We start from the raw sequence: 72,089 nt of genomic DNA, 5'->3' as shown, positions 1-72,089 counted from the left end.
CAGATACTCATTCACCAGGGTTTACTGACCAAGAAGAAAATGTTTCTGAACATCTGTCTATTGGGTCCTTCTGGCAACAAGAAGGGTTATTTCTTGGCACTGGATAAATCTCTGGGGCCTGATAGTCTGCATCCTAGAGTGCTCAAGGAAGTGGCCCTAGAAATAGTGGATGCATTGGTGATCATTTTCCAACAGTCTATCGACTCTGGATCAGTTCCCATGGACTGGAGGATAGCTAATGTAACACCACTTTTTAAAAAAGGAGGGAGAGAGAAAACGAGTAATTATAGACTGGTTAGCTTGACATCAGTAGTGGGGAAAATGTTGGAATCGATCATGAAGGACGAAATAGCAGCGCATTTGGAAAGCGGTGACAGGATCGGATCAAGTCAGCATGGATTTATGAAAGGGAAATAATGCTTGACGAATCTTCTGGAATTTTTTGAGGATGTAACTAGCAGAGTGGACAAGGGAGAACCAGTGGATGTGGTGTATTTGGACTTTCAGAAGGCTTTTGACAAGGTCCCGCACAAGAGATTGCTTTGCAAAATCAAAGCACATGGTATTGGGGGTAATATACTGACGTGGATAGGGAACTGGTTGGCAGACAGGAAGCAGAGAGTCGGGGTAAACGGGTCCTTTTCAGAATGGCAGGCAGTGACTGGTGGAGTGCCGCAGGGCTCAGTACTGGGACCCCAGCTATTTACAATGTACATTAATGATCTAGATGAAGGAATTGCATGTAATATCTCCAAGTTTGCAAATTACACTAAACTGGGTGGTGGTGTGAGCTGTGAGGAGGATGGTAAGAGGCTGCAGGGTGACTTGGACAGGTTAGGTGAGTGGGCAAATGCATGGCAGATGCAGTATAATGTGGATATATGTGAGGTTATCCATTTTGGGGGCAAAAACACAAAGGCAGAATATTATCTGAATGGCGGCAGACTAGGAAAAGGGGAGATGCAACGAGACTTGGGTGTCATGGTTCATCAGTCACTGAAAGTGGGCACGCAGGTACAGCAAGCGATAAAGAAGGCAAATGGTATGTTGGCCTTCATAGCTCGGGGATTTGAGTATAGGAGCAGAGAAGTCTTACTGCAGTTGTACGGGGCCTTAATGAGGCCTCACCTGGAATATTGTGTTCAGTTTTGGTCTCCTAATCTGAGGAAGGACGTTCTTGCTATTGAGGGAGTGCAGCGAAGGTTCACCAGTCTGGGCTGTTATATGAGGAGAGACTGGATCAACTGGGCCTTTATTCACTAGCGTTTAGAAGGATGAGAGGGGATCTCATAGAAACATATAAGATTCTGACGGGACTGGGCAGGTTAGATGCGGGAAGAATGTTCCCGATGTTGGGGAAGTCCAAAACCAGGGGACATCATCTTCGGATAAGGGATAGGCCATTTAGGACTGAGATGAGGAGAAACTTCTTCACTCAGAGAGTTGTTCAACTGTGGAATTCCCTGCCGCAGAGAGTTGATGATGCCAGTTCACTGGATATATTCAAGAGGGAGTTAGATATGGCTCTTACGGTTAAGGGGATCAAGGGGTATGGAGAGAAAGCAGGAAAGGGGTACTGAAGGAATGATCAGCCATGATCTTATTGAATGGCGGCGCAGGCTCGAAGGGCCGAATGGTCTACTCCTGCACCTATATTTCTATGTTTCTATGTTTCTATGTTTCTATGAACAGATAACAGGAATTTTATGACATTTCTGACTTATATAAGGTGATGTATGTGATTGATTACACATAAAGGCGTGCACATCCAAAGTCATCCCAATGAAATAAAGGAATTTAAAGAGTATTGGTTCTCTTAGCATGTATATAGTTTGCAATGTCCAGGATATGATCATGATGTTAAATGTGTTAGACCCTTCAATCTTAGTTGCCTGTTTGTCTGATATAACTAATTGAAACACTGACTTAAGATAAGATAAAATGTAACATCCCACCGACACCTGGGAGTCCCTGGCCAAAGACCGCCCTAAGTGGAGGAAGAGCATCCAGAAGGGCGCTGACCACCTCGAGTTTCGTCGCCGAGAGCATGCAGAAAGCAACCGCAGGCAGCGGAAGGAGCGTGGGCAAACCTGACTCTCCACCCACACGTTCCTTCAACGACTGTCTGTCCCACCTGTGACAGAGACTGTAATTCCTGTATTGGACTGTTCAGTCACCTAAGAACTCACTTTTAGAGTGGAAGTAAGTTTTCCTCGATTTCGAGGGATTGCCTATGCTGATAATTGCCTGAAACCAAGCTGATCATCAATTATGCATTCCCTATGCTCTGTAAACGCACAGATGAAAACCAAGCACAGAAAACTACACAATTCTTCATAAATAAAATCTTCAGCAGTATTAAGCTGGTGTTATGCAGTATGAACAATCCAAAGAGTTCAATTCAGCAGCCTACAGCCTCAACTCCGAGGGACTGCCTATGATGATGACACCAGCAGGTCAGCAGGTTTGAAAAACCTCATTCATATCTATTTCAGTTAAGGGAATCTCCTGCATCAATACAACTGCACTTTCCCACAGATCCTATTTATTTCATGACATTCAAAATCACTCACCAATCAATCATAGAATCATAAAATGTTACAGTTTGAAATATTTATCCAAAAAACATTAATAGATTCTGGGGGAGAAATTCCCCAGCGCCCCGATTAGGGGCGGCAACCGACTTGGGGTGGGACTTCCTGCGCACCCAAGCCGCAAAATTGCGGTTACCGCCCCTCACAGGAAGTGGAGCGAAATCTCCACTTCCTGTAGGGGTGGATTCTGGGGCGCTACTGGGGCGAGTTGGTCAGCGCTACGTGGCTGCTCCGCATAGCACTGATGTGTTTCAACGCCCCTTCGGTTAAAGGGGAGGGCCACTGCGCACTTTGCCGGGTCTCCGATGGCCTCCACTGGACCACCAGGGCGGAGTGGTGCTGAAAGCACAGCCCGGCAGCCAGGATAGAGTTCCGAGCTGCACAATGGCAACCCGGACCACGCAAGAGATGCAGAAGTCAGGCCGATGGGTGAGTCGGCCTATCCGGCAAGATGGTGGTGTGGAGCACTCTCCACTTCCCCTTTAACTTCCATCCTGCAAGCGGAGGTCGGCCCAGTTCACGACCCGCAAGGCTAGCGCTGACATTGCTCATGACAGCCTCGCAGAGCGCAGGGCAATATCCACTGCAAGGCGGAAAGGCGTCAGCGCACGGTGCTAAGTGGTCATGGCGCACAACAATGACGTCATCGCCGGTTGCGCGGTGGCCCAGTGCTACTGGCGGGATGCGGCGCTACTGTGGCAGCGTCTTCGCTAACTCCCATGCAATTTCACGGGAGCCAGTAGCACTCCTCCAGGTGAAAAAAATGGAGGCGCTAAAGGGCTTTGCAAAGCAGGGCAATTTCTGTTTTCATGGTTGTTTCCTGTACAGCATTCCATATCTTAATAGCCTTCTGCTTAAAAAAAAGTCTCCTAACTGTTATGTCTTCAGATGCTCTGATAATGATTCGACGAGACAATGTGTTGTACTTGAACTGCAGTGACCTTAGTGCATTTAATGTAACTCCAGAGTGAGGATCACACATAGTGGCCTGCCTTTTATACTAGGCCTGGCACACCTGTACAGGTAACCTACAAGTCTCCCACTGCAGTGCCCTCTGGTGGCACACCTTGTAATGGTACAAGCAGTAACCATGTAGGATACATGACACTAACCTTTTCTCAATGGCCAGTGAAAATAGTTTTCCCATTTTTACCTTATTATAACTCCTCTTAATTTTAAACATCTCGATTTTCTTTTCAGCTTCTGTATTTTTTTGAAAGGAGCCCTAGTCTTTCTTCATATGTGAAGTCTCTCAATCTTGGTCTCACCTCAGTAAATCTCTTTTGTACTTTCACTTGTACTGTTACTCATCACGTTCCCATCACTCTGCCTTCAACACCCTACTCCTGCACATCATTAGTCACACTAACATACCTTGCACCTCCACTCATCCCTCTATCTATATTCTCACTTCCCTATCTCACCAGCCACCCCTCACACTCACGCTCATCCTGTTCCAATCATACCAACAAACAAAACGTAAGGATAGGCACTTGGGTTTTAGCCAATGTTTATATAGAGTTTCTGCTAATGTGTTGCCAAACATTGAAATGGTTTAGTGAGTTGTAGTGAATGGTCAGACATAAGGGTACCCTGCACAATGGTGATGAGTGTGAAAGGAATGGCTTGGGCATTGCAGGAATGTTTCATGGTGCTGGTGTGGGGTGGTGCCAACCTGGTGCATCATGTGGCCGCCAAGGTGTACAGCATCAAGTAAAGTAAATGTGGCTATGGTGAGGCCATCCCTGGCCTCCCGGCACCAATGTGGTTGGGTGCATATGCCCTGTATCCTGTGCAGCATCAGGTGATTGCAGAGAAGGTTGGTGTTGTTGGTGATGCTGGTGTGTTTAGTGATTTTGGTGTTGGGGCTGATCATGATGGGTTTCTGATAAGCAAGGTGAGATTTTCTTAAGGGCACCGATGCTGCTGAAATAGAAGGCAGGTGAGGTTGAGATGACAGAAGCAATCTGTCAGTGGTGAGAGAGGTTGCTCCAAGGAGGTGACAGTGAATAGAGAGTTCATTGCAAACACTTCCAACCTGCATACAGCTCAGAAGTTTCTTCCAAATCCTGAAGACTTCAGCTTATCACATTGGAACGTGAACAGCTCTGAAATGGCAGCTTTTAAACCACTTCTGCAGCTGTCAACTAGCCAAAGCAATAGCGAGTCTGCAGAGAGCATCAAGAATGGTGATGGTGCTTCCCGCAGAATGAATAGTTACCACAGCATGAAGCTTTTAGGGCACTGTCTGGGATATGTCCACATCAGGTAGTTTGCAGTACATGCTTGTATCAAACAGCTGACAAACTCTATGGCTCCACATTTCTATGTGTGACAGAGCAGCTTTCAAACATATACCTTTTTTGGATGAAATGGTATGGTTAGAAGAATGAATTTTGTGTCACAATCTCTTGTGCCCGATTTTCCCAAAAGTGTGCTGTCTGCCGAATTGGAGACCAGCAGCTTGCAAATGTTATTGGCATTCACCTGAAACGGGCATTGGGCCCTTTGAATGTACAAATCAGCGTCCTAAGACAAGATATATGCTCCCGGTGCAAAATTGGTCAGCCAATTTGCGGAGCTTGCATCTAAGTAAATCCTCAGTGGCCTAACTAGCAGTCAATAAAGGAACCACTGCAGACTGTCAACAAAAAGTTAAGCAATATTTTGATTTGTTTTATTAGCTGTGCTCGGGTCACTGATGGTCCGGACTCGATCCAACTGCGGGCCAGCTCAGCGCGGAGTCAGTAGAAATTGCCAAAGCCCCGACCAGTGAGCTGCATTGTGGACAGCTGATTGGTCCATAGCTCACTGGTTTCATGCAGATGAGGCCCAAGACCTGACCTAGAACGGGCTTCAGGACAACATCTTATGTCATGCGTTTGTGCTGTCAATTTCACGATGGCAACAGAGGCAGGTTGAATTTCGCCCCCCGCTGTTTCTCGATGAAACTTTTAAACTGAACATTTCACAGCTCTGTTAAAGTCAATATCCAGCCTATATAATTAACTCCATGAAAATATGCAGCTAGAATTCTGTTTTGTCCCACAGCCTTTCCAGAGCAGCAGAGGAACTACCAGTAATTAATGATGAAAGGTTTACATTGTTCATGGCTGGTTTGTGACCAGTGGTGCAGCAGATGGGCAATAAATTTGACATAAACAAGACTGAGGAAGCTATGAAAACAGCCAGCTGCATTATGAGGACAAAGCAGGGTTACCACATTGTTAGAGCACTCACATTGACTATCTTTACGTCTGTAGTCAGGTCATCTTGAAGATCAGTTGTGGGCCCAAATTTCCCCAGGAGTTGCTCTGTTTTTTTTGGAACAACTTGATTTTTCTGGAATACCTTTTTAGTTGCAATTCTGGGCATTTAATTTGCGCCAGTGTAAGTGGATTAGTTAGTTTTTTTTTTAGTTTTTTTTTTCAAAAGAGGGCGTTACCAGCCAGTTACGCCTGTTTTGGCCATTTAAGCAAGTTTAGCCAGCTAAATGTTACTCCAAACTAACTTTGACCAGCGTAAGTGAGCATTCTTATATGTTCAGAAAAACTTTGCGGTGACTTAAGAAATCAGTGCAGGCAGCCAGAGATAGGGGGAGGGGAGGGGACCTTGCAAAGCACAAAACACCTTCACAACAAAATTAAAGCAGCATAAATACATTTAAAGCACCAAGCACTAAACAAAGCAGTACATTTGCACCAAGCACAAAAAGTAATAAGCAATTAATTAACAAATCAAAAATAGAAGGGACCCTGCACCTAAAACACCAAGACCAAAGTAATAAGCAATCAATCAATCAGTAAATAACAAATAAAAAATAGAAGTCCGATCTTGGGGAACGTAGCGGGCCGCCAATGAGGGAGCCCATTTGGCCAGGGTTAAGGACGGCGTGCTTTGGGCCCCTCCCACACAGCCTGCAGCGTGTACTCACAGATTCGGCCTGCCAGGAGCTACTGCACATGCGCGCAGACTCTAGCGCGCATGTGCGGAGGTCCCGGCACAGTTTTCAATGCCGGGATCTGGCTCCACCTCCAATCCACTGGGCCACGCTACGCCACCACCGATGAGAGGCTGGGGAGCGGCCAGAATTGGGAGGAAGATTTTCGGCGCGCTTGGAGGCGGACAAAAGCGGCGCACCTCGGGTGAGGACACCAGAAAAAGGGGTTGGGGAAATTTAATTCCCATATAACTAAATAATTAGTACTGAGCATCTTACACAATGCTGATTGTGGCATCTTGTTTAGTGCTGATATAATTCTCAATATCATAAGGAAAACTCACGGACATTGAGGCACCCGTGGTATTCACTCCCCGACACAAACGGCCGAATCTAATGAAAGGTCATTGACCTGGAACTTTGGGAGCAATTTTAATCTAACCCATCCATCGGGATTGGGAGCACCACTGGTTTTACACCCTAACTGATTTTACTCTCCATTGAAGTAAATGGTGTGAAACTGACATTCCATCCGATCCTATGGATTTCCTATCTGGCAGATTAGGTTAATATTAATTCCGTTAACTCTGTTTTTCTCACTACAGATCTTGCCTGACCAGCTGAGTGTTTACAGCATTTTCTGTTTTTATTTCAGGAAATCACCATTGATTAGTGATACTCCCAAAAATATAGCATGCGGAAATATCTTTGGCCATTACTACGAGTGCCTGGATTGCTCTTTAATCCAGTGCAAGAGATAATCTGAAAACATATATTGCAGTCATATAATGACATGGAAATGAATATCCTTGTTGAAGCAGGTTTATTCAGTCATAAGACAGTATCTGAACATGAGGTAACTCTTTCACAGACATACATATTATGGACTCAATTTTCCACAGTTATCTGTGCCGTTTTTTTGGTGCCCACCGTTTTTTTGGCCTAAATTTAAATATCCAGGTTTCCCCAAAGATTGTGCGCCAGCATAAGTCAGTTAGTTACGATTTTTTAGGTTAGTTTCTTTTGCGTCATAGGGGCGTAACCAGATGTCTGCGCCAGTTTTTCACATTTAAGCAAGTTTGGCCAACTTATATTTTTCCTAATATGGCGTATGTGACCACTCCCAAAAAATCTTTCGGGCACTTAAGAAAAACCAGCGCACATTAAAAAATCGGCGCATAAAGACGCCATTGTTTTTATGCAAAGTTTTTGAGGGAGTCAAGAACAGATTAAATATGTACCATGAAGCTTAATTTTTTCAAACTTAAAAAGCAGAAAATGAAAATCTAATGCAATTCTTTAATTTTGGATTTTTTTTAAGTGCCCTGCCACCACCGAACATCTCCAAACTGGTTGGAGAGTCGGCTGGCAGAATCGGTTGGCAGAGTGCAGCGGCAGGTCAAAGTGCAAAAGTAAGAGTTTGGTAAGTGGGAGAGTTTGGGCAAGTGGGAGCGGGAGGTGTTGTTTTTTCTTGTTTTCCCCACCAGTGCTGACTCCCTAACCTGGGAGGAAAAGAAAGCGAAGTGTGACATCACAGCAAGAGGTTCGGGGACGTCGGAGCGGCCTATAAAGGCCAGCTGGTGCAGCTGCAGCAGGGAGAGAAGGCAAAAAAGAAGTAGAAAGAAATCGAAAGGGGGCATCACAGCCAAGGGGGTAAGTGATTGGCTGGTGATTGGTGAGTAGTTTTTTATTTTTCTTTTCTTTATCAGTAAGTAACCTTTAGCCAAATTAAGTTAATCTAGAGGTTAAGTCATGGCAGGAGGGCTCGGACATGTGTTATGCTCCTCCTGTACTATTTGGGAAGACAGGGACGCTTCTAGTGTCCCTGACGACTACATATGCGGGAAGTGTTTCTGGCTGCAGCTCCTGACAGGCCGCACTGCGGCACTGGAGATAAGGGTGGATTCATTCTGGAGCATGCGCGATGCTGAGAATGACGTGAATAGCATGTTTAGTGAGTTGGTCTTACCGCATGTAAAGGTTACGCAGCCAGATAGGGGATGGGTGACCAACAGGAAGAGCAGTGGAAGGAAGGTAGTGCAGGGGTCCCCTGCGGTCCTCTCCCTACAAAACAGATACATTGCTTTGGGTACTGTTGAGGGCGATGACTCATCAGGCGAGGGCAGCAGCAGCTAAGTCCATGGCACCGTGGGTGGCTCTGCTGCACAACAGGGCAGGAAAAAGAGTGGGAAAGCTATAGTGATAGGGGATTCAATTGTAAGTGGAATAGATAGACGTTTCTGCAGCTGCAACAGAGACTCCACGATGGTATGTTGCCTCCCTGGTGCAAGGGTCAAGGATGTCTCGGAGCAGCTGCAGGACATTTTGAAGGGGGAGGGTAAACAGCCAGTTGTCGTGGTGCATATAGGTACCAACGATGAGGTCCTACAAGACGAATTTAGAGAGCTAGGAGCTAAATTAAAAAGTAGGACCTCAAAAGTAGTAATCTCAGGCTTTCTACCACTGCCACGTGCTAGTCAGAGTAGGAATCGCAGGATAGCTCAGATGAATACGTGGCTTGAGGAGTGGTGCAGAAGGGAGGGATTCAAATTCCTGGGACATTGGAACCGGTTCTGGGGGAGGTGGGACCAGTACAAACCGGACGGTCTGCACCTGGGCAGGACTGGAACCAATGTCCTAGAGGGAGTGTTTGCTAGTGCTGTTGGGGAGGGGTTAAACTAATATGGCAGGGGGATGGGAACCTATGCAGGGAGACCAAGGAAGTAGAATGAGGGCAGAAGCAAATGATAGAAAGAAGAAAAGTAAAAGTGGAGGGCAGAGAAACCCAAGGAAAAAAGCAAAAAGGGCCACATTACATCAAAATCCTAAAGGGGCAAAGGGTGTTAAAAAGACAAGCCTGAAGGCTCTGTGCCTCAATGCGAGGAGTATTCGGAATAAGGTGGACAAATTAACTGCGCAGATAGCAGTTAATGGATATGATATAATTGGCATCACGTAGACATGGCTTCAGGGTGACCAAGTCTGGGAACTCAACATCCAGGGGTATTCAACATTTAGGAAGGATAGACAGAAAGTAAAAGGAGGTGGGGTAGGGTTGCTGGTTAAAGAGGAAATTAACCCAATAGTAAGGAAGGACATTAGCTTGGATGATGTAGAATCTGTATGGGTGGAGCTACGGAACACCAAAGGGCAGAAAACACTAGTGGGAGTTGTGTACAGACTACCAAACCATAGTAATGAGGATGGGGACAGCATCAAACAAGAAATTAGGGATGCGTGCAATAAAGGTACAGCAGTTATCATGGGTGACTTCAATCTACATATTGACTGGGCTAACCAAACTGGTAGCAATGCAGTGGAGGAGGATTTCCTGGAGTGTATTAGGGATGGTTTTCTAGAACCAACTAGAGGGCTGGCCATCCTAGACTGGTTGAGGTGTAATGAGAAAGGACTAATTAACAATCTTGTTGTGCGAGGCCCCTTGGGGAAGAGTGACCATAACATGGTAGAATTCTTTATTAAGATGGAGAATGACACAGTTAATTCAGAGACTAGGGTCCTGAACTTGGGGAAAGGTAACTTCGATGGTATGAGACGTAAATTGGCTAGAATAGACTGGCGAGTGATACTTAAAGGGTTGGCGGTGGATAGGCAATGGCAAGCATTTAAAGATCACATGGATGAACTTCAACAATTGTACATCCCTGTCTGGAGTAAAAATAAAACTGGGAAGGTGGCTCAACCGTGGCTAATAAGGGAAATTAAGGATAGTGTTAAATCCAAGGAAGAGGCATATAAATTAGCCAGAAAAAGCAGCAAACCTGAGGACTGGGAGAATTTTGCAATACAGCAGAAGAGGACATAGGGTTTAATTAGGAGGGGGAAATAGAGTATGAGAGGAAGCTTGCTGGGAGCATAAAAACGGACTGCAAAAGCTTCTATAGATATGTGAAGAGAAAAAGATTAGTGAAAACAAACGTAGGTCCCTTGCAATCAGATTCAGGTGAATTTATAATGGGAACAAAGAAATGGCGGACCACTTAAACAAATACTTTGGTTCTGTTTTCATGAAGGAAGACACAAATAACCTTCTGGAAATACAAGGGGACCAAGGGTCTAGTGAGAAGGAGGAACTGAAGGATATCCTTAAAAAGTGGTAAATTGTGTTCGGGAAATTGATGGGATTGAAGCCCGCTAAATCCCTGGGGCCTGGTAGTCTGCATCCCCGAGTACTTAAGGAAGTGGCCATAGAAATAGTGGATGCATTGGTAATCATTTTCCAACAGTCTATCGACTTTGGATCAGTTCCTATGGACTGGAGGGTTGCTAATGCAAAACCATTGCTTAAAAAAGGAGGGAGAGAGAAAACGCGTAATTATAGACCGGTTAGCCTGACATCAGTAGTGGGAAAATGTTGGAATCAATTATTAAAGATGAAATATCAGCGCATTTGGAAAGCAGTGACAGGATCGGTCCATGTCAGCATGGATTTATGAAAGGGAAATCATGCTTGAAAAATCTTCTGGAATTTTTTGAAGATGTAACTAGTAGAGTGGACAAGGGAGAACCAGTGGATGTGGTATATTTGGACTTACAAAAGGCTTTTGACAAGGTCCCATCAAGAGATTGGTGTGCAAAATCAAAGCAAATGGTATTGGGGGCAATGTACTGATGTGGATAGAGAACTGGTTGGTAGACAGGAAGCAGAGAGCCGGGATAAACGGGTCCTTTTCAGAATGGCAGGCAGTGACTAGTGGGGTACCGCAGGGCTCAGTGCTGGGACCCCAGCTCTTTACAGTATACATTAATGATTTTAGATGAAGAAATTGAGTGTAATATCTCCAAGTTTGCAGATGACACTAAAGTGGGTGGCGGTGTGAGCTGTGAGGAGGACGCTAAAAGGCTGCAGGGTGACTTGGACATAGAAACATAGAAACATAGAAAATAGGTGCAGGAGTAGGCCATTCGGCCCTTCGAGCCTGCACCACCATTCACTAAGATCATGGCTGATCATTCACCTCAGTACCCCATTCCTGCTTTCTCTCTATACCCCTTGATCCCTTTAGCCGTAAGGACCATATCTAACTCCCTCTTGAATATATCTAATGAACTGGCAGCAACAACTCTCTGCGGTAGCGAATTCCACATGCTAACAACTCACTGAGTGAAGAAGTTTCTCCTCATCTCAGTCCTAAATGGCTTACCCCTTATCCTTAGACTAATAGAGAAACTGCAACCGGTTGCCTATGCATCCAGGAGTCTGTCTAAGGCTGAGAGAGCCTACAGCATGATTGAGAAAGAAGCGTTAGCATGTGTTTATGGGGTAAAGAAAATGCATCAATACCTGTTTTGCCTAAAATTCGAATTGGAAACTGACCATAAGCCACTTATATCCCTGTTCTCCGAGAGTAAAGGGATAAATACCAACGCATCGGCCCGCATCCAGAGATGGGCGCTCATGTTGTCCGCATACAACTATGCCATCCGCCGCAGGCCAGGTACAGAAAACTGCACCGATGTTCTCAGTAGGCTGCCATTGCCCACCATGGGGGTGGAAATGGCGCAGCCCGCAGATCTAGCCATGGTTATGGACGCATTTGAGAGTGAGCAATCACCCATCACTGTGCGGCAGATCAAAACCTGGACAAGTCAGGACCCTTTATTATCTCTAGTCAAAAGCTGTGTGCTTCACGGCAGCTGGTCCAGTGTCCCAGTTGAAATACAGGAAGAGATAAAGCCGTACCAGTGGCGCAAAGATGAAATGTCTATACAGGCAGACTGCCTTCTGTGGGGTAATCGGGTAGTGGTCCCTAAGAAGGGCAGGGTCACTTTCATCAATGACCTCCACAGTACCCACCCAGGCATCGTAATGATGAAAACGATAGCCAGATCCCAGGTGTTCTGGCCCGGTATCGATCGATGCGGACTTAGGGTCCTGCGTGCACAAATGTAACACATACTCACAGTTAAACAATGCGCCCAGGCAGGCGCCACTAAGTTTATGGTCTCCAAACCATGGTTCAGGGTCCACGTCGACTATGCAGGCCCATTTTTGGGTAAATGTTCCTCGTGGTTGTAGATGCATACTCCAAATGGATTGAATGTGAGATAATGTTGGCAAGCACATCCGCTGTCACCACTGAAAACCTTCGGGCCATGCTTGCCACACACAATGCCTGCCCGATATCCTTGTGAGCGACAATAGGCCATGCCGAGTGCTGAGTTCAAAGAGTTCATGACTCGTAATGGGATCAAACATGTTACATCTGCCCCGTTCAAACCAGCATTCAATGGTCAGGCAAAGAGAGTAGTGCAAACCATCAAGGAGAGCTTGAAGAGGGTAACTGAAGGCTCACTGCAGGCTCATCTATCCCGAGTCCTGCTTAGCTACTGCACGAGACCCCACTCGCTCACTGGTATTCTACCCGTTGAACTGCTCATGAAAAGGGCACTTAAAACAAGGCTCTCGTTAGTCCACGATGATCTACATAAACAGGTAAAGAGCAGGCGGCTTCAACAAAGTACACATCATGATAGCGCAAATGTGTCAAGTGAAATTGAAATCAACGATCCTGTATTTGTGTTGAACTGTGGACAAGTTGCCAAGTGGCTTCCTGGCACTGTTGTGACCAAAGAGGGCAGTAGGGTGTTTCGGGTCAAACTTTCAAATGGACTCACCCAACGGAAACACTTGGACCAAATCAAACTCAGATTTATGGACTATCTAGAGCAACCTACATTGGACCCTACCTTCTTTGACCCCCCCCAACATACACACCAGTGGCAACCGACACCACGGGGTTGACCACGAAGCAGAACACATCAACCGCAGCAGCGGAGCAGGACTCACCACAGCAGGCAGCCCAGCAAGGCCAGCTGCACAGCAGCCCAATGAGGGCCCAACAAACGATTCACCAAAACCAGCATTTGCACCGAGACGATCAATTAGGGAAAGAAAGGCACCAGATCGACTCACCTTGTAAATAGTTACACTATTGACTTTGGGCGGGGGGGTGGGGAGTGTTGTTATATATGTGTAAACCTGTATATACCTTGTGTAGCCACCAGAGGGCTCATCCCCTGGAGCCCCAATGGATCCCACAATCCCTTGGGAGCACTGGTGCTGAAGGAGGCCTCACAGGCTGGAGAGGCACTCTGGAGACCTGCAATAAAAGGCTAAGGTCACACTTTACTTTGAGCTCACAATATCTAATCAGACTCTTTATTCAGACATAACATCCAGCTCATGCCATCTGGCCTCAATTACAGTTACCAATGCCTCCACTTCATCCTGTAAGAAATTCTTGGTTCTTGAGCTGCATTGCATATTGTGTTGCAGCTCCGATTTTTCCAATGAGAATTAAAGTTCTCATGCACAACTGGCTCTTTAAAAATGGCCGAATGCAGACTGGGAGGTGTACTGGGCATGCACACCCATACCAGTCACGTCAAAAACGTCCTTTTTTTTCACGCATGTGCAGAATGGGCAGCATCATTTTTTCAATGCAAACATTAGGCTCCACCCCCCCGAAGCTAAAGGACAAGCTGCGTGTTGCCAATTTCAAAGAACTGAACGCCGAAACTTGCAAGTTATATTTTTGGCGTAGTCAGAGCCAAAATAAAATGGGCGTAACTCTTGCAATACACCAAAAAACAGCATTGGGGAAAATTGATCCCAAAGACTGGGACTTGATCAAACTTACGTGGCTAATCTGAACAGTAAAAGATTCTCTTGTGTTAAACCATCTTGATGTAGGAAGAAAATATTTACATATTTTGGATGAAATTTTGAAATATTATGTGTGTGTAAGTGTGCGTAAATGAGGAGCCTCCAAACTCTGCACCCCTTATGGCTCTTTAACATGCTGCACCACCCATCACCTTCCACCTAAAAGGAAAGAGGAAAAGAAAAAGATAGAGGGGGTAATTTGGCTTGGGATGACAGTACAAAACGGTCGATATTGGATCGGCCGCCTGTTATACATCTTTCCTAATCTTTAATTCTATTGACTTCAGCCTCTCCCGAAAGCCACAGCTTACACTTGATATTTTCCCCAGAGCTGTGATTCTCTGAGCTGAATTTGGATTGTGTAGTCTGAGCATGTGCAATGTACCTAATTTCCCAGGATACAGGGAGCATTTTTCAATTGCTCTCACTGATATGAATAATTTTGAAAAAATAAACGGTCAAATTTTAAAAAGTCAACCAAAGTAAAAGTTTTATGAGGAATTTTCAGTAAAAAACTGAGAGGCTGTGGGGTAAAAATTTACTATGGTTCATTTTTGGCACATAACTGGGCGCATTTTCAGCACACACCCGAACTGGGAGGCTTGACAGAAATTGAGCCTTGTGCCTCACTGTAATAATAGTGGTAGGCTGCCATCAAGTATCACATGTCCAGAAGCATCTTGTCTATTTAGTGGGATACAATTTGGGCTGGCTCTTGGGTAAGTCCTGGGAAAGGAAGAGGAAAATTGGAGGAGGTGGGGTGTTGAGCATGGGCCAGCAGCAGCCGGGAATACTGCTGTGGACCTGGAAGGAACATTCCTGCTCTTCCCGGCTCTACATCAAGATAAGTATAAAAAAATGTACATTTTTTGGCGATGGCCTCCATTGATCCCTTTAAGGGCCTCTGATTAGACCATATGTAGGTCAGGTAGTGCTGAGTAAAGCAGGCTCAATGCCAGCTCTACTCTGCACTGCTGAATTTCCTGGAGGAATCCTGAAAACAGGAATTAGACCCATCATTTTCATGTACAAGGGGCCTAACTCTTGTTTCAGACAGGCACCAGAGATGTCTGGAATGCCATCATCACCAGTATGGCAGCACCAATGCCACAGACACAGATCAGGCATGTGGCATTGCACCTCAAAATTGATCCTCACTGCCATTATTTTATGTCTGGAAAATGAGCCCGATGAGGACCAATTTTCCCCAATCTGTGTGTGTTCCTGTGCACATTAATGTAAGAGCGCAAGAAAATGACAGTGAGGAAAGAGATGTGGGTCGGGTGGTCAATCCATGCCCCTTATAATGAAGGGGTAAGCCATTTAGGCCCGAGATGAGGAGAAACTTCTTCACCCAGAGAGTGGTGAGCCTGTGGAATTCTCTACCACAGAAAGTTGTTGAGGCCAATTCACTAAATATATTCAAAAAGGAGTTAGATGTAGTCCTTACTACTAGGAGGATCAAGGGGTATGGCAGGAAAGCAGGAATGGGGTACTGAAGTTGCATGTTCAGCCATGAACTCATTGAATGGTGGTGCAGGCTCGAAGGGCCAAATGGTCTACTCCTGCACCTATTTTCTATGTTTCTATGTAGGTCAACTTGTATTGGACAGATGGAGGATTATGATCCAAACAAGGGGAAGCAGAAACTTTTAGAAAGGGCCCAGACTCAGTGTAACTGTGGTTTTTCAGCCCCATGGACTTCATTACCTCGTGGAGTTAAAGAAATGTTCTGAAAGATTATGTTGGAATTTTGTAGCTTTCTCAGGTGGATCAGTGAGATTTTATCAAAAAATTGACATTTGCACAAAGAGGAATTCTTATAATCCATGAATCCTACATTCAAGATGTAGGACTTCATCAGAATGCCAAGCTAAATACAAGGAAAGTGATTGATTCGTGCATCAGACAGACTCCACTGCTTACCATGACTGATTTACATTCATAAAATAAATGCATATCAAAGGAGCTGCATAAGTTTTAAGATATTGATCAGAATTAGAGGTTCATTTTGCAAAACACTTGGAGATCATGATTGCATCAATTTGATGGCACGTAAAATATAAGTGCATTGAATGATTTCATCAATTTACAGCATGAACCTCGCCAGTTGAAACAGAGATTCAAGAGCAGTTCAGTCACCTTATGAAGATCTCACTGAACCAAAGCCTAAAGCCGAAACACAGCATGACTGATTCTCTGATAAAAGGCACATTTTCTATTTCATAAAATCTCTATATTGGAACTGTGACCTGATTAAAAGAAACATAAAATACATTTCAGAGCTGGCACACACTACAAAGGTTTTGAACAGAAACTTTTGTTTTTATTCTGACAGAAAGAAGAATGTGCTAAACTATTACGTTCTTGAAAGTGAGAATAACTTCCCAAATTTAGGAATGATAATTGGCTGAGAATTGGCACAAATATATCGCATGTGTACCATGTGTGTGCCTTTGGCATGAGAATCATAGTGAAGGTATGGCAAGTTCAGCATTTTCAGCACTATATGGATGACCCCTCCTCATTTCTCAATTGTTACTGAGCACTTGGCACAAAGGCATATTCCGAACAAAAGTAAACTGAACTCCAAGCCTGATGGAAACATATACTGGATTTCTGCCAAGCCAAGTTGTTATATCTGTATACTTGTATTTACTCTGTGCAGCCACCAGAGGGCTCATCCCCTGGAGTCCCAAGGGATCCCATAATCCCTTGGGAACACAGGTATTTAAGGAGGCTTCACAGGTTGGAGAGGCACTCTGGAGACCTGCAATAAAAGACTAAGGTCACACTTTACTTTGAGCTCAGTGTTCAGTCTGACTCTTTCTTCATACACAACAACTGGCGATGAGATACAGATAGCGAACCCAAAGATGCAGAGAACAGTGGGCATCCTGGAGAAATTCTCGGAGGGAAATGATTAGGAAACGTTTGTGGAGCGACTCGACCAATACTTTGTGACCAATGAGCTGGATGGGGAAGAGAATGCTGCCAAACGAAGGGCGATCCTCCTCACCATCTGTGGGACACCAACGTATGGCCTCATGAAGAATCTGCTCACTCCAGTGAAACCCACGGCGAAATCATACGACGATTTGTGCGCACTGGTCCGAGAGCATTTGAACCTGAAGGAAAGCGTTCTGATGGCGAGGTATCGGTTCTACACCTACAAAAGTTCTGAAGGCCAGGAAGTGGCGAGTAATGCCGCCGAGCTAAGATGCCTTGCAGGTCATTGCGAATTTGAAGGACATTTGGAGCACATGCTCAGAGACTTTTTCGTACTTGGCATTGGTCACGAAACCATTTTTTGCAAACCTTTGACTGTAGAGACCCCAACTATGAGTAAGGCCATAGCGATAGCCCAGTCGTTCATTGCCACCAGTGACAATACGAAGCAAATCTCTCAGCACACAAGTGCTGCTACAAGTACTGTGAACAAAGTGATGTTGTTTTCGAATCGGAACGTACAGGGCAGGTCACACATACCTGCAGATAAACGTCCGCAGATGTCTCAGAGTCCACCATCAAGGGTGATGAATGCAAGGCCATTAACACCTTGTTGGTGGTGCGGGGGCGATCATCGTTTCCATTCATGCCGGTTCAAAGAGTACGTTTGCAATGGCTGTGGAACAATGGGACACCTCCAACATATGTTCAGGCGAGTTGCAAAGCCTGTTAAACCTGCAAACCACCATGTTGCAGAGGAGGACAGATTTATCGAGAATCACGACGAACCAGATCCTCAGATAGAGGAGGCAGAGGTACATGGGGTGCACACATTCACCATGAATTGTCCACCGATAATGCTGAATGTTGAACTAAATGGACTCCCAGTGTCAATGGAGCTGGACACAGGCGTGAGCCAGTTCATCATTGTCAAAAAGACGTTTGAAAAGTTGTGGTGTAACAAGGCCTCAAGGCCAGTCTTAACTACAGTTCGCACGAAATTAAGAACTTACACAAAAGAACCGATTCCTGTAATCGGCAGTGCTAACATAAAGGTCTCCTACGCTGGAGCGGTACACAAGCTACCACTCTGGGTGGTATCAGGTGATGGTCCCATGTTGCTCGGCAGGAGCTGGCTGGGAAAGATACGCTGGAACTTGGACGAAGTCCGAGCGCTATCGCCCGCTGATGACACCTCATGTGCCCAGGTCTTGAACAAATTTCCTTCACTGTTCGAACCAGGCATCGGGAAATTCCAAGGAGCAAAAGTGCAGATCCACCTAATTCTGGCGGTGTGACCCATCCATCACAAGGCGAGAGCAGTACCGTTCATGATGAGAGAAAAAGTAGAGATCGAGCTCGACCGGCTGCAAAGAGAGGGCATCATTTCCCTGATCGCGTTCAATGAGTGGGCCAGTCCTATCATCCCAGTCCTCAAGGGAGATGACACCGTCAGAATCTGTGGCGATTACAAAGTAATCGTTTATCTCTGCAGGACCAATACCCACTACCAAAAGCCGCCGACCTCTTTGCAACGCTAGTGGGAAAAAAGGCGTTCACGAAGCTGGATCTGACTTCAGCCTACATGAAGCAGGAACTGGAGGAATCATCGAAGGCCCTCACATGCATCAACACGCACAAAGGTGTTTTTGTTTATAACAGATGCCCCTTTGGAATCCGATCAGTGGTGGTGATATTTCAGAGAAACATGGAAAGTTTACTGAAGTCAGTCCCGCACACCGTGGTCTTCCAGGGCGAAATCTTGGTCACAGGTCGGAACACAGTCGAGCATCTGCAGAACCTGGAGGAGGTTCTTAGTCAACTCAACCGCTTGGGGCTCAGGTTAAAACACTCGAAGTGCGTTTTCCTGGTGCCTGAAGTGGAGTTCCTGGGAAGGAGGATTGCGGCGGACAGCATCAGCCTCACCAACGCGAATATGGAGGCAATCGAGAACGCACCGAGACTACAGAACTTGACGGAGCTGTGGTCGTTTCTGGGACTCCTGAACTACTTTGGTAACTTCTTACCAGGTCTCAGCACATTCTTAGAACCCACTGCATGTCTTACTATGAAAAGGGGATGAATGGATTTGGGGAAAAAGCCAAGAAAATGCCTTTGTAAAAGCGAGAAAATTGTTATGTTCAAACAAATTGCTTGTGTTGTATGATCCATGTAAGCATTTGGTACTAGCATGTGATGCGTCGTCATATGGCGTTGGGTGTGTATTGCAACAAGCTAATGATTTTGGGAAACTGCAACCAGTTGCTTATGCATCCAGGCATCTGTCTAAGGCTGAGAGAGCCTACAGCATGATTGAGAAAGAAGTGTTGGTGTGTATCTATGGGGTAAAGGAAATGGATCAATACCTGCTTGGGCTAAAATTCGAATTGGAAACTGACCATAAACCACTTATAGCCCTGTTCTCCGAGAGTAAAGGGATGAATACCAACGCATCGGCCCGCATCCAGAGATGGGCGTTCATGTTGTCCGCATACAACTACACCATCCGCCACAGGCCAGGCACCGAAAACTGTGCCGATGCTCTCAGTAGGCTGCTGTTGCCCACCACGGGGGTGGAAATGGCGCAGCCCACAGATCTAGCCATGGTTATTGACGCATTTGAGAGTGAGTAATCACCCGTCACTGCCCGGCAGATCAAAGCCTGGACAAGCCAGGACCCGTTATTATCTCTAGTCAAATGTTATGTGCTTCACGGGAACTGGTCCAATGTCCCAGTGGAAATGCAGGAAGAGATAAAACCATTCCAGCAGCGCAAAGATGACTATACAGACAGACTGCCTTCTGTGGGGCAATCGAGTAGTGGTCCCCAAGAAGGGCAGAGACACCCTCATCAATGACCTCCACAGTACCCACCCAGGCATTGTAATGATGAAACTGATAGGCAGATCCCACGTGTGGTGGCCCGGTATCGATGCGGAATTAGAGTCCTGCGTTCACAGATGTAATGCATGCTCGCAGTTAAGCAATGTACCCAGAGAGGCGCCGCTAAGTTTATGGTCTTGGCCCTCCAAACCGCGGTCTAGGGTACACGTCGACTATGCAGGCCCGTTCTTGGGTAAAATGTTCCTTGTGGTTGTAGACGCGTACTCCAAGTGGATTGAATGTGAGATAATGTCGGCTAGCACGTCCACTGCCACTACTGAAAGCCTGTGGGCCATGTTTGCCACACACGGCCTACCCGATGTCCTAGTGAGCGACAACGCGCCATGTTTTACCAGTGCTGAGTTCAAGGAATTCATGACCCGTAACGGGATCAAACATGTCACATCTGCCCCGTTTAAGCCAGCATCCAATGGTCAGGCAGAGAGAGCAGTACCAACCATCAAGCAAGGCTTGGAGAGGGTAATTGAAGGCTCACTGCAGACTCGCCTATCCTGAGTCCTGCTTAGCTACCGCACGAGACCCCACTCACTCACTGGGATTCCACCTGCTGAACTGCTCATGAAAAGAGCACTTAAGACAAGGCTCTCGTTAGTTCACCCTGACCTACATGAACAGGTAGAAAGCAGGCGGTTTCAACAAAGTGCATACCATGATAGCGCAAATGTGTCACGCGAGATTGAAATCAATGATCCTGTATTAGTGTTAAATTATGGTCAAGGTCCCAAGTGGCTTCCCGGCACTGTCATGGCCAAAGAGGGGAGCAGGGTGTTTCGGATCAAACTTTCAAATGGACTCATTCACCGGAAACATTTGGACCAAATCAAACTCAGATTAACGGACTATTCTGAGCAACCCACCTTGGACCCTACTTTTTTTGATCCCCCAACATACACACCAGTGGCAACCGGCACCACGGTTGACCATGAAGCAGAATCCATCATCCACAGCAGCCCTGCAGGGCCCAACACACCAGTCAGTCCAGCAAGGCCAGCTGCACAGCAGCCCAGCAAGGGCCCAATAAATGATTCAACAACACCAGCTTTCACACTGAGACGATCAACCAGGGCAAGAAGGGCCTCAGATCGACTCACATTGTAAATAGTTACACTATTGACTTTGGGGGGGTGGGGGGGAGTGTTGTCATATATATATACTTGTATTTACTCTGTACAGCCACCAGATGGCTAATCCCCTGGAGTCCCAAGGGATCTCATAATCTCACGGGAGCACAGGTATTAAGGAGGATTCACAGGTTGGAGAGGCACTCTGGAGACTTGCAATAAAAGACTAAGGTCACACTTTACTTTGAGCTCACAGTGTTCAGTCTGACTCTTTCTCCATACACAACACAAGTAGTGTCCAAGAAACAATTAGATAGTACCTTTTCACCTTGTCCATGGTCCATGAAAGCCAATAAATCCCCTAGACCTGATGGCCTACAACCTAGGGTTTTGAAAGAGGTGGTGTCGGGTGTTTGTTTTCCACGCTACTTTGATGCATTGTCCTCGGGAATTACAGAAAGGACTCCACATAACGCAAAGTTTAGGCTTAAACCCAACTGTTAGTTTGTTACACAAAAAACAACTAAAAATTACAGAACAAGACTTCTTAGAGATTGTTCGAAGACATACAATCACCCATCCAGCCAGCTGCTGCTGTTGTCGATTGTAGCCTCGTGGAGCTAGGGAAGATGTTAGGTCCCAGCTGCTGCTTGTCTCTCCTCCTGCTTGTGTTTCCTTCTCATCGTCCCTCTCTTCTTAGTCTTTCCGTTGTTTCCCTTTGTGGTCGTTGTTCTTTTGATCTGTTGTTGTGGGGTGTTTTACATCTGTGAGCTCCTTCATATATATCCATTTGATTATGCAAGTCTCCTGCTGGGCTGCTTTCAGTTACTGCACCTGGATGAGTCTCGATGGCTGTGATGATAGGTCTGGATCTGTTTGGATGGCCACAATTCACACCTCCTTCTGTGCACGGAATCAGCAGGACCAAAGATAACTCCTTATCTTTTGTGCCTCACTATCCAAAAATGCATGCCTTGTGGGATCCTTTGTGGTCCTGGATTTTCACAAACTTGTAGTCTCCATAGGGAACTGTTTTTTCCCCTCCAGCCAATTAATCCATGGGCTGCTCTACTGGATTTTATCAAAACCCTTTGTTCGATGTTAATTGGGTCTCGCTCCTGACCGCAGAAATTGCATCAATCAGTTATGATTCACCACCTGCCCCAGGTTGGCCCTCTTTCTCCCGCCCAGCAGTCTCACAGTTTTTTGTTTTAAACCATTTTAGTCCGTGGCCTCTTGCCATGGCCTCTTGCTGTGCCTTGATCACGAAACGTGTAAACATACTGGGGCTATAGCGATAATAGATGCATTGGTTGTCATCTTCCAAAATTTCATAGATTCTATAACGGTTCCCGTGGATTTGAAAGTAACTAATGTAACCTCACTATTTAAGAATGGAGGGAGAGAGAAAATGGGGAACTACAGACCAGTTAGCCTGACATCTGTAGTAGGGGAAATGCTAGAATCTATTATTAAGGATGGGGTAATAGAGCACTTCGAAAATAATAACAGGATTGGGCAGGGCCAGTACAGATTTATGAAAAGGAAATCGTGTTTGACAAGTTTTTTGAGGTTGTAACTAGCAGAATAGATAAGGGGGAACCAGTGGATATGGTCTATTTGGATTTTCAAACTGCATTCTATAAGGTGCCACACAAGAGGTTATTAAACAAAATTAGGGCTCCGGGGATTAGGGGTAATATACTAGCATGGATTGAGGATTGGTTAACGGACAGAAAACAGAGAGTAGGAATAAATATGCCATTTTTGGTTTGGCAGACTGTAACTAGTGGGGTACCACAAGGATCAGTGCTTGGGTCCCAGCTATTCACAATCTATATCAATGATTACAATGAGGGGACCAAATGTAATATATCTAAGTTTGCTGATGATATAAAGCTAGGTGGGAATATAAATTGTGAGGAGGGTGCAAAAAGACGTCAAGAGGATACAGACAGGCTAAGTGAATGGGTAAGAACATAGTAAATGGAATATAATATGGAGAAATGTGAAGTTATCGACTTTGGTAGGAAAAATAGAAAAACAGAGTATTTTGTAAATGGTGAAAGATTGGGAAATGTTGGTGTTCACAGGGACCTGGGTGTCCTTGTACATGAATCACTGAAAGTTAACATATAGGTACAGCAAGCAATTAAGAAAGTAAATAGTATGTTGCCCTTTATTAGAAGAGGATTTGAGTATAGGAATAAATATGTCTTACTACATTTATATAGGGCCCTGGTGAGACCACACCTGGAGCATTGTATATAGTTTTGGTCTCCTTACCCAAGGAAGGATATACTTGCCATAGAGGGAGTGCAATGAAGGTTCACCAGATTGATTCCTGGGATGGGAGGATTGTCCTGAGGAGAGATTGAGTAGGCTAGGCCTATATTTTCTACAATTTAGAAGAATGGGAGATGGTCTCATTGAAACATACAAAATTCTTACAGGACTTGACAGGGTAGATGCAAGGAGGATGATTTCCCTAGCTGGGGAGTCTAGAATTAGGGGTCAGCCATTTATGATTGAGAGGAGAAGATCTTTCTTCACTCAGGGGGTGGTAAATCTTTGAAATTCCCTACCCCAGAGGGTTGTCGATGCTCAGTCCTTGAGTATATTCAAGACAGAGATTGATAGTGTTGTGTATGGAGAAAGAGTCAGACTGAACACTGAGACTGAGTTCAAAGTAAAGTGTGACCTTAGTCTTTTATTGCAGGTCTCCAGAGTGTTTCTGCAACCTGTGAAGCCTCCTTAAATACCTGTGCTCCCAAGGGATTATGGGATTCCTTGGGACTCCAGCAGATGAGCCCTCTGGTGGCTGTACAGAGTAAATACAAGTCCACATATATAACAACACTCCCCCCCGCCCCGCTCAAAGTCAATAGTGTAACTATTTACAATGTGAGTCGACCTGGCCCCTTCTTGCTCTGGTTGATCGTCTCGGTGTGAAAGTTGGTGTTGTTGCATCATTTATTGGGCCCTCGCTGGGCTGCTGTGCAGCTGGCCTGGCTGGGCTGCCTGGTGTGTTGGCCACTGCAGGGCTGCTGTGGATGATGGGTTCTGCTTCGTGGTTAACTGTGGTGCCGGTTGCCACTGGTGTGTATGTTGGGGGATCAAAAAAAGTAGGGTCCAAGATGGGTTGCTCAGGATAGTCCGTGAATCTGAGTTTGATTTGGTCTAAGTGTTTCCGGTGAATGAGTCCATTTGAAAGTTTGACCCGAAACAACCTGCTCCCCTCTTGGCCACGACAGTGCCAGGAAGCCACTTGGGACCTTGTCCATAATTTAACACTAATACAGGATCATCGATTTCAATCTCACGTGACACATTTGCGCTATTATGGTATGCACTTTGTTGAAGCCGCCTGCTCTCTACCTGTTCATGTAGATCAGGGTGAACTAACTAGAGCCTTGTCTTAAGTGCTCTTTTCATGAGCAGTTCAGCAGGTGGGATCCCAGTGAGTGTGTGGGGTCTCGTGCGGTAGCTAAGCAGGACTCGGGATAGGCAAGTCTTCATTGAGCTTCAATTACCCTCTTCAAGCCTTGCTTGATGGTTTGTACTGCTCTCTCTGCCTGACCATTGGACGCTGGTTTAAACGGGGCAGATATGACATGTCTGATCCCGTTACGGGTCATAAATTCTTTGAACTCAGCACTGGTAAAACATGGCCCGTTGTCGCTCACCAGGACATCGGATAAGCTGTGTGTGGCAAACATGGCCCACAGGCTTTCAGTAGTGGCAGCGGACGTGCTAGCCGACATATCTCACATTCAATCCAGTTGGAGTACGCGCCTACAACCACAAGTAACATTTTACCCAAGAACGGGTCTGCATAGTCGACGTGTACTCTTGACCACGGTTTGGAGGGCCAAGACCATAAACTTAGCGGCGTCTCCCTGGGTACATTGCTTAACTGCAAGCATGTATTACATCTGTGAACGCAGGACTCTAAGTCCGCATCGATACCGGGCCACCACACGAGGGACCTGGCTATCGCTTTCATCATTACGATGCCTGGGTGGGTACTGTGGAGGTCATTGATGAAGGTGTCTCTGCCCTTCTTGGGGATCACTACTCGATTGCCCCACAGAAGGCAGTCTGCCTGTATAAACATTTCATCTTTGCGCCGCTAGAACAGCTTTATCTCTTCCTGCATTTCCACTGGGACACTGGACCAGCTCCCGTGAAGCACACAACTTTTGACTAGAGATAATAAGGGCTCCTGGTTTGTCCAGGTTTTGATCTGCCGGGCAATGATGGGTGATTGCTCACTCTGAAATGCTTTCATAACCATGGCTAGATCTGCGGGCTGCGCCATTTCCACCCCCGTGGTGGGCAATGGCAGCCTACTGAGAGCATCGGCGCAGTTTTCTGTGCCTGGCCTGTAATTGTATGTGGACAACGTGAGTGCCCATCTCTGGATGCGGGCTGATGCATTGGTATTTATCGCTTTACTCTTGGAAAACAGGGATATGTGGCTTATGGCCAGTTTCCAATTCGAATTTTAGCCCAAACAGGTATTGATTCATTTTCTTTACCCCACAGACACACGCTAACGCTTCTTTCTCAATCATGCTGTAGGCTTTCTCAGCCTTAGACAGACTCCTGGATGCATAAGCAACCAACTGCAGTTTCCCAAAATCATTAGCTTGTTGCAATACACACCTGACGCCATATGACGACGCGTCACATGCTCGTACCAAATGCTTACATGGATCATACAACACAAGCAAATTGTTTGAGCATAACAATTTTCTCGCTTTTACAAAATCTTTTTCTTGGCTTTTGCCCCAAACCCATTTGCCCCCTTTTTGTAGTAAGACATGCAATGGTTCGAACAGTGTGCTGAGACCCGGTAAGAAGTTACCAAAGTAGTTCAGGAGTCCCAGGAATGACCGCAGCTCCGTCATGTTCTGTGGCCTCGGGGCATTCTCGATTGCCGCTGTCTTCGCGTTGGTGGGCATGTGCCATCCACCGCAATCCTCCTTCCCAAGAACTCCACTTCAGGTGCCAGGAAAATGCACTTCGAGCATTTTAACCTGAGCCCCATGTGGTTGAGTCGACTAAGAACCTTCTCCAGGTTCTGCAGATGCTCAACTGTGTTCCGACCTGTGACCAAGATGTCGTCCTGGAATACCACGGTGTGCGGGACAGACTTCAGTAAACTTTCCATGTTTCTCTGGAATATTGCCGCCGCTGATCGGATTCCAAATGGGCATCTGTTATAAACAAAAAGACCTTTGTGCGTGTTGATGCAGGTGAGGGCCTTCGATGATTCCTTCAATTCCTGCGTCATGTAGGCTGAAGTCAGATCCAGCATCCTGAACGTATTTCCTCCCTCCAGCATTGCAAAGAGGTCATCGGTCTTTGGTAGTGGGTATTGGTCCTGCAGGGAGAAACAATTGATAGTTACTTTGTAATTGCCACAGATTCTGACGGTGCTGTTTCCCATGAGGACTGGGACGATAAGACTGGCCCGCTCACTGAACTCGATCGGTGAAATGATGCCCTTTCTTTGCAGCCGGTCTAGCTCGATCTTTACTCGTTCTCTCATCATGTCGCCTTGTGATGGATGGGTCGTGCACCCGGAATTAGGTGGATCTGCACCTTTGCTCCTTGGAATTTCCTGATGCCTGGTTCGAACAGCGAAGGAAATTTGTTTAAGACCTGGGCACACGAAGTGTCGTCTATGGGCGATAGTGTTCCGACGTCATCACAGTTCCAGTGTATCTTTCCCAGCCAGCTCCTGCTGAGTAGCGTGGGACCATCGCCCGGAACCACCCAGAGTGATAGCTTGTGCACCGTTTCATCGTAGAAGACCTTTACGGTAGCACTGCCGATTACAGGAATCAGTTCTTTAATGTAAGTTCTTAGTCTTATGCGAACTGGAGTTCAGACTGGCCTTGAGGCCTTGTTGCACCACAACCTTTCAAAAGTTTTTTGACAATGATGGACTGGCTCGCACCTGTGTCCAGCTCCATTGACACCGGGAGTCTATTTAGTTCAACATTCAGCATTATCGGGGGACAATTCATGGTGAATGTGTGCACCACATGTACCTCTGTCTCCTCTACCTGAGGCTCTGATTTGTCATGATCCTCCGTGGATCCGTCCTCCTCTGCAACATGGTGGTTTGCAGGTTTAACACGCTTAGCAGCTCACCTGCACACTCGTTGGAGGTGTCCCATTGTTCCACACCCTTGCAAACATACTCTTTGAATCAGCATGAATGGAAATGATGATCACCCCCGCAGTACCAACAAGGTGTTAAAGGCCTTGCATTCATCACCCTTGATGGTGGACTCTGAGACATCTGCAGACGTGTAGCTACAGGTATGTGTAACCTGCCCTGTATGTTGCGATTCGGAAACAATATCACTTTGTTCAGAGTACTTGTAGTAGCACTTGTGTGCTGAGAGATTTGCTTCATATTGTCACAGGTGGCAATGAATGCCTGGGCTATCGCTGTGACCTTACTCAAGGTTGGGGTCTCTACAGTCAAAAGTTTGCGAAGTATGGTTTCGTGGCCAATGCCAAGTACAAAAAAGTCTCTGAGCATGTGCTCCAAATTTCTTTTAAATTCGCAATGTCCTGCAAGGCGTCTTAGCTTGGCGAAATAACTCATCACTTCCTGGCCTTCAGACCTTTTATAGGTGTAGAACCGGTACCTCGCCATCAGAACGCTTTCCTTCAGGTTCAAATGCTCTCGGACCAGTGTGCACAAATTGTCATACGATTTCTCCATGGGTTTCGCTGGAGAGCAGATTCTTCATGAGGCCATACGTTGGTGCCCCACAGACGGTGAGGAGGATCGCCCTTTGTTTGGCAGTGCTCTCTTTCCCATCCAGCTCGTTGGCCACGAAGTATTGGTCGAGTCGCTCCATAAATGTTTCCCAATCATCTCCCTCCGAAAATTTCTCCAGGATGCCCACTGTTCTCTGCATCTTTGGGTTCGCTATCTGTATCTCGTCACCAGTTGTTGTGTCTGGAGAAAGAGTCAGACTGAACACTGTGAGCTCAAAGTAAAATGTGACTTTAGTCTTTTATTGCAGGCCTCCAGAGTGCCTCTCCAACCTGTGAAGCCTCCTTAAATACTTGAGCTCCCAAGGGATTAAGGAATCCCTTGGGATTCCAGGGGATGAGCCCTCTGGTGGCTGTACAGAGTAAATACAAGTCCATATATACAACAGATAGATTTTTGAATATTGAAGGAATCAAGGGATATGGGCATAGTGCAGGAAAGTGGAGTTGAGGTGGAAAGTCAGCCATGATCTTATTGAATGTTGGAGCAGGCTCGAATGGTCGAATGGGCTATTCCTGTTCCTAATTCTTATGTTCTTATGTTATGTTCTTATACTGTAACTTAGGCATAAGTTCAGTGGCTCATCAGAAGAAACCTCAAGGAAATTGTAATGTATTAATACATGGTTTGGTATGAGTATGCTCAGTTTGCTCTTGCCTAATAAAGCAAGCACATGAACTATCAAGTCATTGTGTCTCTGTCCTTCATTTGTTCTACCCAGGTATATTACAGTTTGGCGATGAGGATAGCATCACAAAGCCATTTTTAGAGGTTAATGGATGTACACAGTGTACAAGCTTTGAGTGGAAAAGTTTAAGATGAAGTTGGGACTTCTAAACTGAATTTTTGCAATGATTTACTGTTAATACTCATGCAGAAAAGTCTGTGCTTCACCTTCACGTGTATGTCTACACAGCAACATTGGTATTGATTCTCACAGGTACACAGGAAGTGTGCTGAGTCACTGTTTGACAGGATTAAGACAATCATGGGCTAGCCTACAGGATATGTTGGAAGCCTCGGCATGTATGACCGAGCTCGTGAACCATTCAGTTCATTACATTGAGCAAATGGAGATGTTTCTTAGGGCCAATAACATTATTGAGACAGAAGTTGCAGATGAGAATGTTCAAGCTCAAAATAAAGTAATTTGTGAATGGAAGAAAGCAATTTTTCTAACTCGAGGACCATTTCGACCCACAGCCATAAGTTTGGTACCAAAATCAAAGTGAAACCATTAGTGAGTACTTGTAGCTTTGAAGAACATGTCTTTGCATTGTAACTTAGGCACATTTTTGAATTGTGCATTACAACATAAATTTGTGTGTGGACTGGTGGATGAGCACACAGTCCAAGTTACTGAACACTCCAAACCTAATGTTTGACATTGTATGTAAAATTGCCCTATCTATGGAGATAGTGTATAAGAATGCTAGGCAGCTCCATCCAACTCAAGTGACTAGTACAGCTGAGGTTTACAGTCACAAATGCACGGCCAAACCTAAAGCTGTAGAACTGAGTCAAAAACATGTCAGTGAGAGCAATTCAGTGAATTGTTATCACTGCAAAGGAAATCACTCAACACAGTCCTGCCAATATAGAAATGCAAAATGTTTTCCATGCCAGAAGCAAGGCCATAATTCAACAGCTTGCAGAGCTAGATCTAAAGCAGGACGTAAAAGCTATTCTAGTTGTTGAGTGTAAATAACTGACAAACTGAGCCAGGAGAAATGTAACTTAACTTAACTGTGCTTTTATACAACAAACCAAAATGGTGTCTCCAAGCCAGCCTGAAAGATCTTGTTTACAGCAATGTGTGAATAGCTCTCACAGGGTCCTAAGGCCTGTCTAGTGACCTGTAACAAACAAACAGAGTATGAACACAACATATTTCCCCCCTTTTTAAAACACAGTCCATGAACAAACAAAGTCCTTGAGATTGCCAGGCATTGTTCTGATATGCGAGACTGGCGTGGAGCTTGTGGTGTTTGATCGAGGTTTTCAGTTGGGAATCAGAATGGTGCCTCTGTTCCATCCTACTGGTCTGTTGGCCTGTGAGTTGGGATCAGTCCACAAGCATTCCATCAAGTTCCATCATTGAGCTCGTAGGTGTGAGGGCAGAACTTTCGCCCGATCTGATTTGGAGGCAAAAGTGAAGACCCGAGCTTATGACTACGGTTTGGGCATTTAACTCTGACCCAATCTCTGCTCTTCAGTTGGGGCTTTTCAGCACATCGTTTTGTGTCAGTGTACGACTTCGCTTTTCATTGGCATTTAGAAATTTGGGATGCGAGTGTGGTTATCGTCACGCTAGCTTTGCTGGTTGTTTGAGGATGTCCAGTCGCCAATGAAGATTACAATCATGAGCTCAGCTGGTGTCTTCCCCATTAGCGAGTGCTTTGTCAAACGGTATGTGCGGAGAATGGTTTGAACTGCTTCGTCGAATGTTTGGCCTGCTGCAAGGTTGGCTTTCAAACCCTCTTTGATGACACGGTTAAATTGCTCAACACCTCTGTTGCTTTGAGGATTGTACCGAGCAGTAAGGCGATGCTCGATAGCAGGACGAATGAGGAAATCCACAAACTGGTCCAGCGCAAACTGTGGTCCATTGTCAGTGATTATGATCTCTGGGAGGCCCCATTTCATGAACATATGCTGCAGAATAGTGATGATCGTGGATGAGGTCACTGAACTTGTTGTAATGTTTACTGGTCATTTGGAATGCAGGTCATGTACGACAACAAGGAAACTCTGGTGTTGTGGAGCTGCTTCAACTGGACTGAAGCTATCCAATTGAAGTTGTTGCCATGGTCTTTGTGGCCACGGAATGGGCTTCATTGGCACTGGTCAGATGTTTGTGGCCTTTTCGCTCAGACTGCATGCTTCGCAGTGTGAGACAAACTTCTCGATGCGAGTGTCAATCCCAGGCCACCAAATTGAATCGCAACATCTCTGCTTCATGCAGACAATCCAGGGTGTCCATCGTGTGCCAATGAGAGAACGTGCTATTGAAGCGACTTGGGAATTACTGCGCTATCACCATGAACTAGGCAGCAATCGTTGCAAATGGAAAATTTATCGCAAAGTCTGTGGAAGGTTTTCAGCTCAGCCAGAATTTGCTAAGGTCATGGAGGAAGTGGTTCGGTTTTGAGTTTGTTGCAGGAGACCAGGTTTCTGATGGACTGAGTGATGATCGACGTGACATATGTGTCGTCATCTGTGAACAAGTCAGTACCAGAGTCCAAAACAAGTGTCGAGCGGCTGAGTATGTCAGCTATGTGGTTGCGACTGCCAGCGATGTACGATGCATCAAGGTTATACTGATAAAGGTAATCTGATCATCGGCTGATTCATAGTGGTTTGTGCCCAATCCAGTTGTAGCGAGTAGCATTAGCTCTTGGTGATCCGTAAGGAGGGTAAATTTCCTGCCACAGAAGAAGATGTGCCAGTGTTCACATGCGTAGATGCAAGCGAGTGCTTCACGTTCCCCTGTAGAGTATTTAAGTTCTGCAGACAAGAGCATGCGAGAGATGAAGGCTTCAGGGCATTCCAGGTCATCAATCCATTGCGAGAGCACAACACCCATGGCAGTGCCTGATGCATCCATGGTGACGTATATAGTGGCATTCGGATCAAAGTGCGCAAGGATAGGAGGGAATGTGATATTCTCCTTAAGCGTGGTGAATGCCTGAGCCTAGGAATCTGTACATTCCCAAGGGATGTCCTTCCGCAGCAACTTGCGAAGTGGTTCGGTAATGTTTGCATAGTGTGGGACAAACTTCAGATAGACGTTGCAAGTGTCAAGGAATGATGAAAGTTCATTGACGTTGGTAGCCTCCTGCTGGATTACGTCAATGTTGTGAAGCGTCAGCTTGATGCTTGTGCTATGAATCTGTAGACCAGAAAGTGTATTTCTCCAGCAGCGAATATTCACTTATCGGCATTAAGTGTAATGTTATGTGTAGCAAGTCTAGCCATAACTGCGTGAAGTCGCTAGTAATGTTCTTTCATTGTCCACCATGGATGACAATATCGTCAAGCAGTTTGAGGGCTCCCTCTATGCCTGCTAGCATAGTAGTGACAATCTTCTGAAATGCATTGGTACAGAAGATAGTCCGTAGAGCATGCGTCGATATTGATACAGACCATCACAGAAACATAGAAACATAGAAACTAGGTGCAGGAGTAGGCCATTCAGCCCTTCGAGCCTGCACCGCCATTCAATATGGCTGATCATTCCCTCAGTACCACTTTCCTGCTTTCTCTCCATATCCCTTGATCCCTTTAACTGTAAGGGCCATATCTAACTCCTTCTTGAATATATCCAACGAACTGGCATCAACAACTCTCTGCGGTAGGGAAATCCAATGGTTAGCAACTCGCTGAGTGAAGAAGTTTCTCCTCATCTCAGTCCTAAATGGCTTAACCCTTATCCTTAGACTGTGCCCTCTGGTTCTGGACTTCCCGAAAAACAGGAATATTCTTCCTGCATCTAACCTGTCCAGTCCCGTCATAATTTTGTATGTTTCTATGAGATCCCTTCTCATCCTTCTAAACTCCAGTGAATACAGGCCCAGTCGATCTAGTCTCCCTTCATATGTCAGTCCTGCCATCCCGGGATCAGTCTCGTGAACCTTCACTGCACTCCCTCAATAGCAAGAATGTCCTTCCTCAGATTAGGAAACCAAAACTGAACACAATATTCCAGGTGAGACCTCACCAAGGCCCTGTACAACTGCAGTAAGACCTCCCTGCTCTTATGCTCAAATCACCTAGCTATGAAGGCCAACATACCATTTGCATTCTTCACTGCCTGCTGCACCTGCATGCCGACTTTCAATGACTGATGTACCATGACACCCAGGTCTCGTTGCACCTCCTCTTTTCCTAATCTGCCATCATTCAGATAATATTCTGCCTTCTTGTTTCTGCTCCCAAAGTGGATAACCTCATATTTATCCACATTATACTGCATCTGCCATGCATTTGCCCACTCACCTAACCTGTCCAAGTCACCCTGCAGCATCTTACCGTCCCCCTCACAGCTCACACCGCTACCCAGCTTAGTATCATCTGCAAATTTGGAGATATTACACTCAATTCCTTCATTTATTAATATATATTGTAAAGAGTTGGAGTCCCAGCACTGAGCCCTGCGGCACTCCACTAGTCTCTGCCTGTCATTCTGAAAAGGACCCGTTTATCCTGACTCTCTGCTTCCTGTCTGCCAACCAGTTCTCTATCCACGTCAGTAGATTACACCCAATACCATGTGCTTTAATTTTGCACACCAATCTCCTGTGTGGGACCTTGTCAAAAGCCTTTTGAAAGTCCAAATATACATCCTTGGTTCTCCCTTGTCCACTCTACTAGTTACATCCTCAAAAAATTCTAGAAGATTTGTCAAGCATGATTTCCCTTTCATAAATCCATGCTGACTTGGACCGATCCTGTCATTGCTTTCCAAATGTGCTGCTATTTCATCTTTAATAATTGATTCCAACATTTTCCCCACTACTGATGTCAGGCTAACCGGTCTATAATTACCCGTTTTCTCTCTCCCTCCTTTTTTAAAAAGTGGTGTTACATTAGCTACCCTCCAGTCCATCGGAACTGATCTTGAGTCGATAGACTGTTGGAAAATGATCACCAATGCATCCACTATTTCTAGGGCCACTTCCTTAAGTACTCTGGGATGCAGACTATCAGGCCCCGTGGATTTATCAGCCTTCAATCCAACCAATTTCCTGACACAACTTCCCACCTAATAAGGATTTCCTTCAGTTCCTTCTTCTCACTACACCCTCGGTCCCCTGGTATTTCCGGAAGGTTATTTGTGTCTTCCTTCTTGAAGACAGAACCAAAATATTTGTTAAACTGGTCTGCCATTTCTTTGTTCCTCATTATAAATTCACCTGAATTTGACTGCAAGGGATCTACGTTTGTCTTCACTAATCATTTTCTCTCCACATATCTATAGAAGCTTTTGCAGTCAGTTTTTATGTTCTCAGCAAGCTTCCTCTCATACTCTATTTTCCCCCTCTTAATTAAACCGTTTGTCCTCCTCTGCTGAATTCTAAATTTCTCCCATTCCTCAGGGTTGCTGCTTTTTCTGGCCAATTTATATGCCTCTTTCTTGGATTTAACACTATCCTTAATTTCCCTTGTTAGCCACGGTTGAGCCACCTTCCCCGTTTTATTTTTACTCCAGACAGTGATGTACAATTGTTGAAGTTCATCCATGTGATCTTTAAATGCTTGCCATTGCCTATCCGCTGTCTACCCTTTAAGTATCATTCGCCAGTCTATACTAGCCAATTCACGTCTCGTACAATCGAAGTTACCTTTCCTTGAGTTCAGGACTCTAGTCTCTGAACTAACTGTGTCACTCTCCATCTTAATAAAGAATTCTACCATATTATGGTCACTCTTCCCCAAGGGGCCTCGCACAACAAGATTGCTAATTAGTCATTTTTCATTGCACATCACCCAGTCTAGGATGGCCAGCCCTCTAGTTGGTTCCTTGACATATTAGTCTAGAAAACCATCCCTAATACACTCCAGGAAATCCTCCTCCACCGTATTGCTACAGTTTGGTTAGCCAAATCTGTGTATAGATTAAAGTCACCCATGAGAACTGCTGTACCTTTATTGCACGCATCCCTAATTTCTTGTTTAATGCTGTCCCCAACCTCACTACTACTGTTTGGTGGTCTGTACACAACTCCCACTGGTGTTTTCTGCCCTTTGGTATTCCGCAGCTCCACCCATACCGATTTCACATCATTCAAGCTAATGTCCTTCCTTACTATTGCCTTAATTTCCTCTTTAACCAGCAATGCTACCCCACCTCCTTTTCCTTTCTGTCTATCCTTCCTGAATGTTGAATACCCCTGGATGTTGAGTTCCCAGCCTTGGTCACCCTGGAGCCATGTCTCCGTGATGCCAATTATATCATATTCATTCATTGCTGCCTGTGCAGTTAATTCGTCCACCTTATTCCGAATACTCCTCGCATTGAGGCACAGAGCCTTCAGGCTTGTCTTTTTAACACTCATGCGTCTTGAATGTCGTGAGCGTTTTGCTGTCCTCCGCTAGAGGTATTTGCAGATAACTGCAGCGCATGTAGAGTTTCGTAAAAAGTGTTGAGCCGTGGAATTCTGAAGGCCGTTCTTCGATGGTCGGAAGAGGGTACTTGTTGAGGATGATGGCTGTATCGAAATATTTCAAGTTGATGCATAGGCGGATCTCCCCATTTTTACACCAAGCAATGACTAAGTTCGAGGTCCCGGGTGAGGAGTCGATGCTCTCAATGATTCCCTGAAATTTGAGTCGTGTTAATTCTGCGGATACTTGGTTGCGAACCGCGAATGGGAGACATCGAAGTCGCTGTGTAACCGGTTTGAAGGAAGAGTCAACGCGGGGACGATGGCAGAATTTTGTTGTCACTCCAAACCCTGTGAAGATTGAGGGATACTGCTTGCCAAAGTCCACCGTGCACACAGGTGTGCCAGTTGGGTCATAAACATTGAACCCCAGCTTGTCAAAATGGTCAACGACTATGAGGCTTCGTCCCTTCGCGACATAAAAGAAAAAGTTCTTCAATGTTATGTCCTTATAGTATATCGGGACAGATATGACCCCAAGTACCTTAATTTTGGAGTTGGAGTGTGCATGTAGAATGGAAGTTGCGGGCTGCAGTTGACAGTGTGTGAAGTGTTTTTGTACACAGCCTCGCTCAATATGGAGACTTTGGCCAATGAGGTCAATGAGGAGGCAGATGGACGTGCCGTCACTGTTTACCTCACGGTCCTTGAATTTGCCCAAATGATTGTGCGAAATGTCACTAACGGTGTAAACCATACTGGGTTCGTCACTATCGGGGTTGTCCACAAGTCGAATATGCTGCGATGAGCGACAGACACTAGCAAAATGGTTCACTTTACCATATGCAGAGCATTCTTCCCACGTGCAGGGCAGTTAGGACTCTTTGCTGAGTGTGATTTGTCCCCACAGTTTAAAGCAGTGGCAGTTAAGCCCGCGATCCTTATTGGTGGCTTATTACTAGCCCTGGGTGTCTGCTGTAATTTCCGCTTTGGACAAACGCCTTGCACATGGGCTATAGCTGCAGTCTACTGCACAGGGGGAGTAGGGGATTTGATCGCTTTTGAATCGGAAAGCGTTAATTCGATTTGGATAGCCAAATTAGTTGCTTTATCCAATGCTAATTTGTCATCCTCCATTAGCAAGCGTTCCTGAATGCGGGGGATCGTTATTTTCTCAATCATTTGATCCTTGATCATTTCATCTGTAAGTGTTCCAAAGTTATATGTAGCAGCCAGTTCAGTTAATGAAATGATGTACTGTTTGATTGGTTCACCATTCCCTTGCTGCCTTTTACAAAATTGGTATCTCTCCTTCATGAAACTTTTCTTTGGCCCAAAATAGTTCTCTAGGACGCATACTGTTTTGTCATAGGACTCCGTGTCTTCGATTTGGCCAAAGATGCGTTGGCCTTTGGTGCCAAGGCAGTGGCTAAGCATTGCACACTGTCTCCATCTAACCCACACGCCGTGATGTATATAGAAAAACTTTTTATTCATCTCGGCCCACGGAATTGGAGGGTCCCCAGGAGAGAAAGGTGTGGTGGGGGGAGGGGGGGGTAATTTGAGTCATCCTCATCGCGAAATTATGTTGTGTACGTATAAATAACTGGCAAACTGAGCCAGGAGAAATGTAACTTAACTTAACGGTGCTTTTATACAACGACCCAAAATGGTGTCTCCAAGCCAGCCTGAACTAGCTTGTTAACTGCAGTGTGTGAATAGCTCCCGCGGGGTCCTAATGCCTGTTTAGTGACCTGTAACAAACAAATAGAGTATGAATACAACACAAGTGATAATGCACAGCAGCAACAACAAAATGGAGCAGTTCACAATAATGAAGTTAACACACCTGATGTCGAAGAACTAGCCATCTCAAGTATCTATGCCATTAGTGACAATGGCAGCAATCATGAGAAAGACTTTCGTACAAAATATTTGATCAATGAGCAATAGAAACAAAGAAACATAGAAATTTGATGCAGGAGTAGGCCATTCGGCCCTTCAAGACTGCACCACCATTCAATATGATCATGGCTGATCATGCAACTTCAGTACCCCATTCCTGCTTTCTCTCCATACCCCTTGATTCCTTTAGCCGTAAGGGCAACATCTAACTCCCTTTTGAATATATATAACGAACTGGCCTCAACAACTTTCTGTGGTAGAGAATTCCACCAGGTTCACAATTCTCTAAGTGAAGAAGTTTCTCCTCATCTCGGTCCTAAATGGCTTACCCCTTATCCTTAGACTGTGACCACTGGTTCTGGACTTCCCCAACATCGGGAACATTCTTCCTGCATCTAACTGTCCAATCCTGTCAGAATTTTAAATGTTTCTATGAGATACCCTCTCATTCTTCTAAATTCCAGTGAATATAAGCCTAGTCAATACAATCTTTCTTCATATCTCAGTCCTGCCATCCCGGGAATAAGTCTGGTGAACCTTCGCTGCACTCCCTCAATAGCAAGGATGTCCTTCCTCAGATTAGGAGACCAAAACTGTACACAATATTCAAGGTGTGGCCTCACCAAGGCCCTGTACAACTGCAGTAAGACCTCCCTGCTCCTATACTCAAATTCTCTCGCAATGAAAGCCAACATGCCATTTGCCTTCATCACCAGCATGCCAACTTTCAATGACTGATGCACCATGACACCCAGGTCTCGTTGCACCTCCCCTTTTCCTAAGCTGTCACCATTCAGATAATATTCTGCCTTCCTGTTTTTGCCACCAAAGAGGATAACCTCACATTTATCTATATTATACTGCATCTCCCATGCATTTGCCCCCTCACCTAACCTGTCCAAGTCACCCTGCAATGTCTTAGCATCCTCCCCACAGCTCACACTGCCACCCAGCTTCGTGTCATCTACAAACTTGGAGATATTACATTCAGTTCCTTCGTCTCAATCATTAACGTATATTGTAAATAGCTGGGGTAGCAGCACTGAACCTCGCAGTACCCCAGTAGTCACTGCCTGCCATTCTGAAAAGGGTTTGTTTATTCCTACTCTTTGCTTACTATCTGCCAACCAGTTATCCATCCACGTCAATACATTACCCGCAATACCATGTGCTTTAATTTTGCACACTAATCTCTTATGTGGGACCTTGTCAAAAGCCTTTTGAAAGTCCAAATACACCACATCTACTGGTTCTCTCTTGTCCACTCCACTAGTTACATCCTCAAAAATTTCATTGGATATATTCAAGAGGGAGTTAGATATGGCCCTTACGGCTAAGGGGATCAAGGGGTATGGAGAGAAAGCAGGAAAGGGGTACTGAGGGAATGATCAGCCATGATCTTATCGAATGGTGGTGCAGGCTCGAAGGGTCGAATGGCCTACTCCTGCATCTATTTTCTATGTTTCTATGTTCCTAGAAGATTTGTCAAGCATGATTTCCCTTTCATAAATCCATGCTGACTTGGACCGATCCTGTCACTGCTTTCCAAATGCGCTGCTATTACATCTTTAATAATTGATTCCAACATTTTCCCCACTACCGATGTCAGACTAACCGGTCTATAATTCCTTGTTTTCTCTATCCCTCCTTTTTTAAAAAGTGGAGTTACATTAGCTACCTTCCAAACCATAGGAACTGATTCAGAATTGGAAAATGATCACCAATGCATCCATTATTTTGAGGGCCACTTCCTTAATACTCTGGGATGCAGACTATCAGGCCCTGGGAATTTATCGGCCTTCAGTCCCTTCAATTTCCCTAACAGAATTTCCTGACTAATAAGGATTTCCTTCAGTTCCTCCTTCTCACTAGATCCTCAATCCCCTAGTATTTCCGGAAGGTTATTTGTGTCTTCCTTAGTGAAGACAGAACAAAAGTAGTTGTTCAATTGGTCTGCCATTTCTTTGTTCCCCATTATAAACTCACCTGATTCTGTCTGCAAGGGACCTACATTTGCCTTCATTAATCTTTCTCTCTTCACATATCTAAAGAAGCTTTGCAGTCAGTTTTTATGTTCCCAGCAAGCTTCCTCTCATACTCTATTTCCCCCTTCCTAATTAAACCCTTTGTCCTCCTCTGCTGAATTCTAAATTGCTCCCAGTCCTCAGGTTTGCGTTTTTTTTGGCCAATTTATATGCTTCTTCCTTGGATTTAACACTTTTCCTAATTTCCCTTGTTAGCCACGGTTGAGCCACCTTCCCTGTTTTATTTTTACTCCAGACAGGGATGTACAATTGTTGAAGTTCATCCTTGTGATCTTTCAATATTTGTCATTGCCTATCCACCGTCAACGCTTTAAGTATCATTCGCCAGTCTATTCTAGCCAATTTACGTCTCATACCATCGATGTTACCTTTCTTCAAGTTCAGGTCCCTAGTCTCTGAATTAACTGTGTCACTCTCCATGTTAATGAAGAATTCTACCATATTATGGTCACTATTCCCTAAGGGGCCTCACACAACAAGATTGCTAATTAATCCTCACTTATTACACAACACCCAGTCTAGGATGGCCAGCTCTCTAGTTGGTTCCTCAACATATTGGTCTCGAAAACCATTCCTTATACACTCCAGGAAATCATCCTCCACCGTATTGCTACCAGTTTGGTTAGCCCAACCTATATGTAGATTAAAGTCACCCATGAGAACTGCTGTACCTTTATTGCATGCATCCCCTATTTCCTGTTTGATGCCATCCCCAACCTCACTACTACTGTTTGGTGGTTTGCACAAAATTCTCACTGGCGTTTTTTGCCCTTTGGTGTTCCGCAGCTCTACCCATACAAATTCCACATCATTCAAGCTAATGTCCTTCCTTATTATTACATTAATCTCCTCTTTAACCAGCAATGCTACCCCACCTCCTTTTCCTTTATGTCTATCCTTCCTGAGTATTGAATACCCCTGGATGTTGAGTTCCAAGCTTTGGTCACCCTGGAGCCATGTCTCCGTAATCCCAAGAATATCATATCCATTAACAACTATCTGCGCAGTTAATTCATCCACCTTATTACAAATGCTCCTCGCATTGAGACACAGAGCCTTCAGGCTTGTTTTTTTAACACTCTTTGTCCTTTTAGAATTATATTGTAATGTGGCCCTTTTAGAATTTTGCCTTTGATTTCTCTGCCGTCCACTTTTCCTTATCTCCTTTCTACCTTTTGCTACTGCCCCCATTCTACTACTTCCCTCTGTCTCTCTGCATAGATTCCCAGGCCCTGAGAAATGTAGGTGAACCGGAAGGCCCTGAGAAATGTAGGCAGACCGGCGGGCCCCGGGAAATGTAGGTGAACTGGCGGGCCCTGAGAAACGTAGGTGAACCGGCGGGCCCTGAGAAATGTAGGTGAACCGGCGGGCCCTGAAAAATGTAGGTGAACCGGCGGGCCCTGAGAAATGTAGGTAAACCGGTGGGCCCTGAGAAATGTAGGTGAATCGGCGGGCCCTGAGAAATGTAGGTGAACCGGCGAGCCCTGAGAAATATAGGTGAATCGGCGGGCCCTGAGAAATGTAGGCAGACCGGCGGGCCCTGAGAAGTGTAGGTGAACTGGCGGGCCCTGAGAAATATAGGTGAACTGGCGGGCCCCAAGAAATGTAGGTGAACCGGCGGGCCCTGAGAAGTGTAGGTGAACTGGCGGGCCCTGAGAAATATAGGTGAACCGGCGGGCCCCAAGAAATATAGGTGAACCGGCGGGCCCCGAGAAATGTAGGTGAATCGGCGGGCCCTGAGAAATGTAGGTGAACCGGCGGGCCCTGAGAAATATAGGTGAACCGGCGGGCCCCGAGAAATGTAGGTGAATCGGCGGGCCCTGAGAAATGTAGGTGAACTGGCGGGCCCTGAGAAGTGTAGGTGAACTGGCGGGCCCTGAGAAATATAGGTGAACCGGCGGGCCCCGAGAAATGTAGGTGAATCGGCGGGCCCTGAGAAATGTAGGTGAACTGGCGGGCCCTGAGAAGTGTAGGTGAACTGGCGGGCCCTGAGAAATATAGGTGAACCGGCGGGCCCCGAGAAATGTAGGTGAATCGGCGGGCCCTGAGAAATGTAGGTGAACCGGCGGGCCCTGAGAAGTGTCAGCACATGTGCCACCCGGCGGCCGGGAATGGTGCCAGTCGAGGGGTGGTGCCAGTTAAGGGAGTCCCGGATAAGAGAGGTTCAACCTGTAGTCAATAATTCACCACATTTCTATTTTATTTACTATTTATATGTACAATATGAAGTTCTTCACAGGTCTTTCTGCATTGGAAGATGCCCTGCCAGAGGCTAAAAGTTCAATACAAAATGATTAAAGCAGTTCAGATGGTGGCCCACCCATGAGGTCCCCACTGAAGAAAGGCATAATCAGTGCATGGCATACTAACCCCACTGTTTCAATAGTTGTTGGTCGGCTAGTTGATCATGCATACTCTTATCATCTTCATTCTCCAGCTCCTGTTTCTGCTCCTCCTCCAAGTCAAGTGTATTGGCTACATTGGTGGACCACAGTTGTTTTGTCAACACTTCTGGTGTGTATTGAAGGCATCCGGAGCAGTCCGAGCATCAAAAGTAGGGTCTGAACACTACAAAGATCTTCTCCATGTGCTTTATTGTAGCTGACCTTGGCGATGGTGCATAGGTGTCAATAGCAGTGTTAAAGTGGGTAAGCCAGATCTCCCAATGTAAAGTATTCATATAATGATGTATTATCACATGGTTTGGCACATAGTTTAGTATGAGCCTGCTCACTTCGCTCTGGTCTATTAAAGCAAGCACATGGACAAGCAACTCATCGTGTCTCTGTTCATTATTTGTACTATCCACATATATAACATTTTGACGACAACGATGGGATCCCAAAGCCATTTTTAGGGATCATGGAAGGACACAGTGTTCAACCTTCGAGTGGACAAGGTTAAGGTGAATTTGTGACACCTAAATTGAATTTTTGAAATGTTTTACTGTTAAGGCTAACGCAAAATCACCTGTGCTTCTCCTTCGCTTGTATGTATAACACAACAGCAGCGGCGTTGATTCTCACCTGTTCACAGGTAGTGTGCGGAATCACTGTTCGGTGGGATCGGGACAATCATGGTCATGTCTACAGGATTCACTGGAAACCGCAGCATGTATGACTGAGCTTGTGAACCATTCAGTTCTTACATTGAGCGGATGGAGATGTTTTTTTAGAGTCAATTACATTATTTAAACTGAAGGGGCAGATGAGAGTGTTCAAGCGCAAAAGAAAGTAAGTCGTGAACGGAAGAAAGCAATTTTTCCAACAGAGATCGGGCCAGATGTCTTCGGAACATTGGCAAACCTACTTGCACCAGGGAAAGTGAAGGATGCCTCATTTGAAGGCATTGTCAAGAAACTTGAGGACCATTTCGACAGAAAGCCATCAGAAATGGCAGAGAGCTGTAAGTTTAGTCCCAGAAACCAACAACAAAGTGAAACCATCAGTGAGTACATTGTAGCTCTTAAGAACCTATCTTTGTATTGTAACTTCAGCACATTTTTGGATCGTACATTGCGAGATAAGTTTGTGTGTGGACTGGTGGATGAGCGCACACAGTCCAAGTTACTGAACACTCTGAACGTAACGTTTAACATAGCATGCAAAATCGCCCTATCAATACACATGGCGTTTAAGAATGCTACGGAGCTCCATCCAACACAAGTGACTAGTGCAGCTGAGGTCTACAGTCACAAAGCCACATCCAAACCTAAAGCTGACAGAGTCAAAAGCATGTCAGTGATAGCAGTTCAGTAAATTGTTATCGCTGCAATGCAAATCACTCACCACAGTCCTGCCAATACAGAAATATGGCTTCACTGCCAGAAGCAAAGCCATATTTCAACAGCTTGCAGAGCTAGATCTAAAGCACGAAGTCAGAACCACTCTAGTGATAATGCAAAGCAGCGACAACAAAAGGGAAGAATTCACAATATTGAAGTGAACACACCTGATGTTGAAGAAGTAGGCATCTAGAATATCTACGCCACTAGCGGCAATGCAAGCCGTTATAAGAAAGACTTCAATACAAAACTTTTGATCAACGAGCAATATATTAATATGTGTATCGACATAGAGGTGGAGTGCTCTATTATGAGTAAGGACACATATGAGAGTAAGTTTAATCAAATACCACTTACAAAGCATACCATAGAGTTAAAAACCTACTCTGAAGAAATCCGAGAGACATGTGGACAAATGGAATGTACAGTTCAACACAATGGCCAGTCAGTAAAGTTGCCTATTGTAGCAAGATCATGGGCAAAGACTGGTTGATAAAGTTAAAACTAAACTGAAAGAACATCTTCAGTGTAGATGCTTCAAAGAAGTGAGCCGACACAATGCTAAACAAGTATGAAAGCATGATCACAGACAGTTATGAGGGCACCACTGGGTATGACGTGCATATCCACCTCAAGTCCAACACGAAGCAAGGCCAGTCCCTTATGCATTAAAATGTCAGGTGGGGGAAGAGCTAGTGAAGCTGAGAGAGAATGGAGTGCTGGTAAAAAGTGAATGGGGTTAAGGTAGTGCCCAAAATTGTATGGTTATGAAGTGACGATAAATGTATTATCAGCCAAGCAGTTGATGATGAACATTATCCATTACCTACATTGCAAGATTTGTATGTAGCACTCTCTGGATCAAAGGTTTTCTCCAAGCTTGCCCTGTTGCACGCTTACACTCAGCTGAATGTTGACAAAGAGAGTCAACAGTATCTCACCACCAATACACACAAGGGACTGTACTCATACACCAAGCTGCCGCAAGGTGTAAAGTCCTCCCCAAAAATCTATCAGGCTTTGATGGAAATGATTTTGCAAGGAGTTCCAAATATGCAATCAAGATAATCTGTTGATTGCAACAAGGAATGAGGAAGAAAATCTAGAAGTGATAGGTGTAGTGCTTGAAAGGTTGAATTCCCACAATGTCAAATCGAACAGGAGCAAATGTGCTTTTGTGCAGCCCGAGGTTGTGTACCTTGGTCTGATGCAAATGGCTTACAACCAGTTAAAGAAAAGGTTGATGCTGTCATCAATGCTCCAAAGCCACAGAACGTGTCTGGGTTAAGAATTTTCCTAGGAGTGATCCAATACTACGCATGTTTCTTACCTGAGTTAGTGACGATGTTAGCTCTATTGTTATAATTCCTCCAGAAGTTTGTCCAGTGGAAGTGGACGAAAGTGCAGCACGAAACTTACGACACTTGTAAGAGAAGTTTCTGTAGCGACGCTCTACTTGCGCACCACGACACAGACCGTGAGCTTAAGTTACTGTGTGATGCTTCTAGCTACAGTGTGGGAGCTGTCATAAGCCACGTTATGGATGGCGGCCAAGAGAAAGCAATTGCATCGCGAACCCTCACAAAGAGCGAAATAAACTAAGTGCAACTTGAAAAGGAAGCGCTCACCATAGTGTTTGGAATCAAGAAATTCCAACAGTTGCTGATCGACAGAAAGTTTACCCTGATAACTGATCACAAACTGCTCCTTGTAATATTGGGGCCCACATTTAACATCTGGGCAGTGTTGTTGTCACAATATGACTGCACAATTGAATATCGCACTTCAAAGCAAAAAGCAATCGCAGAAGCCTTGTCCAGTTTGCCACATGAGGATTCGTGTGGGAACAAAGTTGCAATTTTCACGCTAGGTGCAATTAAAAAAGACTTTCTCGCAACTGAAACTGAGATTGCAGATGAGACTCAAAAGGACTCAGTGAAAAGAATGATTTCATACTGAATATCCAGGGATCATCAGCATATAAACTATTGCAAGAAGCTTTGTTTGCTGGCCTGGATTGGACAGTGATCTTGAATCACATCTCAGCAAATGCAACGTTGGGCAAAAACAAACCACCCAAATCTCCACTACAACCCTGGTCATAGCTAAGTAGCCCTTTTCAGAGAGTACATTTAGACTTCTGTGAGAAAGCAAATGATTATTTCCTGGTACTTGTAGATAGTCATTTACAGTGGATTGAAGTGAAACGCATGGGTTCAAATACATACCATAGATGAGCTGACGTACCTGAAGGGCTGGATTTTCCGTACTCTTGTGCTTCTGATTGCAGCCCGGAAGGGCGGTAAATGGTGTTTCTGGGCATAACGCTGGGCATTCAGGTTTCAGTGCCCGGCCAGTAAATTAGGCTCCTGATTTGTGGAGGCGCAAAAACTTACCGCCCCACACTTCAGTTTGACTGAGATCACGACGTCAATCATCGTGCATCACTGCACTAGCAGCCCGGATGGAAAATTCGGCCCTTACACTTCATTTAACGTCTGCCCCAGGAAACGTCTGAAAAAAAACGGTGTTCCAAGGATACACCTGTATTGGTGGAGTATTTAAATGGGGGCATGAGGCTCCTACATCGCATGTCACATTGACTGCAACGGTTGCATGCTGCGTGAAGCTCCGACTTGCAAATGGCACTTTTATCTGCCATTACAGTGTCCTTACAAGGCCAGTGAGAGAATTTAATAAGGGCATTGCTAGTTCGCCAATGGATTATGCTAGTTGCTCTAAGAAAGGCTGCTGGACATGTCTGGCCACGTTTCAGGAGAGGCCAAAGACATCTGGGGAGGAGGCCTCACATCCCATGGGTTTACAGGCACCAACAACTGTTGTTGAGCAGACCTACTTTGCTGACTCACCCTCCGGAAAGCTGGCCTGCAAGATTCCCCTCTCGCTGTGCGTTGCTGCAGGCGACTGGGGCCAGGAGCCTCCGATGATTCAAAGTCTGGGAAATTGGGCTCGTACCCAGATGTGCTTTGTTGCGATGGGCCTACTGGTGGGCTCTGTGGCTCAGGCATTGCAATCTTCTCGCACACCTCATCAACACCCCCACGGCCAGATGTCGATGACTCCCTGGACGCCTGTCACGATTGCGGCTGTTCTTCTGCAAGCAGAAGAAGGGGCAGGGTGGTAGCAGAAAGGTAGCATTTCACACATACATGTGAAGGACCCACGCCACTTCATAATATGTCTCAATAAAGTCACATCAATCGTGCAACCATTTACATACCCTTACTAATCGAAGAGGGCTCAGCATCGCCCCCGGTAACTGTACGACCTGGTGCTCCAATGAGAGCAGATACCCGTTCCTCCATATCTGTTCAACTGAGGAGCTGAGGCGGAATCTCTTCTGTCCGGTGTTGCTCACGCTCTGTTGTGTGAGAGCTTCATCTGCAATGAGAAAAATAGGAAGGGTTCAGAAAGGGTACTCTTCTTGCTGTGCCTCAAAATCTCCTTGATAAAATGCAACATCCCCACCGACACCTGGGAGTCCCTGTCCAAAGACCGCCCTAAGTGGAGAAAGTGCATCCGGGAGGGCGCTGAGCACCTCGAGTCTCGTCGCCAAGAGCATGCAGAAAACAAGCACAGGCAATGGAAGGAGCATGTGGCAAACCAGACTCCCCACCCACCCTTTCCTTCAATGAATGTCTGTCCCACCTGTGACAGAGACTGTAATTCCCATATTGGACTGTTCAGTCACCTAAGAACTCACTTTTAGAGTGGAAGCAAGTCTTCCTCAATTTCGAGGGACTGCCTATAATGATGATGATGATGATATGTCTATCATAGTTCAATAACTGAGACTGTGTGGATGTGCAAATGTCTTCACTTCAGTCTGTGTGGATATTGCATGATCTTTGTGAGCGATTAGTAGGAGGTAAGAGGGTGGTAATATAGAAGCTGCAGATGATCTTTATGAAACCCATATCAGCAGTGGGAGTGTATTGTGAGGAAGATTCTCAATGATTCGGGAACAAAAGAGTATGTGCATCCTTAATTACGAGGCAATGGCTGGAGAAGTCAGTCTTCAGCTTTCTGATGCATTTGAAGCTCACACCACAGGCTGCGACTTTGAAAATGGTCAAATACATGGAAGACACCACATAGTATCTGATATTCATGTTGGAAGGATAATGTGAATGGTGCTCACCCTGACAACCCTGGTAAGGCCGTTGAACTTATTGTGGCATTGGATGCCAGTTCTGCCGCAGACACCTCCTGGGCAATTCCATGCTATAAATTTTCCCTTCCCCAACCAGGTGGAGTGATGTCCACCTCCTCAACATTGCGTGGACTAAGGCCTCAGCAGCCTCATTGGAGAAACACCTGGCACGTTGCCCGCCCTCCTGCTGCTCCATCTCTGTAGAAGTGCCAGAAGTCGGGTGGGTCATCTGCACATGTGCGTAGGAAGCTGCCGTGCCCTGGAATAACGTCTATGCCAAGGGAAACAAAAACGAGCCTGCGCATGCGCAAAATGGCTGCCTCTTTTAACGCCGCGATTTTCGGCTCGGGCACACAAAGTCTGTTGTGGAATGTCTGATTTAACGCCCCCGATCATGGATCCTAATTTTTTGACAAAATTTCCAGTTGAAGAAGCAAACTTTTTTGAAGTGGCATTAGGACCACCCCGCTGTGATTAGCAACCCGAAATTGGGAAAGCCAAAAATCCCTCAGTTCCATTCTGTTCTATTCCAAGAATTCATGAAACGGCACAGTATCAAAAACACTTTTGTTCCACCATATCATCCAGCTTTAAAACAGAGCAGCTGAAAGGTCAGTTAGAATAGTTGAAGAAGCTCTCAAAAAACAAGTGTTGCAGGATTGTTTGGGACTTAGCATGAAGCAACGTTTGGCAAATTTCTTGCTGAAGTACGGAACTTCACACACTGCAAGTGGACATACCCCAGCCAAAGTCTTGATGAAGAGGAGATGATGAGTCTTGTTCAACTAAATTTAATCTCAAGAGTTGAACAAAAACAGTTGGGTCAGAAACGTTATTATGGCACCAATCAAAAAGAACATAGTTTCATACAAAATGAGTGTGTTTGTGTTCCCAGTCCCTCTGACAAGTTGAGTTCACACAAGTGGGATGTAGGAACCATAGTAGAGGTTGGTTAAACCAATAAATATTTGGTTGAAATTGGTGACAAAATCCAAATTGTTTATGTAGATCAAATGATCTCTGCTCGAGATGAACCAAGACATGACCGTGAACCACTTGATCATGAACACATACATGAGTTTGACTCCGTTCAGACTTCAATAGCTGAAGTACCAGGTTCAAACAAGTCTGAGATTTAAACAGGATCATCTTTGAGTTCGGAACCAAAATAAAACAGCCCGAAAATTGGTTCAACTTCAAAACCTTCTGTAAGGAGATCAGGAAGGCTCCTCAAACCTATTATTAAACTGGATTTGTAGTTCATTTAAAAAAATATCAGGAGTTTTTGTTATGTGGTACATGCAATTCTGGGAAAGGTGGGACCATAGTTTTGTTGTATTTGAGAGCGGAACACGTACAATTTTTAAAGGCGAAAGCAGTGTAGTATTATCACATGGCTTGTCACATGGTTTAATATGAGCATGCTCAGTTCGCTGCGGTTTAATAAAGCAAACACATGGACTTGCCACTCATCGTGTCTCTGTCCTTCATTTGTTCTACCCAAGTATATTGCAGAAATTCACCCCCATTGTAGCTTTTTTTGGTGTTTAGACAAAGATACAAATTAGAGAAATTTCCCTTTTTCGAAAAAAAGATCAGAAAAAACACAAAGGAGCCATGAGCATTTAACAAGGGAAAGTTCATGATTATTTTGCAGCTAGAACTGTGATATCAATTTTGTAACTGAGATTTTTATTTTTTATTTTTCTAAAATTTGTACTGTAGCTGTTATGCACAAGGGAAATGTTCTGCTTGCAGGCTCCCGGCATGAAGCCATGTTCCCCAGAAGTGCAAGTCACAAAATCACACACATGTCGCCCATTATAAACCAACCATTAATTTAATGGATGGAAACTTGTGGGCTGCGTACACTCGATTGGCCGAAACATATCCTTGGCAAGCATGGCTCCATATTAAGAGCACGCAGGTGGGAAATGTACCATACAATGTGTTTTGGAAAAATAGAGTGATGGAGGTCAGTTTGCACCAGTGGCAGTAACCTTGTATACCAGCAGCCCATAAATATAATATTGTAATCGCACTGTCTGCGATTTTCCAATATACACAGCTGGAGACAGAGCTTCCCTGATGACTATGTGTGCTCAGAAAATTAACCCCCCTAATAAATGGAATCAAAAAACACATAAGGCAACAAATTATTTTGCAATGTTTAATGCTGCCATTAAAATAATGGACAGAGGAATGTCATACCAGCTGGTAACACTTTTATCCGCTAATATTATGAACATAATTAGTGTCAATGCCTCTTCCTATGGCTAGGGAGAGGGGACAAAAAGAAATACAGAAAAATATTATTGATATTAAATTTAGCCAAGAGTCTTAGTTTGCTACTGTATTTAATAAATATTTGTGAGCATTTATTTTTTGTTGAGAGTTGAGTTCAAATCAATGCATTTCCATTTTTGGAAGAAATACTATGCATTTAAACAGAATTGTAGTTGAATCAGGATTTGTATAATAAAGCAATCTATTTATAATTTAGTTTGTGTGACAATTCACACTGCAACTTAATTTAAATTAAAGCACTGTGCAATCTTCTTAAATAAATTACTGGTGTCCAAACGTGACTATTCAGTGAGTTACACAAAGAAACCACAAATCATCAAAAAGCATTTTGTGTTCCGAGCGTCATGCTCATTTTACCTATTATGCCTGCATTGGGAATTCTATACAATGAAAGAGAATGGGAAGTTATTTTGGCACATCAGAATTAGCTCTGGAGTAAATTGTAATTCACACTCCCTTAACTACACTTCAGATGTTTATTTTTCTTCATTTTTGTATTTATTGTAGCACTACCCATAGTTGTACTCATTACGAAAGCTCAATATGTTCTGTTTTTTTTGTCATGTTTGCAGTTTGATACAGATGTGAACGTTCCAACAAATATTCCTTTTTGCAATAGCTTTGAGGTTATGAATCCGTGAATGAGCTAAAAATTGCAGGAAGGCAATTACAAGAAATACATCATCTTTATTCATTCTGGTTTTAATTGTCACCTCAGGGTTTCAGCTATTTGCGGTTTCATCTTCAGAGACCCTGAGATTTAATTTAATGAAAATGACCCAAAATGTCTTAGCTTCATTAAGAAAGCCATTAAAGAATGTTCAGTCCATATAAATTGGATACCTCTCAGGCAGAGGTCCCTGCAGTGTATAACAAAACAGAATGGGAAAATACAACAGCCACAAAAGTAGCCTCTTATATTATATGTAAGTCAATGTTTTGCTGCTCATGCCAACTCCAAGGTTAGCAAAAAAACTGGCAAAGTAAATGACACATACATTTCAGCCACTGGAGATGGTTCAAAGCATGTGGTTTTCAGTCATGTCTGTCTCTATTAGCATCAGATGCCAGTACAAATCCTGCTGCTGGTAGCATAGGCAGCCATGAAAACACAGAGATCACCAGATTGCATGGCCAAAGTCCTTCCTACCAGCAGCGTACAGGTCAGTGAAGTTGTTTCTGTAATATAGGGTTGTATGAACCTTCTCCAAAATGTGCAATTGTTTTAAAGTGAATCTGGAAGCGATATAAACCAGTCAGAAAAATAAACTGGTTAATTCTGACAGCAATGGGAGTGTATTTAGAGAATTGCTTGCAATGCCAAGGCAGCATTACTTAGTACGTATTATTTATTGCTTCATGTTTATTGAATCTTAACTTTTAAGAAGCATATTGGGGCTGAATTTGCAGTCGCAGGCTTCCCGCGGGCGAATGCCTTCGACCTACAATAAATCTACGGAGTTACCTGTCGTCCCGGATAGATGCCCACGTACCTCAGGGGTGCATGCGGTTTGCAAGCACCCCTGGGATCATGTGGGCCAACCCAACCAATCGAAGAAGGGAATCCCCATTCATGCTTACGGGGATTCCGGATCACATAAAAAAATACCTCTACACATGAAATTTTTTAAAAATTACATATTTAAAATGAATTAAAATGGCATTTAATTAAATATTTAAAACAAAAATGTAATTTTTTGAAAAATAAATGTACATGTTTTAAAGGGGCTAAAAATAAACTTACCTTATTGCACAAGGTTTTTAATGTATACATGATTGATAACATTTTATTTTTCTGTTTTTTTAAACTCTTATGCTGGTAAAAGCAGGCCTTATGCCTGCTTTTGCCAGACGTAAGAATTTCACGGGCATTAGCTGGGCAGAAGGTGGGCAAATAGCCTAAATCTCCACCCGCGGAGGCCCTTCTCCTGGGGACAACTCGCAAGTTCCGAGCTTTAGCGTATGCCTAAACCCGGAACTTGCACAACCCCTACGGGCGCCTGCACACCTCATACTCGCCTGTAAGGGTCGCAAATTACAGCCCATCGTTGTTCTTTGTACAGTTTGTCTTATCCTCTCTCCAATCTTTCAATGTTTCACCCATTGACATATCATTTGACTGGCTTAGGTACAATTCTGTGCATACTGCAGCCAATTAAGCCGAGTCATGTTCCATAGGAATGTTCTCCTCTATTCCTTGGAATAGAAATTTGCTATTGCTTCCAACTTCCGTTTTGTGATATACAGTTGAGATAAAGATTCCATTGTGCAGCATGCCAAAGGGCAAATCAATGTCATAATCATTCTGTGGCACAACACATTGTAGAACAAATGCAATGTCCCCCCATCCATGTCATCTTGTATTCTTTTTCCTGTCAGTTAGGAGCACCCTCACCTCTTGGTCTGCAGGTTACAGGTTCAATCATCATACCAGAACGTCAGCATAGGGTGGAGGGAGTGGTACATTGTTAAACCGAGTTTTCAACTGCCTGTTCAAGTGGATGTTAAAGATCATAGAATCATACAGTGCAGAAGGAGGTCATTCAGCCCATCGTGCCTGTGCTGGCTCTTTGAATGAGCTATCCAAATAGTTCTACTCCCCTACTCTTTTCCCATAGTCATGTAATATTTTTCCTTTGAAGTATATGGCCTAGAAATTTGCTGACTTTGCGACCGGATTTTGCTGCTATTTCACATTCTGCGGCGAAAAATTGGTCGGCAGGATCTTCGGTGATATTTTTGCAGTGGTGCTTCCACGTACTGCCGAGAGAAGAGCGCCGATATTCAACACCAGAAATAGCATTTGCAATTGATATTTTGCTCTCTTGGGACCCGTATTTTGCGCCCAGAATGCCGACAGGGGAAAACCTGCATTGCAGCCCTGCCAGCAGTGGTAAGTATAAAGACCTGCAAAAAAGCTAAGTTAAAGTTTTTATTTTTAAATTATTTTTCAGCGATTTTGTAGGTAATGGTTTTGTGAATGTTTTGTGAATGTTTTTTGCAATTTTTTTGTTGTTGTTTATCCCCCTCCCAAGTCCTCTCTCGCAGTGCTATCGGCCCCAGACTAAAGTTGCCGAAATTGGCAAATTGTGCCACAAGTCCTCGTGCAATGCCGATTTTTACTGCTGCCAAATTAAAGGCCAAAAAGCGGGCCTGAAAAAGGTAGCGAAGCGAAAACGGTAATTTTGGCGTTTGACTTGCATCCTAGGTCTTAAGAGAAGTAACGGCAGGGATTATGGATGCATTGGTTGTAATTTACCATAATTCCCTGGATTCTGGGGAGGTCCCAGCACATTGGAAAACTGCAAATGTAACGCCCCTATTTAAAAAAGGAGGGAGACAAAAAGCAGGAAACTATAGACCATTTAACCTAACATCTGTAGTTGGGAAAATGTTGAACTCCATTATTAAAGAAGCAGTAGCAGGACATTTGGAAAAGCAAAATTCGGTCAGGCAGAGTCAGCATGGATTTATGAAGGGGAAGCCATGTTTGACAAATTTGCTGGAATTCTTTGAGGATGTAACGAAGAGGGTGGATAAAGGGGAACCAGTAGATGTGGTGTATTTGGACTTCCAGAAGGCATTTGATAAGGTGCCACATGAAAGGTCACTACACAAGATAAAAGTTCATGGGATTAGGGGTAATATATTATCATGGATAGAGGATTGGCTAACGAACAGAAAACAGAGAGTCGGGATAAATGGTTCATTCTCGGGATGGCAATCAGTAACCAGTGGGGTGCCGCAGGGATCAGTGCTGGAACCCCAACTATTTACAATCTATATTAACGACTTGGAAGAAGGGACCCCAAGTGTAACGTAGCCAAGTTTGCTGATGATACAAAGATGGGAGGAAAAGCAATGTGTGAGGAGGACACACAAAATCTGCAAAAGGACTTAGACAGGCTAAGTGAGTGGGCAAAAATTTGGTAGATGGAGTATAATGTTGGAAAGTGTGAGGTCATGAACTTTGGCAGAAAAAAATCAAAGAGCAAGTTATTATTTAAAAAGATTGCAAAGTGCTGCAGTACAGCGGAATCTGGGGGTATTTGTGCATGAAACACAAAAGATTAGTATGCAGGTACAGCAAGTGATCAGGAAGGCCAATGGAATCTTTGCCTTTATTGCAAAGGGGATGGAGTATAAAAGCAGGGAAGTCTTGCTACAGTTATACAGGGTATTGGTGAGGCCACACCTGGAATACTGCGTGCAGTTTTGGTTTCCATATTTTGAAAGGATATACTTGCTTTGGAGGCAGTTCAGAGAAGGTTCACTAGGTTGATTCTGGAGATGAGGGGGTTGACTTATGAGGAAAGGTTGAGAAGGTTGGACCTCTACTCATTGGAATTCAGAAAGTTGAGAGGTGATCTTATGGAAACATATAAGATTATGAGGGGGCTTGACAAGGTGGATGCAGAGAGAATATTTCCACTGATGAAGGAGACTAGAATTAGGGGGTGTAATCTTAGAATAAGGGGCCATCCATTTAAAACTCAAATGAGGAGAAATGTATTTTCTCAGAGGGTTGTGGATCTGTGGAATTCGCTGCCTCAGAGAGCTGTGGAAGCTGGGACATTGAATAGATTTAAGACAGAGATAGACAGTTTCTTAACCAATAAGGGAATAAGGGGTTATGGGGAGTGAGCAAGAAAGTGGACCTGAATCCATGATCGGATCAGCCATGATCGTATTAAATGGTGGAGCAGGCTTGAGGGACCGTATGGCCTATTCCTGTTCATATTTGTTATGTTCTTATGTTCTTATGTATATGAAATAACAAGCTGTTACAAGCAAAATACATTTTCTGTATGAAATGCTTTGAGATATTTTGATTGGTTGGGGATTTTGATGCTGCTTGAAACTAACACAGGCCTCATTTCAACATTTAATTGAGGCTCCTGCACACATTTCAGCCTCGGGTTGGTAGATTTGTGTGCCGTAGTTGGAGTTTCAATGCACAAGCTCCACCTGGCATTTCTGCGTTTTGAGCAGCATAACCAGTGATCCTTAAAGACACTGCTGAAGGCCACTCAAAAAAGGTCCAAAAACCTTTAAAATGTTTGTATTTTGTGGAGTCAGAAGGAGCAGGAGTGCTCCTCCTGCCCCCAGTAAATCACTACGATCTGCTATCGGTCTTCCCTTGCTCCTTTCCGGTATTCTACGTGCCGGCTCCGCCCACCCCCCCCAACTTCTTCCACCCTCCTTGGATGCCTCCTCACCCCAAACTTACTTCTGTGCTTGCTTGCAGGGTGAAATTAGTAAATTGCCGACAGGCAAGCTGTGCTCTGAATGGCACTCACTATTCACCTGATTTATTCTGATGAGGCCCAAGGATGGATTTATTTTGGCCCTCTGGCCTTTCTGTGTTGGCGCCTCGCCGGAATCACACTTGGTTTGGGGCGCGAAGGAATTTAGATCCTAGAACTGAGGAGGAACAGGCAGTGTTTGTGCTTTCTGCTACACAAATAGAAGGAGCTGTTGGGAGGGGGAAGAGGGAACGATGTGCATCATTTTCCAACAGTCTACCGACTCTGGATCAGTTCCTATGGACTGGAGTGTAGCTAATGTAACACCACTTTTTAAAAAAGGAGGGAGAGAGAAAACGGATAATTATAGACCGGTTAACCTGACATCAGTAGTGGGGGAAATGTTGGAATCAATCATTAAGGATGAAATAGCAGCGCATTTGGAAAGCAGTGACAGGATCGGACCAAGTCAGCGTGGATTTATGAAAGGGAAATCATGCTTGACGAATCTTCTGGAATTTTTTGAGGATGTAACTAGCAGAGTGGACAAGGGAGAACCAGTAAATGTGGTGCATTTGGACTTTCAAAAGGCTTTTGACAAGGTCCCGCACAAGAGATTGATGTGCAAAATCAAAGCGCATGGTATTGGGGGTAATCTACTGACATGGATAGAGAACTGGTTGGCAGACAGGAAGCAGAGAGTCGGGATAAACGGGTCCTTTTCGGAATGGCAGGCAGTGACTAGTGGAGTGCCACAGGGCTCAGTGCTGGGACCCCAACTCTTTACAATATACATTAACGATTTAGATGATGGAATTGAGTGTAATATCTCCAAGTTTGCGGATGATACTAAGCTGGGTGGCAGTGTGAGCTGTGAGGAGGATGCTAAGAGGCTGCAGGGTGACTTGGACAGGTTCGGTGAGTGGGCAAATGCATGGCAGATGTAGTATAATGTGGATAAATGTGAGGTTATCCACTTTGGGGGCCAAAACACGAAGGCAGAAAATTATCTGAATGGCAGCAGATCAGGAAAAGGGGAGGTGCAATGAGACCTGGGTGTCATGGTTCATCAGTCACTGAAAGTTGACATGCAGGTATAGCAGGCGGTGAAGAAGGCAAATGGTATGTTGGCCTTCATAACTAGGGGATTTGAGTATAGGAGCAGGGAGGTCTTACTGCAATTGTATAGGGCCTTAGTGAGGTCTCACCTCGAATATTGTGTTCAGTTTTGGTCTCCTAATCTGAGGAAGGACATCCTTGCTATTGAGGGAGTGCAGCGAAGGTTCACCAGACTGATTCCAGGAATGGCTGGACTGTCATATGAGGAGAGATCGGATCAACTGGGCCTTTATTCACTGGAGTTTAGAAGGATGAGAGGGGATCTCATAGAAACGTATAAGATTCTGACGGGACTAGACAGGTTAGATGCAGGAAGAATGTTCCCGATGTTGGGGAAGTCCAGAGCCAGGGGACATACTCTTAGGATAATGGGTAGGCCATTTAGGACTGAGATGAGGAGAAACTTCTTCACTCAGAGAGTTGTTAACCTGTGGAATTCCTTGCTGCAGAGAGTTGTTGATGCCAGTTCATTGGATATATTCAAGAGGGAGTTAGATATGGCCCTTATGGCTGGGGGGATCAAGGGGTATGGAGAGAAAGCAGGAAAGGGGTACTGAGGGAATGATCAGCCATATTGAATGGCGGTGCAGACTCGATGGGGTGAATGGCCTACTCCTGCACCAATTTTCTATGTTTCTATGTTTCTATGGGGTTCCCATGCTCACTTCACTCTAATAATTTCAATCTGCCCAAATTTCTGATGCAAATCTCTGTTCTTTGCGAGCAATCAAGGCCTAAAGTGAAATGAGATTGGGATGTCTCAATTCACTTCTTAGCAGCTGTAGGCTCACAGCACAACTCTGCTCATTATCAAATGCAAATGAGTTTTTACATTCAGGCAGGTTATATGAATGGCTAATGTAGAAAATGGGAAAATGTCAACTGATACCATTCCACGGGTATGGTCAGGACATATTGTTGGCGAAGGAGCTTCACTGTTCATCTGCATTATAGATGACCATATCACCCCAGAACAACATCTCTAACACCCTTCACCCTCAGCACTACCAGCATCAGAAAGCCGAGATATTTGTCCTCATTATAACTACCTCTAGCTAAAACAGAAGTAAAATACTGTGGATACTGGAAATCTGAAATAAAAGCAGAAATTGCTGGCAAACACTTAACAGGCAAGGCAGCATCTGTGGAGGGAGATATGGGGGGAATTTTAACCTAAATAAAATAGGGTGTGTTGGGGTGTAGGGGTACTTAAAGTGTTAATGATTGGAATCCAGACCTGAACGCACCTTCAACCCACTCACTTCATGTTTTAACGGAGGCGGGAGGGGAAGCTGGATGGGGGTCGGGCAGCCAATCTGCTGCCAGGAGGTGGGTCATCTATTTAACTGCAGCTGGTCGAGTTTTGCTCACCTCGTAAAACCCGCCAGCTACAGCAAGGTGAGGACTGCTGCAGTCAGGAGGTAAGTGCCTTTACATCTACCTCCTGGATCGAGGATCCCTACGATCAGAGACCACCCCAGGCCTCTGATCTCCACCCCCCCCCCCCCCCCCCCCCCGCAACAAGCCTCCAATCCCAACCTCCTGCAGCCCACCCCGTGCTTCGGGACGCTCCCAATCCTCCACCAGCCCCCAACTCCCTTTGGAGCCCCCTGATCTTCCACAGGTCCCCGATCCACTTCGGACTTCCCCCTGTCCCGATCTTCCCCCAGCCAGCGACACACATCAGACTCTCCCCCCCCAATCTTTTGCCAGCCCCCGACCTTCTCCTAGCATGACCCCCATGTGATTCCTCCCTCCCCCCTCTCTGCGGCCTAGTGACACAGGCCTACCAGTCTGGAGCCAGTCAGCCTTTCAATCTGGCTGACTGCAGATGGGAAACAGAAGCTTCCCATTCAAATCAGGCCCTGCCATTAAAGTCAGCAGGGTTTGGGAAAAACCTGTTCTCACGGCATTCCAGACTGCATCGGAGTCATTCCCCGCCCCCCCGCCCCCCGCCCCCCCCCCGTCCCACCCTGTCCCCAGCCCACCTTCCCCATTAAAATTCAGCCCAATGTTTCAGCTTAATAACATTTTATCAGAACTGGAAAATGTTCGCGATTAAGGGGGTAATTTTAACCACAAAACCTGATGGGTTGGGGTCAGGTGCGATGTTGAAAGTGTAAGAATTTCAAAGACCAACCCGTACTTGCCCACTTCCGGTTTTAATGGGGGCAGGAAACGAACCCACTCCCAGGAGGCAGTTTAGCTATTTAATTATTATAATGAGGCTACATGCCTCATGTTTAACCTGTCTTCCGGGTTTAACCCTGGCCGGTCAGGTTTCCAAGGCAAGTAAAAGATGACGGGGGCTGCTTCATAGAAAAGATAAGTGACTCTACAGCACTACTTGTGGGCCAGGAGGAGCTGGAGTGCTTCCTTCCCGCTCACCAAGCTTACCTGCATCCCCTGTTCCCCTGCCCATCATCAGACACCACTCTCAGGTCCAAAGACCCACCCCCATGATGGAAGCTCCCGGAATCGGAGATGAGACACCCGGGATTGTGCCTTGAACCATCCCTCCCCACCCCCCAGTATCGAACCACTCTAGGGATCAGTGACCAACCTCCAAACTCTCTTCCAGGGATCGGCGAGCAACCCTCCAAAATCAGGACCACCCCTCCCACCACCATAATGCTCCCACTAACCTAGCTGCAGGGTCCCTACCTGCTCCTGGCTTGCAGCCTCCTCCAGAATATTCCCCACCTGACAGGGAGTCAAGGCTGTTAATTCAGCTGGCTTCCAGGTGGGGAACATGCTTGAAAAAAACCTGGACTTCTGGGTTTCCTGAATTAAGCTCCTCCCCTTCCCCCTCCCCCCCCACCTCTGTTTACAAAACATGCCCCAGGCAAAATCGGGAATAACAGTTTTTAAGAAGGTACAGAGCCAGTGGAAAGGGAGAGAGCAGTAGGCAAAGAACAAAAGGGAAGAACAAAAAGATCTATGATAGAGTGGATTGCAGAAGAAATTAAATGAAAAAAGGGATGATGATGCAAGAAAAAAGGTGGTAATTGGATAAGTAAAAAACAAAAATAAAAGGAGAAAATACTGGAAATATACAACAGGTCAGGCAGCATCTGTGGAGGGAGAAACAGAGTTTACGTTTCAGGTCGATGGCCCTTTGTCAGAATGGAAAATGTTAGAGATGTAACAGGTTTTTAGCAAGTACAGAGGCATGGAAAGTGGTAGAGGGAAGGAAAGAACAAAAGGGAAGGTCTGTGATAGGGCAGAAGGCAGGAGAGATTAGAGAGACAAAAGGGATGATGGTGCGAGGCAAAATGAGATGGTAATGGGACAAGTAACAAAAGCGAAGATGGGTCTAGAGGAGCTGTAAATGGCAACAGCAGTATCATTACCAGCATCTGCTATCTGAAGAAATGGGAACAGTGGTTATAAAAAAAAAAATATGGTTAATGCAGCATAGCAGAGGGGGAGGGATGAATGAAAAATCTGGCATTGAGGAAAATGCTTCCGTGGCCCGGGAATGTGGTAGAGAAAGATGGGTAAACATACAAAAGAAAGGTTTTGGTAACAATAAGTGAATTGGAGCAGACAGATGATAAATCTATCAAATGTAATCAGGGAGGTAGGAAGCACCAAGAGGAAGATTAAGATAGTGTGGTGTATGACATAAAACAGGTTAGGAATATTTAGAGAAATGGAAAGTGACACAAAAAAATTTAGAGTGGGTTATTTATGGTATGAAGGAAATGGGGATTATCAGGACAAGGCAGCTATTTTTAGAGGAATCAAGAGGATTTGGGGCAGTATCAAGCATTTATCTGATGACGTGAGTGTTGGCCTGACTTTCTCAACACACTCCATTTATACTGCAGTGACAAACCTAGAACCTAGCAGAAGATATGAAGGAGTGAGTGAACTAATCATACAATCATAGAAATTTACAGCACAGAAGGAGGTATATTCGGCCAATCATATCCATTCCAGCCAACAAAGAGCTATCCAGCCTAATCCCACTTTCTAGCTCTTGTAGGTTACGGCACTTCAAGTGCATACCCAAGTACTTTTTAAATGCAATGAGAGTTGCTGTCTCTACCACCCTTTCAGACAGTGAGTTCCAGACCCCAACAACCCTCTGAATGAAGAAATTTCCCCTCAAATCCCCTCTAAACCTCTCACCAATTACTTTAAATCCATGCCGCCTAGTTATTGACCCCACTGCTAAGGGAAATAGATCCTTCCGAGCCACTCTATCCAGGCCCCTCATAATTTTATACACCTCAATTAAGTCTCCCCTCAGCCTCCTCTGTTCCAAAGAAAACAACCCCAGCCTATCCAATCTTTCCTCATAGCTAAAATTCTCCAGTCCCGACAACATCCTCGTAAATCTCCTCTCTACCCTCTCTAGTGCAATCACTTAGTTCCGTAATGTGCTGACCAGAACTGCATGCAGTACTCTAGCTGTGGCCTAACTAATGTTTTCTACAGTTCAAGTATAACCTCCCTGCTCTTGTGTTCTGTGCCTTGGCTAATAAAGGCAAGTATCTCGAATGCCTTCTTCACCACCTTATTTACCTGGCCTGCTACCTTCAGGGATCTGTGGACATGCACTCCAAGGTCCCTCTATTCCTCTACACTTCGCTGTGTCCTACCATTTAATGTATATTCCCTTGCCTTGTTAATCCTCCCCAAATGCATTACCTCACACTTCTCCGGATTGAATTCCATTTGTCACTGTTCTGCCCACCTCACCAGTCTATTAATATCTTCCTGCAGTCTACAGTTTTTTTTCTTCATTATCAACTACACGGCCAATTTTTGTATCATCTGCAAACTTCTTAATCATACTCCCTGCATTCAAATCCAAATCATTGATATATCCCACAAAAAGCAAGGGACCCAATAGACCAGAGAATATTTCAAAAATATGTTGTATTCTTAAAGAGGGATATTGCTACTTTTTGGAATCCCAGGATGGTGATTGCCTTTGCAGTTAGTCATCGTTAATTGTCACCTTGGGTCCAAAGGCACTGAAATGACTCTACTGGAGTAGTACATATTCAATTGAACGCAGATGCAATTACTAATACATTGACACATACAACTCTTTTGGGGGACAAAATAAACATTAGATCAAGTACCCCCCCGATCTGGGGGACACTCCAGACACTTTTAACTGCCCTCTTTTTTTATATTTTTTGTTTTTTTGTGTGGTTTTTTTTGTGATTTTTTTGGGGCATTAAAATCATATATTTTACAAGTGCCCTCTATAAAAGGGGAGGGGGACACTAAAACCAGCAATTAAAAAACAAAAAAACTTTAAAACATATAAAATCAAATTAAAATTTGGTTGCCAGGGGTGATGATGCACTCCAGTCCCTCCGGCGCCCACCTCTCGCGGAAGGCCGCGAGCGTACCGGTAGATACCGCGTGCTCCATCTCTAGGGACACCCTGGCCCGGATGCATTGACACAACTCTTTTTGGGGGCTAACATAAATATTAAATCAAGTGCCCCCCCCCCGACCTGGGGGACACTCCAAACGTTCTTCAGGCCCTTTTTTGTGGGGGTTTTTTTTGTATTTTTTGGTAGGTTTTTTTTGTGTGTTTTTTTTGGACTTTAAAATCATAAATTTTACAAGTGCCCCCTATAAAAGGGGAAGGGGACACTAAAACCCGGCAATTAAAACAAATTAAACTTTAAAACATAAAATCAAATTAAAATTTGGTTGCCAGGGGTGATGATGCACTCCAGTCCCTCCGGTGCCCACCTCTCGTGGAAGGCCGCGAGCGTACCGGTGGACACCGCGTGCTCCATCTCTAGGGACACCCTGGCCCGGATGCATTGACACATACAGATGGCTTTTTTCCTAGCAGACAGCCACTAATCACCAATCATTCTCTCGCCAAAAACCTCCTGGCTAATTTTAATTTGGCACAGATAAATGAGTTGCAGATAAAGCCAGGGAGATTGGCATCCTTAGTCTTGAGGACATTTAAGTAATCACATGCCACCTGCACATTAAAAAAAAATTAAGCCCTTTCTGTTAATATTAACCAATTCAGTTTGAACAGGTGCACATAATGTTATGTGAATACACGTGATAGCATTCAGGACATTGGAGAATGCAGCAATGACACAGAATCATTGGTGTATAGTTGCTGCTATGTGGGATGTTGGGGAAATGTTCCTGCTCAACACACTGACAACTTAAAAATAATGGAGGATAAATGTCCTCATCCCTTCCAGTGCATTAGGGGTGTTGGAATGGTGTAGGAAATTTTTCCAGTGAGGAAAATTGAGAAAAGCCTTTTCCTGCACTTGCACGCCATTAAATGGCTTCACCGTGAGTTTCACAAGGTGTCCGAAAGTCATCGCTGGCCTCATTTCCATAAAGCCACCCCTAAGCCAGTGATGCAATGGATGGGATTTTCCTGGATTTACTCTGCTGTTGCACTTAGAGGAAGTCACACTTGTTTATATAAGGTGCAGCAGCTGCTAGGACCAGCTGATATTGACAGAAGTGCGGAATTCCTGACGGAGAAGTGTCTGCAAATCTTTCAGTGAAGATTGCTGAAAGTAAGAAATGTTTTTTTTTAAAGTGTTCTTTTTTACTTGTTGCTTACAGACATCTGACTGCTTCTCAGCAGGTCAGACCACCAACACGTTTTTGGACAATTCCATCCTTGCACCCTCGACCCACAATCAGGGCTTCTCAAGAGTAAATATGGCATTCCCTCTGGATGTACGTATTTGAGATAGAAACATAGAAAATAGGTGCAGGAGCAGGCTATTCAGCCCTTCTAGCCTGCACCGCCATTCAATGAGTTCATGGCTGAACATGACACTTCAGTACCCCCTTCCTGCTTTCACGCCATACCCCTTGATCCCCCGAGTAGTAAGGACTTCATCTAACTCCCTTTTGAATATATTTAGAGATGAGCAACAGCAGCACAGGATGAAGCAAAGAAGAATTAAGCAGCATTTACTGTAAGTGGCATCATGGCACAGCTCAACACTTAAATCTTCCCTCCTGTGGAAAAAAGACTGCCTTTGATCTTAACTCCTTATACCCCCTTCCTTTACAATAAAGAAACATTGCCTCAAACCACTAACCACCCATCCGACAACACGGCAGTCCTCTTTGCCCTGCATGCCTCAAAGTGATTGAGGTACTTAAGGTTGGGGAAGACTCCTCTGATGGCCTATCTGTGGCTGGCATTGTGCGCCGCTTTATCCTGTAACACAATAGAATAACTAAGGGTAAGGCTAGCAGTTGACTGTGTGCAAGTACCAATGGAATGTGGAGGTCTGAGGGTATTTAAGTGGAGTTGTGCATATGACGAGTTGGGTAACTATAGTGCAAAATGGCGAGTTGCAGCCTGTTTTAACCAAGGAGCATTGTGAAGAATTAGTTGTGGAATTGCTACTTTAAGAAGGCAAAGAGTGTGCTTGTGCCTAGAATGGGCAAGGAAAAAAAAGGACGAGGTGTGCAGTGTGTTACCTTGCCTGCCCTGCTGAGGATATGGAATTTCTTGCGACACTGTTTGCAGTTCTGAGGGTGAGGGAGTTGGCACTCAGTGCCAGTGCCACATTCAGTATTCTGTCCAAGTATAATAATAAATCTTGGTCAGACATGCAGTGAAGTAATTGCGAGGGAAATGAAAAGCTGAGCTGTGTTTTTGTTTTACCTGCTTGCCCACAGTGTTTTGCTGAACAGTGCAGTCTGAATAGTGCATTTCAAAAGCTGCTCAGAAATTTCCTGCTGATTCAGCTGCTTACACCAGTTTTCCACCAGTTTCCATTAATACTTGCACCAATGGTTATGCAAATAAGCATACCCAGTAAACCGCCACGTATCTCCCTCTAGAGGTCAGTGGAGGATGTAACACTTTTTCTAAATTTGCCACAGTGTATAAATCATAATGAGGAAACACCAGGCCTATATTTGGCTGGTTGGTGCGCAGTAGCTATGCCTGTAGTTTGAAAGCTGTTCCTAAAATGCACTCAAGAACTTTTTTAGCCAGTATGTAGCAAAGCCAACATGGGAGGGGAAGGTTCTGGATTTAGTTTTAGGGGATGAAGCTGGGCAGGTGGAAGGGGTATCAGTGGGAGAGCACTTAGGTGCTGGTGACGATAATTCAGTTAGATTTAAGGTAGTTATGGAAAAAGACAAGGATAGATCAGGAATAAAAGTTCTAATTGGAGAAAAGCCAACTTTGCTAAGCTGAGAGGTGATTTAGCCATAGTGGACTGGAAACAGTTACTTGAAGGTAAATCAGTGTCAGAGCAGTGGGAGGCATTCAAGGAGGAGATGTGGAGGGTTCAGGCCAAATATCTGCCCTTAAAGAAAAAGGGTGGGACTAACAAATCTAGAACCCCCTGGATGTCTAGGGACATACAGGGTAGGATAAAGAAAAAAAGGGAGGCTTATGACAGATACCGAGGGCTAAATACTGCAGAATCTCTGGAGGAGTATAGAAAGTGCAGGGGTGAAATTAAAAAGGAAATTAGGAAAGCAAAGAGAGAGCATGAAAAGTTCTTGGCAAGTAAAATCAAGGAAAACCCAAAGATGTTTTATAAATATATTAAGAGCAGGAGGATAACTAAAGAAAGGGTCGGGCCTATTGGAGACCATGAGAGTAGTCTGTGTGTGGAGGCGGAAGATGTGTGTATGGTTCTTAATGAATACTTTGTGTCTGTTTTCACAAAAGAGAGGGATGATGCAGACATTCCAATCAGGAAGGAGGAGTGTGAAATATTACATGAAATAGTGGGAGAGGAAGTATTAAGGATTTAGCAGCTTTGAAAGTGGATAAGTCCCCAGGCCCAGATGAAATGTATCCCAGGCTATTAAGTGAAGCTAAAGAGGAAATAGCACAGGCTTGGTCATCATTTTCCAACCCTCTCTGGCTTCAGGTGTTGTGCCAGAGGACTGGAGGACTGCTAATGTGGTACCTTTGTTTAAGAAGGGAGAAAGAGATAGACCGAGTAATTACAGGCCAGTCAGCCTAACCTCAGTGTTGGAAAAATTATTGGAAAATATCCTGAAGGACAAGATAAATTTACATTTAGAAAGACATGGATTAATCAGGGACAGTCAGCATGTATTTGTTAAGGGAAGGTCGTGTCTGACTAACTTGATTGAATTTTTCGAAGAGGTAACCAGGAAGGTCGATGAGGGCAGTGCATATGATGTAGTGTATATGGATTTTTGCAAAGCTTCAGATAAGGTCCCACATGGCAGTCTGGTCATGAAAATAAAAGCCCATGGGATCCAGGGCAAAGTGGCAAGTTGGATCCAAAATTGGCTCGGAGGCAGGAAGCAAAAGGTAATGGTTGAAGAGTGTTTTTGCTCAGCCACCTAAGGATTCATTCTAGGAGTGGAAGCAGGTCTTCCTCGATTCTGAGGGACTGCCTATGATGATCATGATGATGTTTTTGTGACTGAAAGGATATTTCCAGCAGGGCTTAGTACTAGGTCCCTTGCTTTTTGTGGTATACATCAATGATCTAGACTTGAATATAGAGGGTATGATTAAGAAGTTTGCAGATGATACTAAAATCAGATGTGTGGTTGATACTGAAGAAGAAAGATGCAGACTGCAGGAAGATATCAATCAACTGGTCAGGTGAGTAGAACAGTGACAAATGGAATTTAATCCGGAGAATTGTGAGGTAATTCATTTGGGGAGGGCCAACAGGAAAGGGAATACACATTAAATGGTAGAACACTGAGAAGTGTAGAGGATCAAAGGGACCTTGGCGTGCATGTCCACAGATCCCTGAAGGTAGCAGGCCAGGTAGTTAAGGTGGTTAAGAAGGCACACAGAATGCTTGCCTTTATTAGCCAAGGCATAGCATACAAGAGCATGGTTATGTTTGAACTGTATAAAACACTGGTTAGGCCACAGCTGGGGTACTGCACGCAGTTCTGATCACTGCATTACAGGAAGGATGTGATTGCACTGGAGATGATACAGAGGAAATTTACGGGGATGTTGTCGGGAGTGGAGAATCTTGGCTATGAGGACAGATTGGATAGGCTGGGTTTGTTTTCCTTCGAACAGAGGAGGCTAAGGGGAGACCTCATTGAGGGGTACAAAATTATGAGGGACCTAGATATAGTGGCTAGAAAGGGCCTATTTCCCTTAGCAGAGGGGTCAACACCCAGGGCCATGGATTTAAAGTAATTGGTAGAAGGTTTAGAGGGGATTTGAGAGGAAATTTCTTCATGCAGAAGGTTGTGGGAGTCTGGAACTCACTGCCTGAAAGGGAAGTAGAGGCTGAAACCCTCACCACATTTAAAAAGTACTTGGATATGCACTTGAGGTGCCGTAACCTGCAGGGTTACGGACCAAGAGCTGGAAAGTGGGATTAGGCTGGATGGCCACTTGTTTGCCGGCACGGACATAATGGGCCGAAATGGCCTCCTTCCGTGCTGTAAATTTCTATGATTCTATGAAGAGAGAAGGTATGGTCAATGGGAGTCTGACAGTTAGTAATTCACGCGAGACTGATATTCCAAATGTCGTTTTAACTCTTCACGTGAGTCACAAAGCCTCTATTTGATAAATCCAAACTATAACAAAACAGCACCATGCCAATCTTTAAAACTTATGCAATGTGTAGATTTTGAGTTCTCTTTCTCTTGCTGGAACACGGTATGACCACCACCTATTTGCTAATTTATATTTTACCTTTTAGACAGAAAGGACTGCATTTTTATGCCATTTCTGAAAAGTATAATCAGTGGTTCAGAACATTTTACATTTAGCATCTCACAATTTGATAATGAATTTGAAAACGCGGGAAAATAATGCTGAACCATTTACATAAACACAATATACCACCATGCAGCACCACTGTACAATATACTGCACTACAAAAACACTGAAGGCCACATCAGGAGCTGAAACGTGTTGTGGAACAAATTGGGCAGATACACAACAGCTCCTTCAATTACCAGTAAAATATTAAGGTGGATGGCAGCTAGCTGCTGACAGACTAATGCTCCCACATCTGTACCAGAAATGAAGAAGTATTTATTTATATTGCAATTTTTATAAACTTTAAAAAAAGAAAGACTTGGATTTATATAAGAACGTAAGAAATAGGAGCAGGAGTAGGCCATTTGGCCTCTCAAGCCTGCTCTGCCATTTTATATGATCATGGCTGATCCGATCATGGACTCAGGTCCACTTCCCTGCCTGTTCCCCATAGCCCCTTAATCCCTTATCGGTTAAGAAACTGTCTATATCTGTCTTAAATTTATTCACTGTCCCGGCTTCCACAGCTCTCTGAGACAGCGAATTCCACAGATTTACAAATCTCTGAGAGAAGAAATTCCTCCTCATCTCAGTTTTAAACGGGCAGCCCCTTAGTCTAAGATGATGCCCCCTAGTTCTAGTCTCCACTATCAGTGGAAACATCCTCTCTGCATCCACCTTATCAAGCCCCCTCATAATCTTAAACGTTTCAATAAGATCACCTTTCATTCTTCTAAATTCCAATAAGTATACAGCGCCTTTCACGACCACTGGACGTCTCAAAGCACTTTACAGCCAATGAAATACTTTTGGAGTGTAGTCACTGTTGTAATGTAGGAAACGCGGCAGCCAATTTGCACACAAGCAAGCTCCCACAAACAGCAATGTGATAATGACCAGATCATCTGTTATTTTGTTATGTTGATTGAGAGATAAATATTGGCCAGGATACCGGGGATAACTCCCCTGCTCTTCTTCGAAATAGTGCCGTGGGATCTTTTATGTCCACCTGAGAGAGCAGATGGGGCCTCGGTTTAACATTTCATCTGAAAGACGGCACCTCCGCACTGCACTGGATTTTTGTGTGCTCAAGTCCCTGGAGTGGGATTTGAACCCACAACCTTCTGACTCAGAGGTGAAAGTGCTACCCACTGAACCAAGCTGACAGAAGAAAGAAGAACTACTTTTAATTCACAACTGTTTTAAATTTTATTCTCCATGTTTAGTTATATTCTCCTCTTTTTGGGTCACATAGCATCATTCTTGTTCAGTTTTATGGTCCTTTGACGCTTCTGATACTCCTTCACTAATACTGGAATTGAATACAAAAGCAAAATACTGTGGATGCTGCAAATCTGAGATAAAAACAGAAAATGCTGGAAATGCTCAGCAGGTCAGGCAGTATCTGTGGAGAGAGAAACAGAGTTAACATTTCAGGTCAATGACTTTTTGTCCGAACTGGAAAAAGTTAGAGATGTTACAGGTTTTAAGCAAGTTCAGATGCAGGGAAATGGGGGAGGGAAGGTGTCATGTATCTCACATTACTTTATATAACTGTATCTTACCATGCTATACATGACTGTAACCTGTAACAATAAGCATACCTTACCACCAGGGGTGCACTTGCAGGAGACGCTCCATACCTGTCCCACTGAGGTATATAAAGGGAGGTCTCAGGCAAGTGCAGCACTGGAGAGCTGGAATTAAAGGTGCAGGTCTTGAGTGATCTTGAATTCAGCATGTGTCTCGTGTAAGTCAGTACATTAGAGTCAGGACTTAACAGTGGCGACGAGTTACGGGATCACAGAATCCACAGAATGGCTACCAACAGCTCAGATGAGAAATACAATGCTGCAGACAATTGGGATGGCTTTATAGAAAGGCACCAGCAAAGCTTTGTGACCAAAGACTGGCTGGGCGACGATAAGGCAGACAAGAGAAGAGCCCATCTCTTGACCAGCTGTGGCTCGAAAACATACGCTTTAATGAAAGACCTGCTGGCACCTGAGAAACCAGCAAGCAAGTTGTTTGAGGAGTTGAGCACACTGGTGAGAGACCACCTGAAGCCAGCGAGCAGCCTACACATGGCCAGACACAGGTTCTACAACTATAGTGTGGGCCAAAGCATACCCGACTTTATGGCGGAACTTCGGAGGCTGGCTAGTTCATGTAAGTTCCCAAATGAACTAAGGAGAGAAGTACTGAGACACTTTTTTATTGAAGAAATAGGTCATGCAGGCATATTCCGAAAGCTTATAGAGACTAAGAAGTTGACTCTAGAGGCAGCAGCACTTGTCGCACAGACGTTCTTGGCAGGTGAAGAAGAAACGAGGCTGATCTATACTTCGAGTACGACAGCCAATGAGGCAACGGAACAAGGGGTTCACATTGCGAAACAAACCGCTACCCCCATACACAGACAAAGGCAGGAGAGCAGGCCTTCAACAACAGACAGTGGCGCCAGAAGCCATCAAAATCAAGGGCCACATGAACGGCCGATCACACCTCATCAACCCACAATGCGAGCAATCAACAACAGATTGAGAGAAGCTCAAGGGAGATCAGCCAGACGCAGCTCATCCTTCGGAAACAATGGAAACGGTCTGTGTTGGAGATGTGGGAGAAGGCACTCAACCAGGGTGTGTCGATTTCAGCATGCCATTTGTAGAAACTGCAACTACACAGGGCATCTGGCTCGCATGTGCAGAAAAACAGCAGCTCGGCTGGTATACGAATCGGAAGGGTCGGAAAGCGGACCAGAAGACAGTTGGAACAGGGCATGGAACGCCGAGGTACAGCAGGTTAACACGATCAATGTCCACTGTTCTTACACCAAGACGCCTGCAATTATGATGAGGGTTCTACTCAACGGGATACCCGTCAACATGGAACTGGACACGGGGGCCAGTCAATCCCTCATGAGCGTTCAACAATTTGAACAGCTGTGGCCGCACAAAAACAACAGACCAAAACTCACAAAGATTGACACCAAACTAAGGATCTATACTAAAGAAATCGTCCCAGTCCTTGGCAGCGCCATGCTCTCAGTCACACACAAAGGGATGGTGCACCGACTTTCCCTGTGGATTGTCCCCGGGGATCTCCCACCCCTGTTGGGGAGAAGCTGGCTAGCAGAACTTAATTGGAAATGGGATAATGTTCACGCCATGTCGTCAGAGGAATGGACCTCTTGCTCAACAGTTCTAAGCCGTTTTGAACATCTCTTTCAGCCAGGTGTGGGCACCTTCAACGGGGCTAAAGTTAGAATCTACATCAGACAGAATGCCAGACCGGTCCATCACAAGGCTAGAGCTGTGCCTTATGTGATGAGGGAAAAGATTGAAAACGAACTGGACCGGCTTCTGCAGGAAGGCATTATTTCTCACATGGAATTCAGCGACTGGGCAAGCCCCAATGTGCCCCGTCATGAAGCCTGATGGATCCGTGCGAATCTGTGGGGATTACAAGTCTACCATAAACAGAGTCTCCCTACAGGACCAATACCCGCTGCCCAGAGCGGAGGACCTGTTTGCCACGTTGGCTGGAGGAAAGCTTTCCTCGAAACTTGACCTCACATCTGTGTATATGACGCAAGAACTGACCGAAGAGTCTAAGCTACTCACCACCATCAACACACATCGAGGCCTTTTTGTGTACAATCGATGCCCATTCGGCATCAGGTCAGCAGCTGCTATATTCCAGCGCAACATGGAAAGTCTGCTCAAGTCCATCCCGGGGACGGTTGTGTTTCAAGATGACATACTCATCACGGGCAGGGACACTGACTCTCATCTCTGCAATCTTGAAGTACTAAGTCGATTGGATCGGTAGGCCTAAGAATTAAGAAATCCAAGTATCTGTTTCTCGCGCCTGAGGTTGAATTTTTGGGCAGAAGGATTGCCGCTGATGGAATCCGCCCAACCGAATCCAAAACCGAACCGAAGGCCCTGGAATGTCTCGAAACTGCCCGTCTTTCTCGGCTACTCAATTACTTTGGGAACTTTATGCAGAACTTGAGCATGCTGCTGGAGCCTCTCCACATGCTACTCAGAAAGGGATGCGATTGGTTTTGGGGGGGGACGCCCAAAAACACGCCTTCAACAAGGCACGCAACCTTCTATGTTCCAAGAGTGTTTTAGCCTTTTTTGACCCAGGTAAAAAGTTAGTCCTTACGTGTTATGCATCAGCATATGGGGTCGGGTGCGTTTTACAGCATGTCAATGATGCAGGTAAATTGCAGTCTGTTGCTTATGCCTCCAGGTCACTTTCGCGGGCGGAGCGCGGGTACGGTATGGTTGAGAAGGAGGCGCTCGCGTGCGTGTATGGTGTCAAAAAGATGCACCAATACCTTTTCGGGGCCAAGTTTGCGTTAGAAACCGACCACAAACCCCTCACGTCCCTACTATCCGAGTGCAAGGCAATCAATGCCAACGCCTCGGCACGCATTCAGTGGTGGGCACTCATGCTGGCAGCTTACGACTACAGGTTAAGGCTCAGACCAGGCACAGACAACTGTGCCGACGCGCTTAGCAGGCTACCCCTGGCGACCACAGAAGGGTCCAACGAACAAGACTGTGAGATGGTCATGGCAATCAATGCCTTTGAATCCACAGGTTCGCCCATGATGGCTCGCCAAATCAGAGCCTGGACGACCAGCGACCCCATGTTATCTCTAGTTAAAAGATGCGTTTTAACCGGTGACTGGGCAGAGGCTCGCGATGCCTGCGCCGAGGATATTAAACCCGTCCACAGGCGCATGCATGAACTCTCACTACAGGCAGACTGCCTGATATGGGGCAGCTGAGTAGTTATGCCCTTACGAGGCAGGGAGGTGTTTGTCCGGGAGCTCTATTGCAAGCACCCAGGGATCGTCCTTATGAAGGCCATAGCCAGATCTCATGTCTGGTGGCCTGGCATTGACGCGGACTTGGAGCTCTGCGTCCGTCGGTGCACCATTTGTGCTGAACTCATTAATGCCCCCAGGGAGGCCCCCCTAAGCCCCTGGCCCTGGCCCACCAAACCGTAGTCGCGGGTGCATGTAGACTATGCGGGCCCATTCATGGGCAAAATGTTCCTCGTAGGGGTTGATGCATTTTCAAAATGGATCGAGTGCACCATTTTAAACTCGAGCACCACCTCCACCATTTTGGAGAGCCTTAGAACCATGTTTGCAATGCACGGCATTCCTGACATATTGCTTCACCAGCACAGAATTTCACAATTTTATAGTTGACCACAGTATAAATCACGTTACAACAGCACCTTTCAAGCCGGCCTCCAATGGCCAGGCGAAGCGAGCAGTGCAGATCATTAAACAAGACATGCTCAGAATCCTAGGTCCCACGCTGCAGAGCTGCCTGTCGTGAATGCTGCTGGCATACAGATCTCGTCTGCATTCGTTGACTGGGGTTCCCCCCGCGCAATTATTGATGAAACGAGCCTTAAAGACCAGGCTCTCGTTAATCCTCCCAGACATGCATGAAATTGTTGATGCTAAGTGTCAAAAGCTAACTGAGTACCATGACTGAAATTCGAGGGGGAGGTGGAATGAGATAGGGGACAAAATGTTTGTGCTAAACTATGACCGGGGTCCCAAATGAATTGCAGGGACAGTAACCGGCAAAGAGGGAAACAGGCTACTGGTTGTACAAATGGACAATGGCCAAACCTGAGGAAAGGGCAGTCTCAACAGACAGCCCAGGCGAGATACCAGCAATCACACCGAACGAAAAAC

Source organism: Pristiophorus japonicus, chromosome 7, assembly GCF_044704955.1.
Source record: "Pristiophorus japonicus isolate sPriJap1 chromosome 7, sPriJap1.hap1, whole genome shotgun sequence".
NCBI classification, from domain to species: Eukaryota; Metazoa; Chordata; class Chondrichthyes; family Pristiophoridae; genus Pristiophorus; species Pristiophorus japonicus.
The sequence above is the reverse complement of the archived record's forward strand: the minus strand, read 5'-3'. Positions refer to the sequence as shown.